Source organism: Callithrix jacchus, chromosome 4 (genome assembly GCF_049354715.1).
Source record: "Callithrix jacchus isolate 240 chromosome 4, calJac240_pri, whole genome shotgun sequence".
Classification (NCBI taxonomy): Eukaryota; Metazoa; Chordata; class Mammalia; order Primates; family Cebidae; genus Callithrix; species Callithrix jacchus.
Window position 1 is genome coordinate 35,209,056 of NC_133505.1, and position 72,089 is coordinate 35,281,144.

The window sequence follows — 72,089 nt, forward strand, 5'->3', positions numbered from 1 at the left end:
TTGGCCAGGCTGGTCTCAAACTCCTGACCTCAGGTGATCTACCCGCCTTCAGCCTTCCAAAGTGCTGGGATTACAGGTGTGAGCCACCATGCTGGGCTGGATTAAATGTGTTTCAATACACCAAAAGCACCAAGAACAGTGCCTGAGACATAGTAAGTGCTAGAGTTTCTGTTAAATAAAATATATACCAAAGTGATGCTAAATTCAAGGTCCTGATCTTTGCACACACCCAATGTGTTTAAAATTGTGCTCAACTTCCACTTACACATTCACAGTCAAATGTTTCTGGATAATTGAATGATCTGTGGGAAGTGTCCATCATCTTTTACATGAAACTTGGTACAGAAGATGGCCGACCACTAACAGCTCAGGATTGTAGCTCCCAGTGAAAGCCCAGAGAACGAGACGACGCCACACTTTTAGACAAATTTTCGTCACTCACCGATCAGCCGATTCCCAGTGGAGGAGCCCCACGGGTCGCCAGCACGACTCTTGTGGCCGCCGCAGCGGTTTTGCCGGCGTCTCGGCGCAGCAGCTCTTCATGCAGAGCCAACGGGACTGCTTCCCCTACTGACCGGAGTTTGGAGCTCTGGGAAGTCAGAGCCGCCTGTTGTGGACTCAAGAGGGAAGCCAGACCAGAGATTCCGGGGCAGAAGAGCACCATCAGTCTTACCGCTGCTATTTAGGCTGCCACAGTGGGTTGCTCGGATCCCAACACTGGGAATCAATAAATCGGACGTCGACTCAGAAACCTAATTAGAAAGGTGGTTCATCTACAATGAAGGGAAAAAGCCTAAGAAGGCCGAGTGTACTCAAAATCAGAACCCATCAGCAACGGAACAAGCCCTGATGGAAAAGGACTCATCAGCAATCGAACAAGCCCTGATGGAAAAGGACTCATCAGTAACGGAACAAGCCCTGATGGAAAAGGACTGTGTTCCATTATCTGAAGTAGGCTTTAAAAGGTGGATGATAAGAAACTTCTGGGAGTTAAAGGAACTTGTTCTAACCCAATGTAAAGAAACTAAGAACTTGGAAAAAAGTTCGATGAAATGTTGAAAAGAATAGACAATATAGAGAGGAATACAAATGAACTTATGGAGTTGAAAAATACAACACGAGAACTTAGTGAAGTATGTACAAGCTTAAACAGCCGAATGGATCAAGCAGAAGAAAGGGTATCAGAGGTCGAAGATCAACTTAATGAAACAAAACAACAAGACAAGAATAGAGAAAAAAGGATAAAAAGGAATGAGCAAAGTCTCCAAGCAATATGGGACTATGTGAAAAGACCTAATATACGCTTGATTGGTGTACCTGAATGTGATGGAGAGAATGAATTCAAGCTGGAAAATACTCTCCAGGACATTATCCAGGAAAATTTTCCTAATTTAGCAAAGCAGGACACTATTCAACCCCAGGCAATACAGAGAACACCACAAAGATATTCCTCAAGAAGACCAACCCCAAGGCACATAATCATTAGATTCACCAAGATCGAAACGAAGGAGAAAATATTAAGGGCAGCCAGAGAGAAAGATCAAGTTACCCATAAAGGTAAGCCTATTAGGCTTACAGCAGATCTCTCAACGGAAACCCTACAAGCTAGAAGAGAGTGGGGGCCAATATTCAATATACTTAATCAACAGAACTTTCAGCCCAGAATTTCATATCCTGCCAATTTAAGCTTTACATTTGAAGGAAAAATAAAATCTTTTAGGAACAAGCAAGTACTCAGAGATTTTATTACCACCAGGCCTGCTTTATAAGAACTTCTAAAAGAAGCACTATACACAGAAAGGAACAACCAGTATGACCCTTTCTAAAAATACACCAAAAAGTAAAGAGCACTAACACAAAGAAGAATTTTTTATCAACAAAAGGACAAAATAGCCAGTTAATAGCAAATGGCAGCAACCCTAAATTTAAATCGACCAAATCTCCCAATCAAAAGATACAGACAAAATCTAATGGTATATCCAAAGATATACATAGACTCAAAATAAAGGATTGGAAAAAAAAACGTACCAACCAAATGGAGAGCAAAAATAAATAAATAAAAAGCAGGAGTTGCAATTTTCACATTTGACAAAATAGATTTCAAAGCTACAAGGATACAAGGATAAAAGGATTAATGTAATAATAAGAGATCTTAACACCCAGATACATAAGACCCATAATGAGATTTAGATTCAACGAGACAGAAAATTGATAACGATATCTGGGACTGGAACTAAGATCCAGAACAAATAAACTCAATAGAGCTCTCCATTTTAAACACACAAAATATACATTATCCACAAAATCTAACGATATATCTAAAGATATACAAAGACTCAAAACAAGGGGATGGAAAAAAACTCAACAACCAAATGGAGAGCAAAAATAAATAAATAAAAAGCAGGAGTTGCAATTCTCACACTTAATAAAATAGATTTCAAAGCTACAAGGATGCAAGGGTAAAAGGATTAATGTAACAATAAGAGATCTTAACACCCAGATACATAAGACACATAATGAGATTTAGATTCAACGAGACAACAAATTGATAACGATATCCAGGACTTGAACTCAGAGCCAGAACAAATAAACACAATAGAGGTCTCCATTTTAAACACATAAAATATGCATTAACCACTTTAAACACCAAAATATTGATCGGCCATTATTGAAACCCATTTTAGGAATGAAGTAATATTCCTTTTTCCCTCTTTTTCTTTTTTTCCCCTTCTTCTTCTCTTTTTCCCTCAAAAAAAAAAAAAAAAAACCCTGAGGACGTTACACACACACGCACACACACACGCCCCACTATTGTTATTACTATAAAAAAAAAAAGACAATTTGTATAGCACTATTATTCATCATAAAAAAAAAAAAAGAAACTTGGTACAATATACAACAATATTCTCTTGTATCATAATAAATAATTTACCAAGCTAATGCAGGCTTACTTTTTTAAAATTCTGTTTTCCAAACAGCATAAAATTACACTGCTATATTTTTAAATTCCAGATAATTTGAAAAATGTCATCAAAGAAGACTTAAGATAGAGCTATTCTCACACTGGAATACCTGAGACTGAATGCACACGGGGAGCTTCAGAAGGCGGAGCTCTGCAGCCCTGGAGTAGGGAGTCTAACCACAGGGTTGTGGAGAAGGCCAGCGAAGAGGGTGGAAACCAGAACTTTTTCCCACAGATGGTGCAGTAATTTCAGAGAGTGCTCCCACAGCTGAAACTCTAATGGCTCCAGGAAGCAAAACCTTAGTTGTCAGTAAGGTGATTGCAAATTTCAAGCATGCAGCTGCTATTCTGCAACTCACTAAATTCTCAAACATATCCAACACTCCAAAGAAACCACTGACTAAACAAACAAACAAACAAAACAAAAAACCCCACAGGAAAGAAGAGAAGAAAGGGATATTCTTAAGGAAATGTTGCTCTATGAAGCATCTACACCAATAGGAATTAGGGCAGACCAGTCAAAGGGCCTACAGGCAGGCCATTAGAACTCAGTGTGTTCAGGGTGGAGGAATCTTTTTCATCTAAATATGTTTCTAAGTGTGTTCCCTTGGCAGATGTCAAGTCAGACAAGACAAAAATAGAATGAGCCATTTTCTTTTTCTTTTCTTTTTTGTTTTTTTTTTTTGAGATGGAGTTTGGCTCTTGTTACCCAGGCTGGAGTGCAATGGCACAATCTCGGCTCACTGCAACCTCCACCCGCTGGGTTTAAGCAATTCTCCTGCCTCAGCCTCCTGAGTAGCTGGGACTACAGGAGCACACCACCATGCCCAACTAATTTTTTTGTATTTTTAGTAGAGACGGGGTTTCACCATGTTGACCAGGATGGTCTCAATCTCTTGATCTCATGATTCACCTGCCTCAGCCTCCCAAAGTGCTGGGATTATAGGTGTGAGGCACTGCATCCAGCAGCCATTTTAATATTGACAAAAATTTTGCTGTTTGTTTTTTGTTTGTTTGTTGTTTGGTCTATCAAGCTGTGGAAACCAACCTAGGAAATCCTTTCTCTAATATTCTTCCTGATGACTGTAGAAACCCAACTGAATGGAATCCATTTGGCACATTTAACTTAGTCTCTTGTTTTTCTTTTTGTTTAGCTTTTGTTTTTGTTGTTGTTGTTGTTGTTGTTTTTGAGATGGAGTCTTGCTGTCACCAGGCTGGAGTGCAGTGGCGTGATTTCTGACTCCCAGGTTCAAGTGATTCCCTTCTCTCAGCCTCCCGAGTAGCTGGGACTACAGGCACCTGCCACCACGCCCGGCTAATTTTTTGTATTGTAGTAGAGACAGGATTTCATCATGTTAGCCAGGATGGTCTCGATCTCCTGACCCTGTGATCCACCCGCCTTGGCCTCCCAAAGTACTGGGATTACAGGCATGAGCCATCATGCCCGGTCTGGTCTTCTATTTTTTTTTTCAGTTGGAATCATTTTTAATATTTAAATACAAAAAGTGAGTACTAACTTCTGGTTTTTTAAACCCACACACACAGGTCTAACAGCCAAAATGTGCAGAGAAAATCAGCCCCTGCCCTGTCTTCCATAGTCCCCATTCTGTGGCTGAAGCTGCAGCCTCCCTCCTCTTATACATAGAAATTCATAGTGGCCACTTTACACTACAGTTGTAATGCATTTTGTCTGTTTCATATTGTGTGCCTGTCCCTCCCAACAGCTCTATTCTTAAAAAAAAAAAAAAAAAAAAAAAAAAAAGCAGTCGTTAATAGTCAGGGGCACATCCCTCCCAATGGCATCGGTTCCTACCCCACAAGGGGAAAGTGAGATCTTCCAGTTAGGAGCAATTTGGTGAAAGGAGTGGGGTGGCCAGAGCTGGAATAACTGTCTGCATGGCTGCACTCTGGCATTAGAGTGAAGCCAGAAGCAAGTCAGGATAGCATGGAGGGCACAGCTGCAAGCAGAGTCTTTCCATGAGACAATGTGGGGAGAATTCTCTCCACCAGGTTTAGATAGATCAATGTGCCAAAGTTTAAAAAAAAAAAATCCAAATAATCAGCAGTTGAAACACTACTGAATTTCAAACTTCTCCCACCAAGACAGCTCAAAGAGCAGTAACAATCTAGATCTTTCCGGGAAGTGAAGGTAGAGCCCCTGGCATTCCTCCTGAGAGCCCTGTGTTAGGCCCTAGAAGTATCTGCCACTGCTGCAGTTGCTGCTGTTGCTCCATTCGCAACTTCTCGGTTTCAAAGACAACAGGAAGAACCAGTATCATAAAGGAAGTGGTCCCAATCTACAAGGCTGCCCTGGAAAACCTGTACATTTTTTAAGCCACAGAGAGGAAGAGATCAAAAGTGGCTCCCACCGCGGACAGTACCCTCTCCGGAAACATCTGTCAGGCCCCATAGTATCTCTGACAGGGTCTCATCTAGCTCGTCGTAGTCGTCCTCCTCCAGCTCCTCCTCAATCTTCTCCGCGTCGCCTTTCGGGAGCAATTTGTCCAGGGGCTGAGGTTCCCCTGCACCGGCAGCAGCAACGGTGGCAGCCATGGCTGTAGGGTACACCGGAAGCCTGGTCTCCTATTTTTAATAGCTGTCTTGAAAAACACTTGTGTACATTTGTTGACTTAAAGAACTAAAAAAAAAAAAAAAGTGATTTCACCTCAATAAATGTAGTATTCCATGAAAAGCAAACAAAACACATGTAAATGAACTTCATTAAAGTGTTTTCGAACTCTGGACTAGCAGGAGATCACTTTGTGCCACATGAAAATCTTTTATAGCTCTGGAACTTTTTTGCAGGCTTTTAAAAAATTTTTTTCTTCTCATTGTCCAAACCCATGAAGGGATTTTTAAAATGTGGACATCTGGCTTCATTTTTGAAAAAACATATAGATACAGATATCTGTATGTTTTGTAGAAACAAGAAGGGCAAAACATGGCAATAAATATGAAGTTACACATTTAAATACTTTGAATTCTTACAGAAAAGAGTTTAAGTATTATCCTCTGCTGAATAACACTTCACAGACATGGGAGACAATGAAATTTGGTAAGAGAAAACGTAACATAGTTGTACTTTTTGTAACTGCAACAAAATTCGATGGTGTTTGTGAGGGAAAGTACAGCGATAATCTCTTCTGTAACTTTTATTAGTAGTATTGTAGCCCTATCATAATCACTTTTCAAACAACTCCCTTTTAAAAGTATCATGAAAGTCCTACTTCAGAAAGACCCATTTAAATACCCTTGGTGTTTAGGAGAAATCTTTTAGTGAAGCATATACATGTTTTAGAGAACTGTTGGCTGGCTATACATGCTTTTAAGAGCTGTTAACTAGCTAGGAGGCTACAGTTGAAAATTACACTCTTTATTAGAAATTGTAAACACTGGTCTTATTTGTCATTTGGATTCCTTATTGCATCATCTTCTGTCAACAAAAAGAAATTTTACCTTTTTTTGCCTTTTATTTCTCAGCACAATTTGATTAAAAAGCACAAAAAATATTTGCTTTTAATTGCATCATGAGCAGCAATTAATACTTACAGATGGCCAGGTGCTCACACCTATAATCCCAGCACTTTGAGAGGCCATGGTGGGTGGATCCCTTCTGCCCAGAAGTTCTAGACTGGGATTTCTGAGTACTTAACAGAACCCTGTGTCTACCAAAATACAAGAAAATTAGCCAGACTTGATGGAACATGCCCGTAGTCCCAGCTACGCAGGAGGCTGAGGCGGGAGGATCACCTAAGCCCAAGAGGTCAAGGCTGCAGTGAGCCATGACCATGCCACAGCAGCTGTACTGCAGCCTGGGTGATAGAGTGAGACCCAGTCTCAAATAATAATCATGATAATGATGACAATAATAATAATTAAAGTTGTGTACTTACACTTGTACACTCTATAAAGATGGGAGCTGGGTAAGGCCTGTCACTGCAGGTTTTCACCCACTTCCCTGGTGAGCTGAATGAAGCAGCAGAGGCAGCCATAATCCCACTTGGAACATAACTGCATTGGCCTGAGAACCAGCCCCACCATCCCACACAGGGGCCACAGCAAGCTCCACCCAAAGAGAGTCTGAGCATAACCAGCATTTGACAAAATAAGCATACTAGACAAAACTAAAATCAAGGATTCTCACAGACTCCACTTCACTCCCCTGCTACCTCCCCCAGAGCAGGTGTTGGTATCCATGGCTAAGAGACCTGAAGATGGATCACATCACAGGACTTGCAGATACTCTCTATTATCATCCTGGAGCCCAGTACCTCCACTGGGTGGTTAGACCCAGAAGAACAGTAGCAATAATTGCAGCCCAGCTCTCAGGAAGCCCCATCCCTGGGAGAAGTGGGAGACCACCACATCAAGGGATCACCCCATGGAACAAAAGAATCTCAACAGGAGCCTTTGAGTCCCAGATCTTTCCTCCTACATAGCCTACCCAAATCAGAAGGAACTACAAAGACAATTCTGATAATATCACAAAGCAAGGTTCTCTAACCCCCAAAAAGATCACACTAGCTCACAGCAATGGACCCAATCCAAGAGAATATCTCTGGATTGCCAGGAAAAAAATTCAGAAGGTCAATTATTAAGCTACTTAAGACGACTCTACAGAAATGTGAAAAGCAACAAAAAATATTTTTAATAATACAGGATAGAGATGGCAAATCTTCAGAGATATAGGTATCCTAAATAAAAAAACAATCATGACTTCTGGAAACGAAGGACACACTTAGGGACATGCAAAATACACTGGCAAGTTTCAACAATGGAATCTAACAACCAGAAGAAAGAACTTCAGTGCTCCAAGTCAAGGCTTTCGAATTAACTCTGACCAAAAAAAGAGAAAAAATCCAAAAAATGAACAAAGACTCCAAGAAGTTTGGGATTACATTAAGTGACCAAACTTAAGAATAATTGGTCTTCCTGAGGAAGAAGAGAAATCTGAAAGTTTGAAAATTTTATTGGTGGGAATAATCGAGGGAAACTTCCCTGGCCTTGATAGAGATCTAGATATCCAAGTACAAGAAACTCAAAGGACCCTGGAAATTCATCTCAAAAAGATCATCACCTAGGCACATAGTCATCAGGTTATCTAAAGTCAAGATGAAGGAAAGAATCTTAGGAGCCCTGAGGCAAAAGCATCTAGTAACCTGTAAAGGAAAACCTATCAGATTAACAGCAGATTTGGAAGGAGAAACCCTACAAGCTGAAAGAGATTGGGGTCCAATCTTTAGACACATTAAAAATAATAATTATCAACCAACAATTTTGTATCCAGTAAAAGTAAGCTTTATACATGAAGGAAAGATAAAGTATTTTTCAGACAAACCAATGCTGAGAGGACTTGCCACTGTCAAGCCAGCACTACAAGAACTGCTAAAAGACATTCAAAATCTTGAAACACAACCTTGAAATACGCCAAAATATGACCTCCTTAAAGTATAAATCTCAAGCTGACGCAGCTAAGAATAAAGCCTTCCCAAGTTATATCTCTGCCTCTACGCTTTGAGATCTGTTCCCATTGTTACTTTTAAGTTTAGAGTAAAAAATAAAAATGAAAAAGTATAAATGTCACAGGGATTATAAAACAATCATGCTATCAAAAAAAAAAAAGGTATTTAGGCAACTAGCACAATGAGTAGAATACCGCTCACATGGCAATACTAACACTGAATGTAAATGGACTCAATGCTCCACTTAAAAGATACAGAAATTTCACCAGGTGCGGTGGCTCACACCTGTAATCCCAGCACGTTGGGAGGCCGAGGCGGGTGGATCACCAGGTCAAGAGATCGAGACCATCCTGGTCAACAAGGTGAAACCCCGTCTCTACTAAAAATACAAAAATTAGCTAGGCATGGTGGTGCACGCCTGTAGCACCAGCTACTCGGGAGGCTGAGGCAGGAGAATTGCTTGAACCCAGAAGGCAGAGGTTGCGGTGAGCTAATATCATGCCATTGCACTCCAGCCTGGGTAACAACAGTGAAACTCCATCTCAAAAAAAAAAAGAAAAGAAAAGAAAAAAAGATACAGAATTGTAAAATGGACAAGAATTCATCAGCTAAGTATCTGCTCACTTCGACAGACTCACCTAATACAAAAGGACACATATAAACTCAAGATAAAGTGATAGGAAAAGATATTCCATGCAAATGGACATCAAAAGCAAACAGGAGTAGCTGCTATTATATCAGACAAAACAGACTTTAAAGCAACAACAGTTTAAAAAGACAAAGAGGGACATTATATAATGACAAAAGGACTAGTCCAACAGGAAAATATCACAATCCTAAATATATACACACCTAATACTGAAGCTCGCAAATTTATAAAACAATTAGGACTAGACTTAAGAAATGAGATAGATGGCAACACAATCATAATGGGGGACGTTCATACTCTAGTGACAGCACTAGACAAGTCATCAAGTTAGAAAGTCAACAAAGAAACAACACACTTAAACTATACACCAGGACAAATGGAATTAACAGATATTTGTAGAACACTCCACCCAACAACTGCTGAATACACAAGAGGAGAGAGGCAGACTGAAGGAAGCCCGAGACTACAAAGTGACAGAAAAATGCCTCTTTTAGTCACTCTAGACTTCATCAGACACAGACTGGGAGCAGTGGCTCACACCTTTGGGAGGCTGAACTCAGAGGCCAGGAGTTCAACACCAGCCTAAACAATGCAAGACCCTAACTGTACAAGAAATAAATCAGTAAAAGACTTAGTCAGGCATCATTAGAACCCAAGAGGTGCGTACCTGGGAGAGTTATATGAAAAGAATGGAGCAATGGGTTTGGTGGTTGGGGTTGGGAAACAGGTAGGAAGGGAATGAATAAAAAACTGCAGAGTGCCAGTCTGAGAATCAGGTTCCAGTTCCACCCTACTGTGTGTCTAGTCACATTGGTGTAGATGTCCAGGCAGGAGAAGGGGCAAGCTGTGGGATCAGCCACATGTGGGCTTCCAAAGCTAATCCCAGGTGCCACCTGTCCTCCATACTTATGAGGAATCTCAGGTTCTTAGCTAAACTGACACCATCCTGCAACCTTTGTAGCACTCCTTCCACTTCTTCTCACGGCCTTTCCCCACCCCCGCCTCCACTCTACTGGCCAGGACCCACACTCACCACACCTCACCTCTCTCTTTTGATGAGTCCCACAGTTCAGAAAGGAACAGAAATGCCAGCTGAGGTCAGGTGTTTTAAGAATTTATCCAGTGCTCTCTGGGCATGTAATTAAAGACAATAACATTGTTTCCTGTCTCAATGCACTTTCCCCACATCTGACTTTCAGGAATGTGAAGAAGGCCATCCATATGATCATGCCATCACCCAGGCAAGGAAACTATGGCCCCGAGCCCTGAGGATGCCTGCCCAAATCACCCTGCCCTTCAGCCAAATCACTCAGAACAGGATCTTGGAAGGGCCCTATGAATCAGAGAAGACCGCAGCCCCTCGTGTTGTATTCTGCTGCCTGCTGGGGAAACTGAGTGGCAATGATTCAGGCTCTTCCTGCATCAGAAGGGCCACCTGCATCCTTGGGGGTCCTCCAGTGGCCACGGTTGTTCCTGCTGAGGGTGACCTCGACTCCCGAATCCAACCCTGTAAAATAGAAAGAAATTCAGATATTGCAAAGCCTGAGTTTTCTCCCACTATCAAAGTTAAGGGATGTACTCAAAGAAAAGGGAACATACCAAGCAGAGGAGGAAGGAATACACCAAAGACAAAAACAAACAAACAAAAACAAAACAAATCAAAAACCAGACCAAGACGCAGGATGTATAGAATCAGGCATCAAGCCAGGAAAAGGTGAAAGGACAACAGGACCAGAAAGGAACAGGGTCCCCTGGGTGGGTGGAAGGCAGAAGGAAAGCCATCTCCAAAGAGACGAACTTGACAACAGCCACCATGAGTTTAAAGGTATTGAGAAGACCTTTACTCAACTAAGGGACAGTTGGTGAATTCATTCATTAAGGTTCATGGAAAGTAAGAAAATGAAAATACCAGGTAATTATCAAATCTCTGAAAACATCAACATGGATGGAAAGAAAAACTAGGAGAGTTTAACATGTGGCCCCGGTCTGAGTAGCATTCACATCAAATCTGTAATTTTAACTCTGGCTCTCAATGCACTCAAAATCTCCACCTACCTACACTAGGAGGATGAAAATGTGAGTGCTGCGGAATCTACTATGGACTGAAGGGATACTGAAAATTCAATAATATCTCAAATGAAAAAAGTTGAAGTAGCGTCAAAGTATATTATCAAGAGACAGAACAATAAAGAACAAAATATGAACTAAAAGGATTCTATGTGGTTGTTTGCCTGGAAGCTGGTGGCTAGAAGGATTCAGAGGCAGTAGAGGGGGAACCATGTTTTGCAACAGGAGAAATGAAAGGGAAGCAGGTAGCACCTGGAACCTGCCTCATGCAGAGAACAGGGTTCCAAGCCATGCTCCAGGATCTCGGGGACTTACTGTGGCTGAGGTCACCTGTCCTCAGAACAAGCCCCTGGCACTGAGTCTACTGAAATGTGGGGAGGGACAAGAGGAGGCCTTTGGACCTTTGACCTGAGCAGCCTGGCTTCCTCTAGGCTCTGTCTTGGCTCCTGTACAGACATTAGTGTAACAGATTGTCTCTTGGTTGGTCCAAGGGAGTGGAGCTCCTTCTACTATGCCCTAATCCCCTCAACACCATCCTTTCTGGAAGTGTTATTCTGAACATGTTATCCAATTTGTTTTTATCGGTGGAGAAAGACAGGATAGAAGGACACTCACCCAGCAGAGCCAAACAGAGGCAGCTCCGAGGACACCAGTGGCCCCCAGAGCCCACCACGACCCAGGGCTTGAGATGTGCAGTGAGATCTTCAGCGCAGAGGGAGAAATCTCCTAAGGTGGGAAGGAAAAGCAGACTTGAGAAGCGTTTCCTTGCTTCACAGTGAGTGCAAACATGATGAGCAGGCACAGAGGAAAAGAAAGAAATTATAGGGAAAGGTGCTTGGCTAGGGGGAGGTAACATGGGACGAGGGGTAGATCAGACCCAGCACTAGGGAGAGGTAGGAGAAACAAGTATAACCCTTATATAGAGAATGGATACTTGAGGGTCTGTATAGTTACTGAGTGAAAAGGATTACATACGTTTTAAGGACATTAATGTACGATATAGTTTATCACTGGAACTTAAGGGAAAGTAAAGAAAATTTCATAAATAAAAACAGGCTGCAGGTGGTAACATCAATAGTCAGCCCTGGGACTTGTGTTTTCAAAACCTTTTATCCAGGTGCCGGACCTCTGACTTCCTACATTATCAACCCTCCAGCACCCTGTTCCCTCTCCTGTGATGAGACTGGGGTCAGGAGAAGAGATGGCCAGATGGGCCCATGCTGAAGGGCAGTCAGCCCCTGTGCCTGCAGGACCTTCTGCAGAAAAAGAATTTGCACTGCTAGCCTCCAGCACAGGGATTCCATCCCAATTCAGTATTAGTTGGGATGGAATACTAAATGCTATAGATTTAGTATTTAGTATTTAGAGATTCCTAAATACCGAGGACTCTGCCCAGTCTGGTTTGATCATGAGCCTCCTTCCTTCCACTGTGCGGCCCCGGCTTTACTTCCCATTTCCACACCCCCAGATCCTGGTACCAAGCTCAGGTTCATGGTGGAAGCCGCTCCATGCGACATGGCAATGCTTTTGATTCAGACGCTTTGACAACTTCGTCCAGTCTCCTCCGGAGGGAGCCACCCAGCCCTTTGCTGATGAGCTGGGACTGACGGGAACAGGGCTGCGATCTCGGAAGGGGTTGGAGTTGGACACCACAGTCGTCTTCTAACCAGCGAGTAGGCTCTAACTCCGGAATTCTCTCTAACCCCTGACTCCTCCAGAAGAGGAAGAAAGAAGCCTCTCGGTACAGTAAGCTGAAACCGCAAACCGCAGCCCTAGCAGAGAAACTGCCACTTAAATAGTGCAGAGCTGCCACTAGATGTCCCAGGCTTGTAGTCGGGGAGGAAACCGCGAGGCTGTAGCGGCTGCTTGATCCGAGCGCGCTCCCGCTCAGCGGTGGCCCCGGGCTCAGGGAACCGGGGCTGCTTCTCTCCGGGGTTCCCGGCCTGAGAAACCCTCCGCTCCGAATCCGGGCCGGCCTCTCCAGGAAGCCTTGAAACTCAGCTCCAGGGTGGGCCAGGAAGGCTGTCCGAGTTGGGCAGCCCCGGCCAGGGCCTCGCCCGAAGCTGAGCTGCTGCCGCCCTCGAGGCCCAGCCGAGCCTGGAGGAGAGACCGGGTCCGCGTGGGTGCGGCCCTTGGTGCCTGGCGAACCCAGGAGCCCCCACCCTCCAGTTCGGGCGGGATGGCCCAATCGGGCGCTGTGGGGGTCCGTTTGGAAACCACTCTCTGCTTTGAGGACACGCGCGGAGCTTCCCTGGGAGGAGGAGGCTGTGAAGGAAGAGGGGCAGACTCGAGGCCTCTGGCCAGCCGCGCGTCCGGCACAGGCCTCCCTGTGTCCACAGCTAGTCCTCCAGCTTTTCACAACAGTGACCTTAACAGCACCCAGAGTCTGCGGCTTCTATCCAGTCCGCTCCTTCCTCTGCGTGGCCAAGAGGGCGCAGTGCTGGTGGCTTTAGTGAGTGGCTGTGAGCGCGGGGCTGGGGCCGAGAGCGGAGGACCGGAGAGGAGCCACCAAGCCATCACCGGCCCTGGGGCACGGTCAGCGTCTCCCGGCGACATCACGCTGCAGGTTCGGGTTTGCCCAGCAGCTGCTCCGGGTTCAGGCTTCCTCTCCACCTTCCCACCTCTCTCAAGAGGACCTGGCCCATTAGGAAGCTCCGGGCGTTTTGTGTACTGGGTGGTCAAAAATGGTGTGTGGGGGAGCTCAATTGAGATTAGACGTCAATAACGGGGAACCTGGGGCCGCAGAGTTGGGGCCCAGGTGGGGAGCAGACGCTTCCCTGGGAGTCAACTTCCAAGAACGGTGACTGAGTGAGGGGCACTACTGCAAGAGGAAGAAAGATTGATTTGCAATTGACTTGTAGCCCCGATCGGTTTCGGTCCCTACTTGACCGCCAGAGGTCTGCAGCTCTCTCCTTGGTGAGATCTGAAGGCCCCTGGGGAGAGCTGAGCCCAAGGGACTTTTTAATTCTACAGAGGAAGTTCCTCTGAGGCAGAACTCCTCTGTGCCCAGAGAAGGAAGGCTGGGCGTGATGGTGTCTGAGAAAAGTTACAGAGAGAAAAGGTCAAGTTCATTTTTGCTCTCCTGTGCTGAATTCAGATAAATTAACTGGTGTTAATTGGAGTGATGAAAACAGGCCTATAACTGGTCTCTTGCTTCCTATCTAGCCCTTTCCCCCATAAAGGCAGAATCCTGTCCTCCTGAAACAGTGAATCCCCAGCAGAGGACCTGAGCTCCCAAGATCGAATTCAGCCTGGGAAGCGATGTGAGAAAAAAACTCTTGAAATCAAAAGGACGACGACGAACAGTCGCCCAGGCTGGCGTGCAGTGGTGCCATCTCGGCTCACTGCAGCCTCCGCCTCCTGGGTTCAAGGGATTTTCGTGCCTCAGCCTCACGAGTGACTGGAGCCACAGGCACCCACCACCTCGCCTTTTTTTTTTTTTTTTTTTTTTTTTTTAACTTGTGGTAGGGACCGGGTTTCGCCTTGTTGTCTAGGTTGGTCTCCAATGTCTGAGCTCAAGGGATCCGCCCACCTCCACGGATTAACAATTTAATCTTCAGCAGAAAATGCAAGGCAGAATGGAAATCAAGGTTCTAATAGATACCATGACAGTGAAGAAGACTAAAGTGGAGCTCAAGCTTGACCAGAGAAAACCACTAAACGGCAGAGCAAAGACTCCAGTAACACTCCAGGAAAGAAGATTTGAGATAGAGCTATTCTCAAGCTGGAATACCTAAGGTGAACGCACAAGTGGCGCTTTCAGAAAGCGGAGCTCTACAGGCATGGAATAGGAAGTCTACCAGAGGGCCCAGGAGGCCAAGGAAGAGGGTGGAAACCAGAACATTTTCCCAGAGATGGTGAAACTCTAATGACTCCAGGACACCAAACCTTCCTTGTCAGTAGGGTGATTGCAAATTGCAAGCATGCAGCTCCTATTCTGCAACTCACTAAATTCTCAGACGTATCCAAATCTCCAAATAAACCACTGACCAAAAAAAAGAAAAGAAAGAAAACAAAAGAAAAAAAAAAGAAACCACTGACAAAAACAAACAAACAAAAGCAAACAGGAAAGAAGAGCAGAAAGGAATATTAAGGAAATGTTGCCCTATGAAGCATCTACACCAACAGGAATCAGTGCAGACCAGTCAAAGGGGCTACAGACGGGCCATTAGAACTCAGTTCAGGATAGAGGAGGCTTTTTCCTCTAAATATGTTCCTCAGTGTGTTTTTGGCAGATGTGAAGTCAAAAAAGACAAAGAAAAAGAAGAACCCGTTTCTGTGTGGACAAACATTTTGCTGTTTATTGTGGTAGTTTTGCTTGTTGGTTGGTTGGTTGGTTGGTCTATCAAGCTGTGGAAACCAAACCAAGGAAATCTTCTCTCTAATGTTCTTCCTGATGACTCTAGAAACCCACCTGAATGGAATTCATTTGGCGCCTTCAACTTGGTCAACTCAGTCTCTTTTCCTTTTTTTTTCTTTTTTGAGATGGAGTTTTGCTCTGTTGACAGGCTGGAGTGCAATGGCACAATCTCAGCCTCCCAAGTACAAGCAATTTCCCTGCCTCAGCATCCTGAGTAGCTGGGACTACAGGTGCATGCTGCCGCACCTGGCTAATTTTTTGTATTTCAGTAGAGACAAGGGTTTCGCCAGGTTGGCCAGGATAGTCTCGATCTCCTGACCTCGTGATCCACCCACCTTGGCCTCTCTCAAGGTGCTGGGATTACAGGAGTGAGCCATCATGCCCCGCCTCGTCTCCTATTTTTAATTACTGTATTGAAAAACACTTGTGTACACTTGTTGACTTAAAGAACTAAAAAAAAAGAGTAGTGATTTCACCTAAATAAATGTAATATTCCATGAAAAGTAAACATAATTATATAAATAAACTTTAAAAATTAAAGTGTTTTGGGATTCTGAACTAGCAGTAGATCACTTGGTTTAATATGAAAATCTTTTTTTTTTTGAGACAGTCTTCTGTTGCCCAGGCTGCAGTGAACACGTGCAATCTTGGCGTAGTGCAACCTTCTCCTCCCAGGTTTAAGCGATTCTCCTGCCTCATTCTCCCAGGTAGATGGGATTACAGGAACGTGCTGCCACGCCTAGCTAATTTTTGTATTTTTAGTAGAAACAGGGTTTTACCGTGTTGGTCAAGCTGGTCTTGAACTCCTGACCTAATGATATTCCCACCTTGGCCCCCCAAAATGCTGGGATTACAGGCATTAGCCACCCCTCCCAGCTGGCAGATGAAAAGCTTTTTTAGCTCTGGAGCTGTCTTGAAAAATTTTTTTTCTTCTCACTGTCCAAACTCATGCAGGATTTCTTTAAATGTGGACATCTGATATCCTTCTAAAACATGCATAGAGATAGATGTAGATATAGATATCTATATGTTTAGTGGCAACAAGCAGGGAAAACATGGCAATAAATATGAAGTCACACATTTAAACACGTTGAATTCTCATAGAAAAGAGTTTAAGTATTATCCTCTGCTGAATAAAAACTCTACAGACATGGAAGACAAGAAAATTGGGTAAGAGAAAAAGTAACATGGTCATACATTTTGTAACTGCAACAAAATTTGATGGTGTTTGTGAGGAAAAGTACAGCAGTCATCTCTTCTCTAACTTTTATTCATAGCAATATGATTATTGTAGCCCTATCATATTCACTTTTGAAACGACTCGCTTTTAAAAGTATCATGAAAGTCCTACTTCAGTAAGACCCATTAAATACCATTGGTGTTTAGTAGGGATCTTCAAATGCAGCATGTGCATGTTTTAGAGAACTGCTGGCTGGCCGTACATGTTTTTAAAAGTGGTTAGCTGGCTAGGAGGCTACAGTTGAAAATTACACTTTTTATTAGAAATTGTAAACACGGGCCTTATGGTTCATTTGGATTCCTTATTGCATCATCTTATGTCAACAAAAACAAATTTTGCCCTTTTCTTTTGCCTTTTACTTTCCAGCATAATTTGACGAAAAAGGACAAAAATTCACTTTTTTTTTTCCTTTTTGTGACAGAGTTTAGCTCTCGTTACCCAGGCTAGAGTGCAATGGCTCAATCTCGCCTTACTGCAACCTCTGCCTCCCAGATTAAGGCAATTCTCCTGCCTCAGCCTCCCAAGTAGCTGGGACCACAGGCATGCACCACCACACCCTGCTAATTTTTTGTATTTAGTAGAGACAGGGTTTCACCAAGTTGGTCAGGCTGGTCTCGAACTCCTGACCTCAGCTGATCCACCCACCTCAGCCTCCCAAACTGCTGAGATTACAAGCATGAGCCACCACGCCCAACCAGTATTTTCTTTTACATTGCATTATAAGCAGCTGTCAATACTTACAGATGGCCAGGTGCGGTGGCTCACACCTATATTCCCAGCACTTTGAGAAGCTAAGGTGGGTGGGTCCCTTCAGCCCAGGAGTTCCAGACCAGGAGTTCTGAGTATCTTTCAGCCCAGGAGTTCCAGACCAGGAGTTCTGAGTATCTAACAGAACCCCTTCTCTGCCAAAATACAAGAAAATTAGCCAGGCTTTATGGAACATGCCTGTAGTCTCAGCTACGCAGGAGGCAGGGGCAGGAGAATCACCTAAGCCCAAGAGGTCAAGGCTGCAGTGAGCCATGACCATGCCACAGCAGCTGTACTGCAGCCTGGGTGACAGAGTGAGACCCAGTCTCAAATAATAATCATGATAATGATGACAATAATAATAATTAAAGTTGTGTACTTATACTTGTAAACTCTGACTATAAAGATAGGAGCTGCATGAGGCCTGTCATTGCAGGTTTTCACCCACTTCCCTGGTGAGCTGAATGAAGCAGCAGAGGCAGCCATAATCCCACTTGGAACATAACTGCATTGGCCTGAGATCCAGCCCCGCCATCCCACACAGAAGCCACAGCAAGCCCCACCCAAAGAGAGTCTGAGCATAACCAGCATTTGACAAAATAAGCATACTAGACAAAACTAAAATCAAGGATTCTCACAGACTCCACTTCACTCCCCTGCTACCTCCCCCAGAGCAGGTGTTGGTATCCATGGCTAAGAGACCTGAAGATGGATCACATCACAGGACTTGCAGATACTCTCCATTATCATCCTGAAGCCCAGTACCTTCACTGGGTGGTTAGACCCGGAAGAACAATAGCAATAATTGCAGTCCAACTCTCGGGAAGCCCCATCCCTGGGAGAAGTGGGAGACCACCACATCAAGGGATCACCCCATGGGACAAAAGAATCTCAACAGGAGCCTTTGAGTCCCAGATCTTTCCTCTGACATAGTCTACCCAAATCAGAAGGAACCACAAAGACAATTCTGGTAATATCACAGAGCAAGGTTCTCTAACACCCTGAAGATCACGCTTCTTCACAGCAATGGACCCCAAGAGAATATCTCTGGATTGCCACGAAAAAAATTCAGGTCAATTATTAAGCTACTTAAGAAGACTCTACAGAAAGGTGAAAAGCAACTAAAAAATATTTCTAATAATACAGGATAGAGATGGCAAATCTTCAGAGACATAGGTATCCTAAATAAAAAACAATCACGACTTCTGGAAATGAAGGACACACTTAGAGACATGCAAAATACAATGGCAAGTTTCAACAACAGAATCTAACAACTAGAAGAAAAAACTTCGGCGCTCCAAGTCAAGGCTTTCGAATTAACTCTGACCAAAAAAAAAGAAAAAAAATCAAAAAAATGAACAAAGCCTCCAAGAAGTCTGGAATTACGTTAAGTGACCAAACTTAAGAATAATTGGTCTTCCTGAGGAAGAAGAGAAATCTGAAATTTTGAAATTTTTATTGGAGGGAATAATCGAGGGAAACTTCCCTGGCCTTGCTAGATACCTAGACATCCAAATACAAGAAGCTGAAAGGACACCTGGGAAATTCATCTCTAAAAGATCATCACCTAGGCACATAGTCATCAGGTTATCTAAAAATCAAGATGAAGGGAAGAATCTTAGGAGCTCTGAGGCAAACGCATCTAGTAACCTGTGAAGGAAAACGTATCAGATTAACAGCAGATTTAGCAGCAGAAACCCTACAAGCTGAAAGAGATTGGGATCCAATCTTTAGAGACATTAAACAAAATAATTATCAACCAACAATTTTGTATCCAGTAAAAGTAAGCTTTATACATGAAGGAAAGATAAAGTATTTTTCAGACAAACCAATGCTGAGAGGACTTGCCACTGTCAAGCCAGCACTACAAGAACTGCTAAAAGACATTCAAAATCTTGAAACACAACCTTGAAATACACCAAAATATGACCTCCTTAAAGTATAAACCTCACAGGGCTTATAAAACAATCATGCTACAAAAAAAAAAAAAAGTATTTAGGCAAATAGCACAAGGAGTAGAATACCCCTGACATGGCAATACTAACACTGAATGTAAATGGACTAAACGCTGCACTTTAAAGACACAGAATTACACAGAATTACAAAATGGGTAAGAATTCACCAACTAAGTATCTGCTGTCTTCGAGAGACTTGCCTAACACACAGGGACACATATAAACTCAAGATAAAGTGATAGGAAAAGATATTCCATGCAAATGGACATCAAAAGCAAACAGGAGTAGCTGCTATTATATCAGACAAAACAGACTTTAAAGCAACAACAGTTTAAAAAGACAAAGAGGGACATTATATAATGACAAAAGGACTAGTCCAACAGGAAAATATCACAATCCTAAATATATACACACCTAATACTGAAGCTCGCAAATTTATAAAACAATTACGACTAGACTTAAGAAATGAGATAGATGGCAACACAATCATAATGGGGGATGTTCATACTCTAGTGACAGCACTAGACAAGTCATCAAGTTAGAAAGTCAACAAAGAAACAACACACTTAAACTATACACCAGGACAAATGGAATTAACAGATATTTGTAGAACACTCCACCCAACAACTGCTGAATACACAAGAGGAGAGAGGCAGACTGAAGGAAGCCCGAGACTACAAAGTGACAGAAAAATGCCTCTTTTAGTCACTCTAGACTTCATCAGACACAGACTGGGAGCAGTGGCTCACACCTTTGGGAGGCTGAACTCAGAGGCCAGGAGTTCAACACCAGCCTAAACAATGCAAGACCCTAACTGTACAAGAAATAAATCAGTAAAAGACTTAGTCAGACATCATTAGAACCCAAGAGGTGCGTACCTGGGAGAGTTATATGAAAAGAATGGAGCAATGGGTTTCGTGGCTGGGGTTGGGAAACAGGTAGGAAGGGAATGAATAAAAAACTGCAGAGTGCCAGTCTGAGAATCAGGTTCCAGTTCCACCCTACTGTGTGTCTAGTCACATTGGTGTAGATGTCCAGGCAGGAGAAGGGGCAAGCTGTGGGATCAGCCACATGTGGGCTTCCAAAGCTAATCCCAGGTGCCACCTGTCCTCCATACTTATGAGGAATCTCGGGTTCTTAGCTAAACTGACACCATCCTGCAACCTTTGTAGCACTCCTTCCACTTCTTCTCATGGCCTTTCCCCACCCCCGCCTCCACTCTCCTGGCCAGGACCCACACTCACCCCACCTCACCTCTCTCTTTTGATCAGTCCCACAGTTCAGAAAGGAACAGAAATGCCAGCTGAGGTCAGGTGTTTTAAGAATTTATCCAGTGCTCTCTGGGCATGTACTTGAAGACAATAACATTGTTTCCTGTCTCAATGCACTTTCCCCACATCTGATTTTCAGGAATGTGAGGAAGGCCATCCAGATGATCATGCCATCACCAGGCAAGGAAACTACGGCCCCGAGCCCTGAGGATGCCTGCCCAAATCACCCTGCCCTTCAGCCAAATCACTCAGAACAGGATCTTGCAAGGGCCCTATGAATCAGAGAAGACCGCAGCCCCTCGTGTTGTATGCTGCTGCCTGCTGGGGAAACTGAGTGGCAATGATTCAGGCTCTTCCTGCAACAGAAGGGCCACCTGCGTGTTTGGGGGTCCTCCAGTGGTCACAGTTGTTCCTGCTGAGGGTGACCTCGACTCCCAAATTCAACCCTGTAAAATAGAAAGAAATTCAGATATTGCTAGGCCTGAGTTTTCTCCCACTATCAAAGTTAAGGGATGTACTCAAAGAAAAGGGAACATACCAAGCAGAGGAGGAAGGAATACACCAAAGACAAAAACAAACAAACAAAAACAAAACAAATCAAAAACCAGACCAAGACGCAGGATGTATAGAATCAGACATCAAGCCAGGAAAAGGTGAAAGGGCAACAGGACCAGAAAGGAACAGGGTCCCCTGGGTGGGTCGAAGGCAGAAGGAAAGCCATCTCCAAAGAGACGAACTTGACAACAGCCACCATGAGTTTAAAGGTATTGAGAAGACCTTTACTCAACTAAGGGACAGTTGGTGAATTCATTTATTAAGGTTCATGGAAAGTAAGAAAATGAAAATACCAGGTAATTATCAAATCTCTGAAAACATCAACATGGATGGAAAGAAAAACTAGGAGAGTTTAACATGTGGCCCTGGTCTGAGTAGCATTCACATCAAATCTGTAATTTTAACTCTGGCTCTCAATGCACTCAAAATCTCCACCTACCTACACTAGGAGGATGAAAATGTGAGTGCTGGGGAAGCTACTATGGACTGAAGGGATACTGAAAATTCAATAAGTAATATCTCAAATGAAAAAAATTGAAGTAGCGTAAAAGTATATTATCAAGAGACAGAACAATAAAGAACAAAATACGAACTAAGAGGATTCTATGTGGCTGTTTGCCTGGAAGCTGGTGGCTAGAAGGATTCAGAGGCAGTAGAGGGGGAAGCATGTTTTGCAACAGGAGAAATGAAAGGGTAGCAGGTAGCACCTGGAACCTGCCTCATGCAGAGAACACGGTTCCAAGCCGTGTTCCAGGGTCTCGGGACTTACTGTGGCTGAGGCCACCTGCCCGCAGAACAAGCCCCTGGCACTGAGTCTACTGAAATGTGGGGAGGGTCAAGTGGAGGCCTTTGGACCTTTGACCTCAGCAGGCTGGCTTCCTCTAGGCTCTGTCTTGGCTCCTGCACAGAGATTAGTGTAACAGATTGTCTCTTGGTTGGTCCAAGGGAGTGGAGCTCCTTCTTCTATGCCCTAATCCCCTCAACACCATCCTTTCTGGAATTGTTATTCTGAACATGTTATCCAATTTGTTTTTATCAGTGGAGAAAGACAGGATAGAAGGACACTCACCCAGCAGAAGCAAACAGAGGCAGCTCCGAGGACACCAGCAGCCCCCAGAGCCCACCACGACCCAGGGCTTGAGGTGTGCAGTGAGATCTTCAGTGCAGAGGGAGAAATCTCCTAAGGTGGGAAGGAAAAGCAGACTTGAGAAGCGTTTCCTTGCTTCACAGTGAGTGCAAACATGATGAGCAGGCACAGAGGAAAAGGAAGAAATTATAGGGAAAGGTGCTTGGCTAGGGGGAGATAACATGGGGCGAGGAGTAGACCAGACTTGGCACTAGGGAGAGGTAGGAGAAACAAGTATAACACTTATCTAGAGAATGGATACTTCAGGGTCTGTGTAGTTACCGAGTGAAGAGGATTACATACGTTTTAAGGACATTAATGTACGTTATAGTTTATCACTGGAACTTAAGGGAAAATAAAGGAAATTTCATAAATAAAAACAGGCTGCAGGTGGTAACATCAATAGTCAGCCCTGGGACTTGTGTTTTCAAAACCTTTTATCCAGGTGCGGGACCTCTGACTTCCTACATTATCAACCCTCCAGCACCCTGTTCCCTCTCCTGTGATGAGACTGGGGTCAGGAGAAGAGATGGCCAGATGGGCCCATGCTGAAGGGCAGTCAGCCCCTGTGCCTGCAGGACCTTCTGCAGAAAAAGAATTTGCACCGCTAGCCTCCAGCACAGGAATTCCATCCCATTCAGTATTACTTGGGATGGAATACTAAATACTATAGATTTAGTATTTAGTATTTAGAGATTCCTAAATACTGAGGGCTCTGCCCATTCTGGTTTGATCATGAGCCTCCTTCCTTCCACTGTGGGACGGCGGCTTTACTTCCCATTTCCACACCCCCGGATCCTGGTACAAGGCTAAGGTTCAGGGTGGAAGCCGCTCCATGCGACATGGCAATGCTTTTGATTCAGACGCTTTGACAACTTCGTCCAGTCTCCTCCGGAGGGAGTCACCCAGCCCTTTGCTGATGAGCTGGGACTGACGGGAACAGGGCTGCGATCTCGGAAGGGGTTGGAGTTGGACACCACAGTCGTCTTCAAACCAGCGAGTAGGCTCTAACTCCGGAATTCTCTCTAACCCCTGACTCCTCCAGAAGAGGAAGAAAGAAGCCTCTCGGTACACTAAGCTGAAACCTCAAACCGCAGCCATGGCAGAGAAACTGCCGCTTAAATAGTGCAGAGCTGCCACTAGATGTCCCAGGCTTGTAGTCGGGGAGGAAACCGCGAGGCTGTAGTAGCTGCAAGATCCGAGCGCGCTCCCGCCCAGCGGTGGCCCCGGGCTCAGGGAACCGGGGCTGCTTCTCTCCGGGGTTCGCGGCCTGAGAAACCCTCCGCTCCGAATCCGGGCCGGCCTCTCCGGGAAGCCTTGAAACTCAGCTCCAGGGTGGGCCAGGAAGGCTGTCCGAGTTGGGCAGCGCGGGCCGCGGCCTCCCTCAGAGCTGAGCTGCTGCCGACCTCGGGGCCCAGCCGAGCCTGGAGGAGAGACTGGGTCCGCGTGGGTGTGGCCCTTGGTGCCTGGCGAACCCAGGAGCCCCCACCCTCCAGTTCGGGGCGGGATGGCCCAATCGGGCGCTGTGGGGGTCCGTTTGGAAACCACTCTCTGCTTTGAGGACACGCGCGGAGCTTCCCTAGGAGGCGGAGGCTGTGAAGGAAGACTCGAGGCCTCTGGCTAGCCTAGCCGCGCCTCCGGCACAGGCCTCCCTGTGTCCACAGCTAGTCCTCCAGCTTTTCACAACAGTGAACTTAGCACCCAGAGTCTGCGGCTTCTATCCAGTCCGCTCCTTCCTCTGCGTGGCCAAGAGGGAGCAGTGCTGGTGGCCTTATTTAGTGGCTGTGAGCGTGGGGCTGGGACCGAGAGCGGAGGACCCGGAAAGAAGCCGCCAAGCCACCACCGGCCCTGGGGCACCGTCAGCGTCTCCCGGCGACCTCAGACCGCAGATTCGGGTTTGCCCAGCAGCTGCTCCGGGTTCAGGCTTCCTCTCCACCTCCCCGCCTCCCTCAGGAGGACCTGGCCCATTAGGAAGCCCCGGGCGTATTCTGTACTGGGTGGTCAAAAATGATGTGTGGAGGAGGGTCAATTGAGATTAGACGTGAATAACGGGGAACTTGGGGCCGCAAGGTTGGGGCCCAGGTGGGGAGCAGACGCTTCCCTGAGAGTCAACTTCCAAGAAAGGTGACTAAGTGAGGGGCACTATGGCAAGAGGAAGAAAGATTGATTTGCAATTGACTTGTAGCCCCGATCGGTTTCGGTCCCTACTTGACCGCCAGAGGTCTGCAGCTCTCTCCTGGTTGAGATCTGAAGGCCCCTGGGGAGAGCTGAGCCCAAGGGAATTTTTAATTCTACAGAGGAACTTCCTCTGAGGCAGATCTCCTCTGCGCCCAGAGAAGGAAGGCTGGGCGTGATGGTGTCTGAGAAAAGTTACAGAGAGAAAAGGTCAAGTTCATTTTTGCTCTCCTGTGCTGAATTCAGATAAATTAACTGGTGTTAATTGGAGTGATGACAACAGGCCTATAACTGGTCTCTTGCTTCCTGTCTAGCCCTTTCCCCCATAAAGGCAGAATCCTGTCCTCCTGAAACAGTGAATCCCCAGCAGAGGACCTGAGCTCCCAAGATCGAATTCAGCCTGGGCTGCCTGGAACCGACTACCCTGCCCAGCAGCTGTCAAAACCTGGAGCACAGTGCAGGAGGAAGGCAGGGGAGCTTGGTGGGAAGGTGAGTGAGTGTAGACCAGTTCCAGAAACTGCTTGGACCCTTGGGGTAGCTCTCACTCAGGCCACCCTGCAGGTCCTCACACAGCCCATTTCTGAGAAGGAAGGATGACCCCAGTAGAGGCAAGGGGTGAGGCAAAGGCAGGTATGGGGTCGCTTGCACTCTGCAGCAAACTGGAGAGGGTCATGAGAAGCAAGGAGTACTGGCCCTCACGTGGAAACCTAGAGTGCACTGCCCAAAGGGAATGGGAAGGGAACCACAGCCACTCACATCCACAGCAGACTTCGAAGAAGAGAGAGGGTGGCCTTGAGGACTGAAATCCCTACCTCATAGGACTCTGGATACTCGGACACTTGCTTCCTCCTGTGCTTCTGCACGAGCCTCAGGACTGTGTTTGGGACACTCTCTGCACTCTTGCCCTTGTAACTTCTCTGCTCTCCAGATGGCCTCCTTTCCCCTGGAGTGCAACAATGGTCATCAGATTCTTGTGCTGAAGGTCACCGGGTGATTGTGAGATTCTGGGGCCAGTTACTTCCCTTTCTTAACTACCTCAGTCTTCACAAAACTGAGCTCCACAGTCATACGCATCGCTGCCGGTGCAGCTCAAAGGAATTGTTCATATAAAAAGACAAAAACTTAAATGGAATGATGTTTATGGAGCCAATTGTTTAACATGGAAAACCTGGACTTCCCAGTTTTCTGCCCTTCCTGAGAACTTAATCCTAAAACACTAATCTCATGTCACTCTTCTGCCTTAACTGGGAATTGCTGTAGCTAGTCTGTTCTAAAGGCAACTCGTGAGTCCTTAGGGTTGGAGAACACACGACCACTTGTCCTAAACACATGCGTGGTTCTGTCCTGACCAGATCAGCGGAATTCCAGTGTCCTTTCTGAGTCACACCGAGGTAAACTGCACAGACCAGGAATCCACCCACATTTTAAAAAGAATAGGGTAAAATAAGTGGCCTGTAGTGTGTGGGCTGGGGTTAGTGCGGGCTTCCGGCTTGGCCGCAGGTGTCGCTGGTTCAGCGCCGAGGCTTTTGTGTGGGGTCTGGCTTGGCTTTGTGTCCGCGAGTTTTTGCCCGGCTCCGTGGCGCTCCCCCCGGGGCGGAAGCGGCGAGACCCGGGCGAGCTCGGGCGGGAGCGGCGGCTGTGAAGGCTGCAGGGAGGAGGACTCACAGATCGCGGAGATGCCGGGGTTCCTACAAGACGCCTGGGTCCTGACCAAAGACAAGTTGAAGAGTGGGTTGGTCGCCCTTAAAGTGAGGCTGCCGGCCAGGAGCAGCGCAGAGACGAGGACGTACGGCTCGGCCTGCAGCACTCGGAGCTACCGCTGGGGTCCGCGGCGCCGACACCCAGGGCCACGCCTCCCCCAGCTGCGCGGAGCCGCAGCCCACCCTGGTCCAGGCTCCGGAGCCCGCCGCCCGCCCGCAGCAGGAAAGCCACGAAGAAAACGATCAACCCACACCAGAAAATAAAGTTGATCTCGAGGTCACCGCGCTCACCAAGGAAGGTCTCGTGGACCCGCTCTGAAGTATTGAGAGAAACCCAGTCCTACTGGGGAACACCCAGGAAGCAATGTGAGAAAAAAACCCTTGAAACCAAAGAAACAAGGACGATCTGTCGCCCAGGCTGGCGTGCAGTGGTGCCATCTCGGCTCACTGCAGCCTCCGACTCCTGGGTTCAAGGGATTCTCGTGCCTCAGCCTCACGAGTGACTGGAGCCACAGGCACCCACCATCTCGCCTTTTTTTTTTTTTTTTTTTTTTTTTACTTGTGGTAGGGACGGGGTTTCGCCTTGTTGTCTAGGCTGGTCTCCAATGTCTGAGCTCAAGGGATCCGCCCGGCTCCACGGATTAACAATTTAATCTTCAGCAGAAAATGCAAGGCAGAATGGAAATCAAGGTTCTAATAGATACCATGACAGTGAAGAAGACTAAAGTGGAGCTCAAGCTTGACCAGAGAAAACCACTAAACGGCAGAGCAAAGACTCCAGTAACACTCAAGGAAAGAAGATTTGAGATAGAGCTATTCTCAAGCTGGAATACCTAAGGTGAACGCACAAGTGGCGCTTTCAGAAAGCGGAGCTCTACAGGCGTGGAACAGGGAGTCTACCAGAGGGCCCAGGAGGCCAAGGAAGAGGGTGGAAACCAGAACATTTTCCCAGAGATGGTGCAGATCCCACAGCTGAAGTTCTAATGACTCCAGGACACAAAACCTTCGTTGTCAGTAGGGTGATTGCAAATTGCAAGCATGCAGCCCCTATTCTGCAACTCACTAAATTCTCAGACATATCCAAATCTCCAAAGAAACCACTGACCAAAAACAAACGAACAAAAGCAAACAGGAAAGAAGAGCAGAAAGGAATATTCTTAAGGAAATGTTGCCCTTTGAAGAATCTACACCAAAAGGAATCAGTGCAGACCAGTTGAAGGGGCTACAGATGGGCCATTAGAACTCAGTTCAGGATAGAGGAAGCTTTTTCCTCTAATTATGTTCCTCAGTGTGTTTCTTGGCAGATGTCAAGTCAAAAAAGACAAAGAAAAAGAATGACCCGTTTCTGTGTGGACAAACATTTTGCTGTTATTGTGGTAGTTTTGCTGGTTGGTTGGTTGGTTGGTTGGTCTATCAAGCTGTGGAAACCAAACCAAGGAAATCTTCTCTCTAATGTTCTTCCTGATGACTCTAGAAACCCACCTGAATGGAATTCATTTGGCGCCTTCAACTTGGTCAACTCAGTCTCTTTTCCTTTTTTTTTTTCTGAGATGGAGTTTTGCTCTGTTGACAGGCTGGAGTGCAATGGCACAATCTCAGCCTCCCAAGTACAAGCAATTTCCCTGCCTCAGCATCCTGAGTAGCTGGGACTACAGGTGCATGCTGCCACACCTGGCTAAACTTTGTATTTCGGTACAGACAAGGGTTTCACCAGGTTGGCCAGGATAGTCTTGATCTCCTGACCTCATGATCCACCCACCTTGACCTCTCTCAAAGTGCTGGGATTACAGGAGTGAGCCATCATGCCCGGCCTGGTCTCCTATTTTTAATTACTGTATTGAAAAACACTTGTGTACACTTGTTGACTTAAAGAGCTAAAAAAAAAAAAAGAGAGGAGTGATTTCACCTCAATAAATGTAATATTCCATGAAAAGTAAACAAAATTATATAAATGAACTTTAATATATTAAAGTGTTTTGGGATTCTGGACTAGCAGTAGATCACTTGGTTTAATATGAAAATCTTTTTTTTTTTTTTTTTTTGAGACAGTCTTCTTCTATTGCCCAGGTGAGATTGAACACGTGCAATCTCAGCTTAGTGAAACCTCCGCCTCCCAGGTTTAAGCAATTCTCCTACCTCAGTCTCCCAGGTATATGGGATTACAGGAACGTGCTGCCACGCCTAGCTAATTTTTGTATTTTTAGTAGAAACAGGGTTTTACCGTGTTGGTCAGGCTGGTCTTGAACTCCTGACTTAATGATATGCCCACCTTGGCCTCCCAAAGTGCTGGGATTACAGGCATTAGCCACCCCTCCCAGCTGGCTGATGAAAATCTTTTTTAGCTCTGGAGCTTTTTAAAAAATTTTTTTTCTTCTCACTGTCCAAACTGATGCAGGATTTCTTTAAATGTGGACATCTGATATCCTTCTAAAACATGCATAGAGATAGATGTAGATATAGATATCTATATGTTTAGTGGCAACAAGAAAGGGAAAACATGGCAATAAATATGAAGTTACACATTTAAACATGTTGAATTCTCATAGAAAAGAGTTTAAGTATTATCCTCTGCTGAATAAAAAATCTACAGACATGGAAGACAAGAAAATTGGGTAAGAGAAAAAGTAACATGGTTATACTTTTTGTAACTGCAACAAAATTTGATGGTGTTTATGAGGAAAAGTACAGCAATCATCTCTTCTGTAACTTTTATTCATAGCAATATGATTATTGTAGCCCTATCATATTCACTTTTGAAACGACTTGCTTTTAAAAGTATCATGAAAGTCCTACTTCAGTAAGACCCATTAAATACCATTGGTGTTTAGTAGGGATCTTTAAGTGCAGCATGTACATGTTTTAGAGAACTGCTGGCTGGCCGTATATGTTTTTAAAAGCGGTTAGCTGGCTAGGAGGCTACAGTTGAAAATTACACTTTTTATTAGAAATTGTAAACACTGGCCTTATGGTTCATTTGGATTCCTTATTACATCATCTTATGTCAACAGAAATAAATTTTGCCCTATTCTTTTGCCTTTTACTTCCCAGCATAATTTGACGAGAATACAAAAAGTATTCACTTTTTTTTTCCTTTTTGTGACAGAGCTCTTGTTACCCAGGCTGGAGTGCAATGGCTCAATCTCGCCTTACTGCAATCTCTGCCTCCCAGATTAAGGCAATTCTCCTGCCTCAGCCTCCCAAGTAGCTGGGACCACAGGCATGCACCACCACACCCTGCTAATTTTTTGTATTTAGTAAAGACAGGGTTTCACCAAGTTGATCAGGCTAGTCTCAAACTCCTGACCTCAGCTGATCCACCCACCTCAGCATCCTGAACTGCTGAGATTACAAGCATGAGCCACCACGCCCAACCAGTATTTGCTTTTAAATTTCATTATAAGCAGCTGTTAATACTTACAGATGGCCAGGTGCGGTGGCTCACACCTATATTCCCAGCACTTTGAGACGCTAAGGTGGGTTAGTCCCTTCAGCCCAGGAGTTCCAGACCAAGAGGTCTGAGTATCTAACGAAACCCCTTCTCTACCAAAATGCAAGAAAATTAGCCAGGCTTGATGGAACATGCCTGTAGTCCAAGCTATGCAGGAGACTGAGGCAGGAGAATCACCTAAGCCCAAGAGGTCAAGGCTGCAGTGAGCCATGACCATGCCACAGCAGCTGTACTGCAGCCTGGGTGATAGAGTGAGACCCGGTCTCAAATAATAATCATGATAATGATAACAATAATAATAATTAAAGTTGTGTACTTATACTTGTAAACTCTGACTATAAAGATAGAAGCTGCATGAGGTCTGTCACTGCAGGTTTTCACCCACTTCCCTGGTGAGCTGAATGAAGCAGCAGAGGCAGCCATAATCCCACTTGGAACATAACTGCATTGGCCTGAGAACCAGCCCCGACATCGCACACAGAGGCCACTGCAAGCCCCACCCAAAGAGAGTCTGAGCATAACCAGCATTTGACAAAATACGCATACTAGACAAAACTAAAATCAAGGATTCTCACAGACTCCACTTCACTCCCCTGCTACCTCCCCCAGAGCAGGTGTTGGTATCCATGGCTAAGAGACCTGAAGATGGATCACATCACAGGACTTGCAGATACTCTCCATTATCATCCTGAAGCCCAGTACCTTCACTGGGTGGTTAGACCCGGAAGAACAATAGCAATAACTGCAGTCCAACTCTCAGGAAGCCCCATCCTTAGGGGAAGTGGGAGACCACCACATCAAGGGATCACCCCATGGGACAAAAGAATCTCAACAGGAGCCTTTGAGTCCCAGATCTTTCCTCTGACATAGTCTACCCAAATCAGAAGGAACCACAAAGACAATTCTGGTAATATCACAGAGCAAGGTTGTCTAACACCCTGAAGATCACGCTCCTTCACAGCAATGGACCCCAAGAGAATATCTCTGGATTGCCACGAAAAAAATTCAGGTCAATTATTAAGCTACTTAAGAAGACTCTACAGAAAGGTGAAAAGCAACTAAAAAATATTTTTAATAATACAGGATAGATATGGCAAATCTTCAGAGACATAGGTATCCTAAATAAAAAACAATCACGACTTCTGGAAATGAAGGACACACTTAGAGACATGCAAAATACAATGGCAAGTTTCAACAACAGAATCTAACAACCAGAAGAAAGAACTTCAGTGCTCCAGGTCAAGGCTTTCGAATTAACTCTGACCAAAAAAAAGAGAAAAAAATCATAAAAATGAACGAAGCCTCCAAGAAGTTTGGGATTACATTAAGTGACCAAACTTAAGAATAATTGGTCTTCCTGAGGAAGAAGAGAAATCTGAAAGTTTGAAAATTTTATTGGCAGTAATAATCGAGGGAAACTTCCCTAGCCTTGCTAGAGATCTAGACATCGAAATACAAGAAACTCAAAGGACACCTGGGAAAATCATCTCAAAAAGATCATCATCTAGGCACATAGTCATCAGGTTATCTAAAGTCAAGATGAAGGAAAGAATCTTAGGAGCTCTGAGGCAAAAGCATCTAGTAACCTGTGAAGGAAAACGTATCAGATTAACAGCAGATTTAGCAGCAGAAACCCTACAAGCTGAAAGAGATTGGGATCCAATCTTTAGAGACATTAAACAAAATAATTATCAACCAACAATTTTGTATCCAGTAAAAGTAAGCTTTATACATGAAGGAAAGATAAAGTATTTTTCAGACAAACCAATGCTGAGAGGACTTGCCACTGTCAAGCCAGCACTACAAGAACTGCTAAAAGACATTCAAAATCTTGAAACACAACCTTGAAATACACCAAAATATGACCTCCTTAAAATATAAATCTCACAGGGCTTATAAAACAATCATGCTACAAAAAAAAAAAAAAAAAAAAAGGTATTTAGGCAACTAGCACAAGGAGTAGAATACCCCTCACATGGTAATACTAACACTGAATGTAAATGGACTAAACGCTGCACTTAAAAGACACAGAATTACACAGAATTACAAAATGGGTAAGAATTCACCAACTAAGTATCTGCTGTCTTCGAGAGACTTGCCTAACACACAAGGACACATATAAACTCAAGATAAAGTGATAGGAAAAGATATTCCATGCAAATGGACATCAAAAGCAAACAGGAGTAGCTGCTATTATATCAGACAAAACAGACTTTAAAGCAACAACAGTTTAAAAAGACAAAGAGGGACATTATATAATGACAAAAGGACTAGTCCAACAGGATAATATCACAATCCTAAATATATACACACCTAATACTGAAGCTCCCAAATTTATAAAACAATTACGACTAGACTTAAGAAATGAGATAGATGGCAACACAATCATAATGGGGGACGTTCATACTCTAGTGACAGCACTAGACAAGTCATCAAGATAGAAAGTCAACAAAGAAACAACACACTTAAACTATATACCAGGACAAATGGAATTAACAGATATTTGTAGAACACTCCACCCAACAACTGCTGAATACACAAGAGGAGAGAGGCAGACTGAAGGAAGCCCGAGACTACAAAGTGACAGAAAAATGCCTCTTTTAGTCACTCTAGACTTCATCAGACACAGACTGGGAGCAGTGGCTCACACCTTTGGGAGGCTGAACTCAGAGGCCAGGAGTTCAACACCAGCCTAAACAATGCAAGACCCTAACTGTACAAGAAATAAATCAGTAAAAGACTTAGTCAGACATCATTAGAACCCAAGAGGTGCGTACCTGGGAGAGTTATATGAAAAGAATGGAGCAATGGGTTTCGTGGCTGGGGTTGGGAAACAGGTAGGAAGGGAATGAATAAAAAACTGCAGAGTGCCAGTCTGAGAATCAGGTGCCAGTTCCACTCTACTGTGTGTCTAGTCACATTGGTGTAGATGTCCAGGCAGGAGAAGGGGCAACCTGTGGGATCAGCCACATGTGGGCTTCCAAAGGTAATCCCAGATGCCACCTCTCCTCCATACTTATGAGGAATCTCAGGCTCTTCCCTAAACTGACACCATCCTACAACCTGTGTAGCACTCCTTCCACTTCTTCTCATGGCCTTTCCCCACCCCTGCCTCCACTCTACTGGCCAGGACCCACACTCACCCCACCTCACCTCTCTCTTTTGATCAGTCCCACAGTTCAGAAAGGAACAGAAATGCCAGCTGAGGTCAGGTGTTTTAAGAATTTATCCAGTGCTCTCTGGGCATGTACTTGGAGACTATAACATTGTTTCCTGTCTCAATGCACTTTCCCCACATCTGATTTTCAGGAATGTGAGGAAGGCCATCCATATGATCATGCCATCACCAGGCAAGGAAACTACGGCCCAAGCCCTGAGGATGCCTGCCCAAATCACCCTGCCCTTCAGCCAAATCACTCAGAACAGGATCTTGCAAGGGCCCTATGAATCAGAGAAGACCGCAGCCCCTCGTGTTGTATGCTGCTGCCTGCTGGGGAAACTGAGTGGCAATGATTCAGGCTCTTCCTGCATCAGAAGGGCCACCTGCATCCTTGGGGGTCCTCCAGTGGCCACGGTTGTTCCTGCTGAGAGTGACCTCGACTCCCGAATCCAACCCTGTAAAATAGAAAGAAATTCAGATATTGCAAGGCCTGAGTTTTCTCCCACTATCAAAGTTAAGGGATGTACTCAAAGAAAAGGGAACATACCAAGCAGAGGAGGAAGGAATACACCAAAGACAAAAACAAACAAACAAAAACAAAACAAATCAAAAACCAGACCAAGACGCAGGATGTATAGAATCAGGCATCAAGCCAGGAAAAGGTGAAAGGGCAACAGGACCAGAAAGGAACAGGGTCGCCTGGGTGGGTGGAAGGCAGAAGGAAAGCCATCTCCAAAGAGACGAACTTGACAACAGCCACCATGAGTTTAAAGGTATTGAGAAGACCTTTACTCAACTAAGGGACAGTTGGTGAATTCATTCATTAAGGTTCATGGAAAGTAAGAAAATGAAAATACCAGGTAATTATCAAATCTCTGAAAACATCAACATGGATGGAAAGAAAAACTAGGAGAGTTTAACATGTGGCCCCGGTCTGAGTAGCATTCACATCATATCTCTAATTTTAACTCTGGCTCTCAATGCACTCAAAATCTCCACCAACCTACACTAGGAGGATGAAAATGTGCATGCTGGGGAAGCTACTATGGACTGAAGGGATACTGAAAATTCAATAAGTAATATCTCAAATGAAAAATGTTGAAGTAGCATAAAAGTATATTATCAAGAGATGTTGGGGTCCGGCACGTCTGCCGGGGGGCTGGCGACCTGCAGGAGTCCCCGAGACCACCAACATAGATGTCTCGTTCAACCTGAGGGAGAGAGTGCACAGAAGTGAAAGAAGAAAGCAAAGCGGAGTCTGGAGGTCTGCGTGACTTGTAGTCAGGCAGCAGCTTTATTTTTGTGGGTTACAGCTTTTATACCTTTTTTCTCGTTACATTTACTTTAGCTCAGCATTTACTTTAGGCCAACAGAAAAGGGGGCAAACAGAAAAGGGAACAGAAACCAGTAAAAATAGTTATCAGGGGCTTGTGATAACAGCTCACAAAGCAGTTTAAAGGGTTTGTGGTAATAGCTTACAAAGCAGTTTAAAGGTTAATATATGTTTTTTAAGAGTACACAGTGCAATCAAACAATGGTGTCCTCATGGTGGCTTGTTAATTATGTTTTCCATCAGGAGGTAGAGCAAAGGCTCAGCTCCTGAGAAAATATGGGCAGGGGTCCTTGCCCCTCCCAGGCATCTCAATTGCAGCAAATCTGTTGCTTACACAGAGATTAAAGGGGATATGAAAGCAGTCAGCACAGTGCCCTCATAAACCACAGGCCCTTGCTCTGTATCTTGTTTTTGCCTCAGTGGCTCAGCCCATGACCCTTGCCTCAACTCGACAGCCCTCGAGAGCGGGGGGAGAGCAGATAGGTCCAGCAGCCAAATAGGGCGAGTCATGCTAGCTGTCTCAAGCCTTTGGTGTGAACGCTGCAAAGAGACAGAACAATAAAGAACAAAATACGAACTAAAAGGATTCTATGTGGCTGTTTGCCTGGAAGCTGGTGGCTACAAGGATTCAGAGGCAGTAGAGGGGGAACCATGTTTTGCAACAGGAGAAATGAAAGGGAAGCAGGTAGCACCTGGAACCTGCCTCATGCAGAGAACAGGGTTCCAAGCAGTGATCCAGGATCTCACAAACTTACTGTGGCTGAGGCCACCTGTCCCCAGTACCAGCCCCTGGCACTGAGTCTACTGAAATGTGGGGAGGGTCAAGAGGAGGCTTTCAAACCTTTGACCTGAGCAGCCTGGCTTCCTCTGGGCTCTGTCTTGGCTCCCGTCCCGATATTAGTGTAACAGATTGTCTCTTTGTTCGTCCAAGGGAGTGGAGCTCCTTCTTCTATGCCCTAATCCCCTCAACACCATCCTTTCTGGAATTGTTATTCTGAACATGTTATCCGATTTGTTTTTATCGGTGGAGAAAGACAGGATAGAAGGACACTCACCTAGCAGAGCCAAACAGAGGCAGCTCCGAGGACACCAGCGGCCCCCAGAGCCCACCACGACCCAGGGCTTGAGATGTGCAGTGAGATCTTCAGTGCAGAGGGAGAAATCTCCTAAGGTGGGAAGGAAAAGCAGACTTGAGAAGTGCTTCCTTGCTTCACAGTGAGTACAAACATGATGAGCAGGCACAGAGGAAAAGGAAGAAATTATAGGGAAAGGTGCTTGGCTAGGGGGAGGTAACATGGGGCGAGGGGTAGACCAGACCCGGCACTAGGGAGAGGTAGGAGAAACAAGTATAACCCTTATCTAGAGAATGGATACCTGAGGGTCTGTGTAGTTACCGAGTGAAGAGGATTACATATGTTTTAAAGACATTGATGTACGTTATACTTTATCACTGGAACTTAAGGGAAAGTAAAGGAAATTTCATAAATAAAAACAGGCTGCAGGTGGTAACATCAATAGTCAGCCCTGGGACTTGTGTTTCCAAAACCTTTTATCCAGGTGCCGGACCTCTGACTTCCTACATTATCAACCCTCCAGCACCCTGTTCCCTCTCCTGTGATGAGACTGGGGTCAGGAGAAGAGATGGCCAGATGGGCCCATGCTGAAGGGCAGTCAGCCCCTGTGCCTGCAGGACTTTCTGCAGAAAAAGAGTTTGCACCGCTAGCCTCCAGCACAGGGATTCCATCCCAACTCAGTATTAGTTGGGATGGAATACTAAATACTATAGATTTAGTATTTAGTATTTAGAGATTCCTAAATACTGAGGGCTCTGCCCAGTCTGGTTTGATGATGAGCCTCCTTCCTTCCACTGTGCGGCCCCGGCTTTACTTCCCATTTCCACACCCCCGGATTCTGGTACCAAGCTCAGGTTCAGGGTGGAAGCCGCTCCATCCGACATGGCAATGCTTTTGATTCAGACGCTTTGACAACTTCGTCCAGTCTCCTCCGGAGGGAGTCACCCAGCCCTTTGCTGATGAGCTGGGACTGACGGGGAACACGGCTGCGATCTCGGAAGGGGTTGGAGTTGGACACCACAGTCCTCTTCTAACCAGCGAGTAGGCTCTAACTCCGGATTTCTCTCTAACCCCTGACTCCTCCAGAAGAGGAAGAAAGAAGCCTCTCGGTACACTAAGCTGAAACCGCAAACCGCAGCCCTGGCAGAGAAACTGCCACTTAAATAGTGCAGAGCTGCCACTAGATGTCCCAGGCTTGTAGTCGGGGAGGAAACCGCGAGGCTGTAGCGGCTGCTTGATCCGAGCGCGCTCCCACCCAGCGGGGACCCTGGGCTCAGGGAACCGGGGCTGCTTCTCTCCGGGGTTCGCGGCCTGAGAAACCCTCCGCTCCGAACCCGGGCCGGCCTCTCCGGAAAGCCTTGAAACTCAGCTCCAGGGTGGGCCAGGAAGGCTGTCCGAGTTGGGCAGCCCCGGCCAGGGCCTCGCCCGAAGCTGAGCTGCTGCCGCCCTCGAGGCCCAGCCGAGCCTGGAGGAGAGACCGGGTCCGCGTGGGTGCGGCCCTTGGTGCCTGGCGAACCCAGGAGCCCCCACCCTCCAGTTCGGGGCGGGATGGCCCAATCGGGCGCTGTGGGGGTCCGTTTGGAAACCACTCTCTACTTTGAGGACACGCGTGGAGCTTCCCTGGGAGGAGGAGGCTGTGAAGGAAGAGGGGCAGACTCGAGGCCTCTGGCCAGCCGCGCGTCCGGCACAGGCCTCCCTGTGTCCACAGCTAGTCCTCCAGCTTTTCACAACAGTGACCTTAACAGCACCCAGAGTCTGCGGCTTCTATCCGGTCCGCTCCTTCCTCTGCGTAGCCAAGAGGGCGCAGTGCTGGTGGCTTTAGTGAGTAGCTGTGAGCGCGGGCTGGGGCGTAGAGCAGAGGACCGGAGAGGAGCCGCCAAGCCACCACCGGCCCTGGGGCACGGTCAGCGTCTCCCGGCGACACAATGCTTCAGATTCGGGTTTGCCCAGCAGCTGCTCCGGGTTCAGGCTTCCTCTCCACCTTCCCACCTCTCTCAAGAGGACCTGGCCCATTAGGAAGCCCCGGGCGTTTTGTGTACTGGGTGGTCAAAAATGGTGTGTAGAGGAGCTCAATTGAGATTAGACGTCAATAACGGGGAACCTGGGGCCGCAGAGTTGGGGCCCAGGTGGGGACCAGAAGCTTCCCTGGGAGTCAACTTCCAAGAAAAGTGACTGAGTGAGGGGCACTACGGCAAGAGGAAGAAAGATTGATTTGCAATTGACTTGTAGCCCCGATCGGTTTCGGTCCCTACTTGACCGCCTGAGATCTGCAGCTCTCTCCTGGGTGACATCTGAAGGCCCCTGGGGAGAGCTGAGCCCAAGGGAATTTTTAATTCTACAGAGGAAGTTCCTCTGAGGCAGAACTCCTCTGTGCCCAGAGAAGGAAGGCTGGGCGTGATGGTGTCTGAGAAAAGTTACAGAGAGAAAAGGTCAAGTTCATTTTTGCTCTCCTGTGCTGAATTCAGATAAATTAACTGGTGTTAATTGGAGTGATGACAACAGGCCTATAACTGGTCTCTTGCTTCCTATCTAGCCTTCCTATCCCCCATAAAGGCAGAATCCTGTCCTCCTGAAACAGTGAATCCCCAGCAGAGGACCTGAGCTCCCAAGATCGAATTCAGCCTGGGCTGCCTGGAACCGGCTACCCTGCCCAGCAGCTGTCAAAACCTGGAGCACAGTGCAGGAGGAAGGCAGGGGAGCTTGGTGGGAAGGTGAGTGAGTGAGTGAGTGCAGACCAGTTCCAGAAACTGCTTGGACCCTTGGGGTAGCTCTCACTCAGGCCACCCTGCAGGTCCTCACACAGCCCATTTCTGAGAAGGAAGGATGACCCCAGTAGAGGCAAGGGGTGAGGCAAAGGCAGGTATGGGGTCGCTTGCACTCTGCAGCAAACTGGAGAGGGTCATGAGAAGCAAGGAGTACTGGCCCTCACGTGGAAACCTAGAGTGCACTGCCCAAAGGGAATGGGAAGGGAACCACAGCCACTCACATCCACAGCAGGCTTCGCAGATGGGAGAGGGTGGCCTTGAGGACTGAAATCCCTACCTCATAGGACTCTGGATACTCGGACACTTGCTTCCTCCTGTGCTTCTGCACGAGCCTCCGGACTGTGTTTGGGACACTCTCTGCACTCTTGCCCTTGTAATTTCTCTGCTCTCCAGATGGCCTCCTTTCCCCTGGAGTGCAACAATGGCCATCAGATTCTTGTGCTGAAGGTCACCGGGTGATTGTGAGATTCTGGGGCCAGTTACTTCCCTTCCTTAACTACCTCAGCCTTCACAAAACTGAGCTCCACAGTCATACGCATCGCTGCCGGTGCAGCGCAAAGGAATTGTTCATATAAAAAGACAAAAACTTAAATGGAATGATGTTTATGGAGCCAATTGTTTAACATGGAAAACCTGGACTTCCCAGTTTTCTGCCCTCCCTGAGAACTTAATCCTAAAACACTAATCTCATGTCAGTCTTCTGCCTTAACTGGGAATTGCTGTAGCTAGTCTGTTCTAAAGGCAACTCGTGAGCCCTTAGGATTGGAGAACACACGACCACTTGTCCTAAACACATATGTGGTTCTGTCCTGACCAGATCAGCGGAATTCCAGTGTCCTTTCTGAGTCACACCGAGGTAAACTGCACAGACCAGGAATCCACCCACATTTTAAAAAGAATAGGGTAAAATAAGTGGCCTGTAGTGTGTGGGCTGGGGTTAGTGCGGGCTTCCGGCTTGGCCGCAGGTGTCGCTGGTTCAGCGCCGAGGCTTTTGTGTGGGGTCTGGCTTGGCTTTGTGTCCGCGAGTTTTTGCCCGGCTCCGTGGCGCTCCCCCCGGGGCGGAAGCGGCGAGACCCGGGCGAGCTCGGGCGGGAGCGGCGGCTGTGAAGGCTGCAGGGAGGAGGACTCACAGATCGCGGAGATGCCGGGGTTCCTACAAGACGCCTGGGTCCTGACCAAAGACAAGTTGAAGAGTGGGTTGGTCGCCCTTAAAGTGAGGCTGCCGGCCAGGAGCAGCGCAGAGACGAGGACGTACGGCTCGGCCTGCAGCACTCGGAGCTACCGCTGGGGTCCGCGGCGCCGACACCCAGGGCCACGCCTCCCCCAGCTGCGCGGAGCCGCAGCCCACCCTGGTCCAGGCTCCGGAGCCCGCCGCCCGCCCGCAGCAGGAAAGCCACGAAGAAAACGATCAACCCACACCAGAAAATAAAGTTGATCTCGAGGTCACCGCGCTCACCAAGGAAGGTCTCGTGGACCCGCTCTGAAGTATTGAGAGAAACCCAGTCCTACTGAGGAACACCCAGGAAGCGATGTGAGAAAAAAAACCCTTGAAACCAAAAGGACGAGGACGATCTGTCGCCCAGGCTGGCGTGCAGTGGTGCCATCTCGGCTCACTGCAGCCTCCGCCTCCTGGGTTCAAGGGATTCTCGTGCCTCAGCCTCACGAGTGACTGGAGCCACAGGCACCCACCACCTCGCCTTTTTTTTTTTTTTTTTTTTACTTGTGGTGGGGACGGGGGTTTCGCCTTGTTTTCTAGGCTGGTCTCCAACTCCTGAGCTCAGGGGATCCGCCCACCTCCGCGGATTAACAATTTAATCTTCAGCAGAAAATGCAAGGCAGAATGGAAATCAAGGTTCTAATAGATACCATGACAGTGAAGAAGACTAAAGTGGAGCTCAAGCTTGACCAGAGAAAACCACTAAACGGCAGAGCAAAGACTCCAGTAACACTCAAGGAAAGAAGATTTGAGATAGAGCTATTCTCAAGCTGGAATACCTAAGGTGAACGCACAAGTGGCGCTTTCAGAAAGCGGAGCTCTACAGGCGTGGAATAGGGAGTCTACCAGAGGGCCCAGGAGGCCAAGGAAGAGGGTGGAAACCAGAACATTTTCCCAGAGATGGTGAAACTCTAATGACTCCAGGACACCAAACCTTCCTTGTCAGTAGGGTGATTGCAAATTGCAAGCATGCAGCTCCTATTCTGCAACTCACTAAATTCTCAGACGTATCCAAATCTCCAAATAAACCACTGACGAAAAAAAAAGAAAAAGAAAAAGAAAGAAAAGAAAAAAAAAAGAAATCACTGACAAAAACAAACAAACAAAAGCAAACAGGAAAGAAGAGTAGAAAGGAATATTCTTAAGGAAATGTTGCCCTATGAAGCATCTACACCAACAGGAATTAGTGCAGACCAGTCAAAGGGGCTACAGATGGGCCATTAGAACTCAGTTCAGGATAGAGGAGGCTTTTTCCTCTAAATATGTTCCTCAGTGTGTTTTTGGCAGATGTGAAGTCAAAAAAGACAAAGAAAAAGAAGAACCCGTTTCTGTGTGGATATTTTGCTGTTTATTGTGGTAGTTTTGCTTGTTGGTTGGTTGGTTGGTTGGTTGGTCTATCAAGCTGTGGAAACCAAACCAAGGAAATCTTCTCTCTAATGTTCTTCCTGATGACTCTAGAAACCCACCTGAATGGAATTCATTTGGCGCCTTCAACTTGGTCAACTCAGTCTCTTTTCCTTTTTTTTTTTTTTGAGATGGAGTTTTGCTCTGTTGACAGGTTGGAGTGCAATGGCACAATCTCAGCCTCCCAAGTACAAGCAATTTCCCTGCCTCAGCATCCTGAGTAGCTGGGACTACAGGTGCATGCTGCCGCACCTGGTTAATTTTTTGTATTTCAGTAGAGACAAGGGTTTCTCCAGGTTGGCCAGGATAGTCTCGATCTCCTGACCTCGTGATCCACCCACCGTGGCCTCTCTCAAGGTGCTGGGATTACAGGAGTGAGCCATCATGCCCCGCCTGGTCTCCTATTTTTAATTACTGTATTGAAAAACACTTTTGTACACTTGTTGACTTAAAGAACTAAAAAAAAAAAAAAAAGAGAGGAGTGATTTCACCTCAATAAATGTAATATTCCATGAAAAGTAAACAAAATTATATAAATAAACTTTAATATATTAAAGTGTTTTGGGATTCTGGACTAGCAGTAGATCACTTGGTTTAATATGAAAATCTTTTTCTTTTTTTTTTTTTTTGAGACAGTCTTCTTTTGCCCAGGCTGCAGTGAACACGTGCAATCTTGGCGTAGTGCAACCTCCTCCTCCCAGGTTTAAGCGATTCTCCTGCCTCAGTCTCCCAAGTAGATGGGATTACAGGAACGTGCCGCCACGCCTAGCTAATTTTTGTATTTTTAATAGAAACAGGGTTTTACCTTGTTGGTCAAGCTGGTCTTGAACTCCTGACCTAATGATATTCCCACCTTGGCCCCCAAAGTGCTGGAATTACAGGCATTAGCCACCCCTCCCAGCTGGCTGATGAAAATCTTTTTTAGCTCTGGAGCTGTTTTGAAAAATTTTTTTTCTTCTCACTGTCCAAACTGATGCAGGATTTCTTTAAATGTGGACATCTGATATCCTTCTAAAACATGCATAGAGATAGATGTAGATATAGATATCTATATGTTTAGTGGCAATAAGAAAGGGAAAACATGGCAATAAATATGAAGTTACACATTTAAACACTTTGAATTCTCACAGAAAAGAGGTTAAGTATTATCCTCTGCTGAATAAAAACTCTACAGACATGGAAGACAAGAAAATTGGGTAAGAGAAAAAGTAACATGGTCATACATTTTGTAACTGCAACAAAATTTGATGGTGTTTATGAGGAAAAGTACAGCAATCATCTCTTCTCTAACTTTTATTCATAGCAATATGATTATTGTAGCCCTATCATATTCACTTTTGAAACGACTTGCTTTTAAAAGTATCATGAAAGTCCTACTTCAGTAAGACCCATTAAATACCATTGGTGTTTAGTAGGGATCTTCAAATGCAGCATGTACATGTTTTAGAGAACTGCTGGCTGGCCGTACATGTTTTTAAAAGCGGTTAGCTGGCTAGGAGGCTACAGTTGAAAATTACACTTTTTATTAGAAATTGTAAACACGGGCCTTATATTTCATTTGGATTCCTTATTGCATCATCTTATGTCAACAAAAACAAATTTTGCCCTTTTCTTTTGCCTTTTACTTTCCAGCATAATTTGACGAAAAGGGACAAAAAGTATTCACTTTTTTTTTTTTCCTTTTTCTGACAGAATTTAGCTCTCGTTACCCAGGCTAGAGTGCAATGGCTCAATCTCGCCTTACTGCAACCTCTGCCTCCCAGATTAAGGCAATTCTCCTGCCTCAGCCTCCCAAGTAGCTGGGACCACAGGCATGCACCACCACACCCTGCTAATTTTTTGTATTTAGTAGAGACAGGGTTTCACCAAGTTGGTCAGGCTGGTCTCGAACTCCTGACCTCAGCTGATCCACCCACCTCAGCCTCCCAAACTGCTGAGATTACAAGCATGAGCCACCACGCCCAACCAGTATTTTCTTTTACATTGCATTATAAGCAGCTGTCAATACTTACAGATGGCCAGGTGCGGTGGCTCACACCTATATTCCCAGCACTTTGAGAAGCTAAGGTGGGTGGGTCCCTTCAGCCCAGGAGTTCCAGACCAGGAGGTCTGAGTATCTAACAGAACCCCTTCCCTACCAAAATACAAGAAAATTAGCCAGGCTTTATGGAACATGCCCGTAGTCTCAGCTACGCAGGAGGCAGAGGCAGGAGAATCACCTAAGCCCAAGAGGTCAAGGCTGCAGTGAGCCATGACCATGCCACAGCAGCTGTACTGCAGCCTGGGTGATAGAGTGAGACCCAGTCTCAAATAATAATCATGATAATGATGACAATAATAATAATTAAAGTTGTGTACTTACACTTGTAAACTCTGACTATAAAGATAGGAGCTGCATGAGGCCTGTCACTGCAGGTTTTCACCCACTTCCCTGGTGAGCTGAATGAAGCAGCAGAGGCAGCCATAATCCCACTTGGAACATAACTGCATTGGCCTGAGAACCAGCCCCGCCATCCCACACAGAGGCCACAGCAAGCCCCACCCAAAGAGAGTCTGAGCATAACCAGCATTTGACAAAATAAGCATACTAGACAAAACTAAAATCAAGGATTCTCACAGACTCCACTTCACTCCCCTGCTACCTCCCCCAGAGCAGGTGTTGGTATCCATGGCTAAGAGACCTGAAGATGGATCACATCACAGGACTTGCAGATACTCTCCATTATCATCCTGAAGCCCAGTACCTTCACTGGGTGGTTAGACCCGGAAGAACAATAGCAATAATTGCAGTCCAACGCTCGGGAAGCCCCATCCCTGGGAGAAGTGGGAGACCACCACATCAAGGGATCACCCCATGGGACAAAAGAATCTCAACAGGAGCCTTTGAGTCCCAGATCTTTCCTCTGACATACTCTACCCAAATCAGAAGGAACCACAAAGACAATTCTGGTAATATCACAGAGCAAGGTTGTCTAACACCCTGAAGATCACGCTCCTTCACAGCAATGGACCCCAAGAGAATATCTCTGGATTGCCACGAAAAAAATTCAGGTCAATTATTAAGCTACTTAAGAAGACTCTACAGAAAGGTGAAAAGCAACTAAAAATATTTTTAATAATACAGGATAGAGATGGCAAATCTTCAGAGACATAGGTATCCTAAATAAGAAACAATCACGACTTCTGGAAATGAAGGACACACTTAGAGACATGCAAAATACAATGGCAAGTTTCAACAACAGAATCTAACAACCAGAAGAAAGAACTTCAGTGCTCCAAGTCAAGGCTTTCGAATTAACTCTGACCAAAAAAAAAGAAAAAAAAATCAAAAAAATGAACAAAGCCTCCAAGGAGTCTGGAATTACGTTAAGTGACCAAACTTAAGAATAATTGGTCTTCCTGAGGAAGAAGAGAAATCTGAAAGTTTGAAAATTTTATTGGCGGGAATAATCGAGGGAAACTTCCCTGGCCTTGCTAGATACCTAGACATCCAAATATAAGAAGCTGAAAGGACACCTGGGAAATTCATTTCAAACAGATCATCACCTAGGCACATAGTCATCAGGTTATCTAAAAATCAAGATGAAGGGAAGAATCTTAGGAGCTCTGAGGCAAACGCATCTAGTAACCTGTGAAGGAAAACGTATCAGATTAACAGCAGATTTAGCAGCAGAAACCCTACAAGCTGAAAGAGATTGGGATCCAATCTTTAGAGACATTAAACAAAATAATTATCAACCAACAATTTTGTATCCAGTAAAAGTAAGCTTTATACAGAAGGAAAGATAAAGTATTTTTCAGACAAACCAATGCTGAGAGGACTTGCCACTGTCAAGCCAGCACTACAAGAACTGCTAAAAGACATTCAAAATCTTGAAACACAACCTTGAAATACACCAAAATATGACCTCCTTAAAGTATAAACCTCACAGGGCTTATAAAAGAATCATGCTACAAAAAAAAAAAAAAGTATTTAGGCAAATAGCACAAGGAGTAGAATACCCCTGACATGGCAATACTAACACTGAATGTAAATGGACTAAACGCTGCACTTAAAAGACACAGAATTACACAGAATTACAAAATGGGTAAGAATTCACCAACTAAGTATCTGCTGTCTTCGAGAGACTTGCCTAACACACAAGGACACATATAAACTCAAGATAAAGTGATAGGAAAAGATATTCCATGCAAATGGACATCAAAAGCAAACAGGAGTAGCTGCTATTATATCAGACAAAACAGACTTTAAAGCAACAACAGTTTAAAAATACAAAGAGGGACATTATATAATGACAAAAGGACTAGTCCAACAGGAAAATATCACAATCCTAAATATATACACACCTAATACTGAAGCTCGCAAATTTATAATACAATTAGGACTAGACTTAAGAAATGAGATAGATGGCAACACAATCATAATGGGGGACGTTCATACTCTAGTGACAGCACTAGACAAGTCATCAAGATAGAAAGTCAACAAAGAAACAACACACTTAAACTATACACCAGGACAAATGGAATTAACAGATATTTGTAGAACACTCCACCCAACAACTGCTGAATACACAAGAGGAGAGAGGCAGACTGAAGGAAGCCCGAGACTACAAAGTGACAGAAAAATGCCTCTTTTAGTCACTCTAGACTTCATCAGACACAGACTGGGAGCAGTGGCTCACACCTGTAGTATTAGCACTTTGGGAGGCTGAACTTGGAGTCCGGGAGTTCAACACCAGCCTAAACAACGTAAGACCCTAACTGTACAAGAAATAAATCAGTATAAGACTTAGTCAGACATCATTAGAACCCAAGAGGTGCGTACCTGGGAGAGTTATATGAAAAGAATGGAGCAATAGGTTTCGTGGTTGGGGTTGGGAAACAGGTAGGAAGGGAATGAATGAAAAACTGCAGAGTGCCAGTCTGAGAATCAGGTGCCAGTTCCACTCTACTGTGTGTCTAGTCACATTGGTGTAGATGTCCAGGCAGGAGAAGGGGCAACCTGTGGGATCAGCCACATGTGGGCTTCCAAAGCTAATCCCAGATGCCACCTCTCCTCCATACTTATGAGGAATCTCGGGCTCTTCGCTAAACTGACACCATCCTGCAACCTTTGTAGCACTCCTTCCACTTCTTCTCATGGCCATTCCCCACCCCCTCCTCCACTCTACTGGCCAGGACCCACACTCACCCCACCTCACCTCTCTCTTTTGATCAATCCCACAGTTCAGAAAGGAACAGAAATGCCAGCTGAGGTCAGGTGTTTTAAGAATTTATCCAGTGCTCTCTGGGCATGTACTTGAAGACAATAACATTGTTTCCTGTCTCAATGCACTTTCCCCACATCTGATTTTCAGGAATGTGAGGAAGGCCATCCATATGATCATGCCATCACCAGGCAAGGAAACTACGGCCCCGAGCCCTGAGGATGCCTGCCCAAATCACCCTGCCCTTCAGCCAAATCACTCAGAACAGGATCTTGCAAGGGCCCTATGAATCAGAGAAGCCCCTCGTGTTGTATTCTGCTGCCTGCTGGGGAAACTGAGTGGCAATGATTCAGGCTCTTCCTGCAACTGAAGGGTCACCTGCGTGTTCGGGGGTCCTCCAGTGGCCACGGTTGTTCCTGCTGAGACTGACCTCGACTCCCGAATCCAACCCTGTAAAATAGAAAGAAATTCAGATATTGCAAGGCCTGAGTTTTCTCCCACTATCAAAGTTAAGGGATGTACTCAAAGAAAATGGAACATACCAAGCAGAGGAGGAAGGAATACACCAAAGACAAAAACAAACAAACAAAAACAAAACAAATCAAGAACCAGACCAAGACGCAGGATGTATAGAATCAGGCATCAAGCCAGGAAAAGGTGAAAGGGCAACAGAACCAGAAAGGAACAGGGTCCCCTGGGTGGGTGAAAGGCAGAAGGAAAGCCATCTCCAAAGAGACGAACTTGACAACAGCCACCATGAGTTTAAAGGTACTGAGAAGACTTTTACTCAACTAAGGGACAGTTGGTGAATTCATTTATTAAGGTTCATGGAAAGTAAGAAAATGAAAATACCAGGTAATTATCAAATCTCTGAAAACATCAACATGGATGGAAAGAAAAACTAGGAGAGTTTAACATGTGGCCCTGGTCTGAGTAGCATTCACATCAAATCTGTAATTTTAACTCTGGCTCTCAATGCACTCAAAATCTCCACCTACCTACACTAGGAGGATGAAAATGTGAGTGCTGCGGAAGCTACTATGGACTGAAGGGATACTGAAAATTCAATAATATCTCAAATGAAAAAAGTTGAAGTAGCGTCAAAGTATATTATCAAGAGACAGAACAATAAAGAACAAAGTATGAACTAAAAGGATTCTATGTGGCTGTTTGCCTGGAAGCTGGTGGCTAGAAGGATTCAGAGGCAGTAGAGGGGGAACCATGTTTTGCAACAGGAGAAATGAAAGGGAAGCAGGTAGCACCTGGAACCTGCCTCATGCAGAGAACATGGTTCCAAGCAGTGCTCCAGGATCTCGGGGACTTACTGTGGCTGAGGCCACCTGTCCGCAGAACAAGCCCCGGCACTGAGTCTACTGAAATGTGGGGAGGGTCAAGAGGAGGCTTTCAAACCTTTGACCTGAGCAGCCTGGCTTCCTCTAGGCTCTGTCTTGGCTCCTGTACAGACATTAGTGTAACAGATTGTCTCTTGGTTGGTCCAAGGGAGTGGAGCTCCTTCTTCTATGCCCTAATCCCCTCAACACCATCCTTTCTGGAATTGTTATTCTGAACATGTTATCCGATTTGTTTTTATCGGTGGAGAAAGACAGGATAGAAGGACACTTACCCAGCAGAGCCAAACAGAGGCAGCTCCGAGGATACCAGCGGCCCCCAGAGCCCACCACGACCCAGGGCTTGAGGTGTGCAGTGAGATCTTCAGTGCAGAGGGAGAAATCTCCTAAGGTGGGAAGGAAAAGCAGACTTGAGAAGCGTTTCCTTGCTTCACAGTGAGTGCAAACATGATGAGCAGGCACAGAGGAAAAGGAAGAAATTATAGGGAAAGGTGCTTGGCTAGGGGGAGGTAACATGGGACGAGGGGTAGACCAGACCCAGCACTAGGGAGAGGTAGGAGAAACAAGTATAACCCTTATATAGAGAATGGATACTTGAGGGTCTGTATAGTTACTGAGTGAAAAGGATTACATACGTTTTAAGGACATTAATGTACGTTATAGTTTATCACTGGAACTTAAGGGAAAGTAAAGGAAATTTCATAAATAAAAACAGGCTGCAGGTGGTAACATCAATAGTCAGTCCTGGGACTTGTGTTTTCAAAACCTTTTATCCAGGTGCCGGACCTCTGACTTCCTACATTATCAACCCTCCAGCACCCTGTTCCCTCTCCTGTGATGAGACTGGGGTCAGGAGAAGAGATGGCCAGATGGGCCCATGCTGAAGGGCAGTCAGCCCCTGTGCCTGCAGGACCTTCTGCAGAAAAAGAATTTGCACCGCTAGCCTCCAGCACAGGAATTCCATCCCATTCAGTATTAGTTGGGATGGAATACTAAATACTATAGATTTAGTATTTAGTATTTAGAGATTCCTAAATACTGAGGGCTCTGCCCAGTCTGGTTTGATAATGAGCCTCCTTCCTTCCACTGTGCGGCCCCGGCTTTACTTCCCATTTCCACACCCCCGGATTCTGGTACCAAGCTCAGGTTCAGGGTGGAAGCCGCTCCATGCGACATGGCAATGCTTTTGATTCAGGGGCTCTGACAACTTCGTCCAGTCTTCTCCGGAGGGAGCCACCGAGCCCTTTGCTGATGAGCTGGGACTGACGGGAACAGGGCTGCGATCTCGGAAGGGGTTGGAGTTGGACACCACAGTCGTCTTCAAACCAGCGAGTAGGCTCTAACTCCGGAATTCTCTCTAACCCCTGACTCCTCCAGAAGAGGAAGAAAGAAGCCTCTCGGTACTCTAAGCTGAAACGGCAGACTGCAGCCATGGCAGAGAAACTGCCACTTAAATAGTGCAGAGCTGCCACTAGATGTCCCAGGCTTGTAGTCGAGGAAACCGCGAGGCTGTAGCGGCTGCTTGATCCGAGCGCGCTCCCGCCCAGCGGTGGCCCGGGCTCAGGGAACCGGGGCTGCTTCTCTCCGGGGTTCGCGGCCTGAGAAACCCTCCGCTCCGAATCCGGGCCGGCCTCTCCGGGAAGCCTTGAAACTCAGCTCCAGGGTGGGCCAGGAAGGCTGTCCGAGTTGGGCAGCCCCGGCCAGGGCCTCGCCCGAAGCTGAGCTGCTGCCGCCCTCGAGGCCCAGTCGAGCCTGGAGGAGAGACCGGGTCCGCGTGGGTGCGGCCCTTGGTGCCTGGCGAACCCAGGAGCCCCCACCCTCCAGTTCGGGCGGGATGGCCCAATCGGGCGTTGTGAGGGTCCGTTTGGAAACCACTCTCTGCTTTGAGGACACGCGCTGAGCTTCCCTGGGAGGAGGAGGCTGTGAAGGAAGAGGGGCAGACTCGAGGCCTCTGGCCAGCCGCGCGTCCGGCACAGGCCTCCCTGTGTCCACAGCTAGTCCTCCAGCTTTTCACAACAGTGACCTTAACAGCACCCAGAGTCTGCGGCTTCTATCCAGTCCGCTCCTTCCTCTGCGTGGCCAAGAGGGCGCAGTGCTGGTGGCTTTAGTGAGTGGCTGTGAGCGCGGGGCTGGGGCCGAGAGCGGAGGACCGGAGAGGAGCCGCCAAGCCACCACCGGCCCTGGGGCACCGTCAGCGTCTCCCGGCGACATCACGCTGCAGATTCGGGTTTGCCCAGCAGCTGCTCCGGGTTCAGGCTTCCTCTCCACCTTCCCACCTCTCTCAAGAGGACCTGGCCCATTAGGAAGCCCCGGGCGTTTTGTGTACTGGGTGGTCAAAAATGGTGTGTGGGGGAGCTCAATTGAGATTAGACGTCAATAACGGGGAACCTGGGGCCGCAGAGTTGGGGCCCAGGTGGGGAGCAGACGCTTCCCTGGGAGTCAACTTCCAAGAACGGTGACTGAGTGAGGGGCACTACTGCAAGAGGAAGAAAGATTGATTTGCAATTGACTTGTAGCCCCGATCGGTTTCGGTCCCTACTTGACCGCCAGAGGTCTGCAGCTCTCTCCTTGGTGAGATCTGAAGGCCCCTGGGGAGAGCTGAGCCCAAGGGACTTTTTAATTCTACAGAGGAACTTCCTCTGAGGCAGAACTCCTCTGCGCCCAGAGAAGGAAGGCTGGGCGTGATGGTGTCTGAGAAAAGTTACAGAGAGAAAAGGTCAAGTTCATTTTTGCTCTCCTGTGCTGAACTCAGATAAATTAACTGGTGTTAATTGGAGTGATGAAAACAGGCCTATAACTGGTCTCTTGCTTCCTATCTAGCCCTTTCCCCCATAAAGGCAGAATCCTGTCCTCCTGAAACAGTGAATCCCCAGCAGAGGACCTGAGCTCCCAAGATCGAATTCAGCCTGGGCTGCCTGGAACCGGCTACCCTGCCCAGCAGCTGTCAACACCTGGAGCACAGTGCAGGAGGAAGGCAGGGGAGCTTGGTGGGAAGGTGAGTGAGTGCAGACAAGTTCCAGGAACTGCTTGGACCTTTGGGGTAGCTCTCACTCAGGCCGCCCTGCAGGTCCTCACACAGCCCATTTCTGAGCAGGAAGGATGACCCCAGTAGAGGCAAGGGGTGAGGCAAAGGCAGGTATGGGGTCGCTTGCACTCTGCAGCAAACTGGAGAGGGTCATGAGAAGCAAGGAGTACTGGCCCTCACGTGGAAACCTAAAGTGCACTGCCCAAAGGGAATGGGAAGGGAACCACAGCCACTCACATCCACAGCAGACTTCGCAGATGGGAGAGGGTGGCCTTGAGGACTGAAATCCCTACCTCATAGGACTCTGGATACTCGGACACTGGCTTCCTCCTGTGCTTCTGCACGAGCCTCAGGACTGTGTTTGGGACACTCTCTGCACTCTTGCCCTTGTAATTTCTCTGCTCTCCAGATGGCCTCCTTTCCCCTGGAGTGCAACAATGGCCATCAGATTCTTGTGCTGAAGGTCATCGGGTGATTGTGAGATTCTGGGGCCAGTTACTTCCCTTTCTTAACTACCTCAGTCTTCACAAAACTGAGCTCCACAGTCATACGCATCGCTGCCGGTGCAGCTCAAAGGAATTGTTTATATAAAAAAACAAAAACTTAAATGGAATGATGTTTATGGAGCCAATTGTTTAACATGGAAAAGCTGGACTTCCCAGTTTTCTGCCCTTCCTGAGAACTTAATCGTAAAACACTAATCTCATGTCAGTCTTCTGCGTTAACTGGGAATTGCTGTAGCTAGTCTGTTCTAAAGGCAACTCGTGAGCCCTTAGGATTGGAGAACACACGACCACTTGTCCTAAACACATATGTGGTTCTGTCCTGACCAGATCAGCGGAATTCCAGTGTCCTTTCTGAGTCACACCGAGGTAAACTGCACAGACCAGGAACCCACCCACATTTTAAAAAGAATAGGGTAAAATAAGTGGCCTGTAGTGTGTGGGCTGGGGTTAGTGCGGGCTTCCGGCTTGGCCGCAGGTGTCGCTGGTTCAGCGCCGAGGCTTTTGTGTGGGGTCTGGCTTGGCTTTGTGTCCGCGAGTTTTTGCCCGGCTCCGTGGCGCTCCCCCCGGGGCGGAAGCGGCGAGACCCGGGCGAGCTCGGGCGGGAGCGGCGGCTGTGAAGGCTGCAGAGAGGAGGACTCACACATCGCGGAGATGCCGGGGTTCCTAGAAGACGCCTGGGTCCTGACCAAAGACAAGTTGAAGAGTGGGTTGGTCGCCCTTAAAGTGAGGCTGCCGGCCAGGAGCAGCGCAGAGACGAGTACGTACGGCTCGGCCTGCAGCACTCGGAGCTACCGCTGGGGTCCGCGGCGCCGACACCCAGGGCCACGCCTCCCCCAGCTGCGCGGAGCCGCAGCCCACCCTGGTCCAGGCTCCGGAGCCCGCCGCCCGCCCGCAGCAGGAAAGCCACGAAGAAAACGATCAACCCACACCAGAAAATAAAGTTGATCTCGAGGTCACCGCGCTCACCAAGGAAGGTCTCGTGGACCCGCTCTGAAGTATTGAGAGAAACCCAGTCCTACTGAGGAACACCCAGGAAGAGATGTGAGAAAAAAACCCTTGAAATCAGAAGGACGAGGACGAACAGTCGCCCAGGCTGGCGTGCAGTGGTGCCATCTCGGCTCACTGCAGCCTCCGCCTCCTGGGTTCAAGGGATTCTCGTGCCTCAGCCTCACGAGTGACTGGAGCCACAGGCACCCACCACCTCGCCTTTTTTTTTTTTTTTTTTACTTGTGGCAGGGACGGGGTTTCGCCTTGTTTTCTAGGCTGGTCTCCAACTCCTGAGCTCAGGGGATCCGCCCACCTCCGCGGACTAACAATTTAATCTTCAGCAGAAAATGCAAGGCAGAATGGAAATCAAAGTTCTAATAGATACCATGACAGTGAAGAAGACTAAAGTGGAGCTCAAGCTTGACCAGAGAAAACCACTAAACGGCAGAGCAAAGACTCCAGTAACACTCAAGGAAAGAAGATTTGAGATAGAGCTATTCTCAAGCTGGAATACCTAAGGTGAACGCACAAGTGGCGCTTTCAGAAAGCGGAGCTCTACAGGCGTGGAATAGGGAGTCTACCAGAGGGCCCAGGAGGCCAAGGAAGAGGGTGGAAACCAGAACATTTTCCCAGGGATGGTGCGGATCCCACAGCTGAAACTCTAATGACTCCAGGACACAAAACCTTCCTTGTCAGTAGGGTGATTGCAAATTGCAAGCATGCAGCTCCTATTCTGCAACTCACTAAATTCTCAGACATATCCAAATCTCCAAAGAAACCACTGACCAAAAAAAAAAAGAAAAGATAAAAAAAAGAAACCACTGACAAAAACAAACAAACAAAAGCAAACAGGAAAGAAGAGTAGAAAGGAATATTCTTAAGGAAATGTTGCCCTATGAAGCATCTACACCAACAGGAATCAGTGCAGACCAGTCAAAGGGGCTACAGATGGGCCATTAGAACTCAGTTCAGGATGGAGGAAGCTTTTTCCTCTAAATATGTTCCTCGGTGTGTTTCTTGGCAGAAGTCAAGTCAAAAAAGACAAAGAAAAAGAATGACCCGTTTCTGTGTGGACAAACATTTTGCTGTTTATTGTGGTAGTTTTGCTTGTTGGTTGGTTGGTTGGTCTATCAAGCTGTGGAAACCAACCAAGGAAATCCTTTCTCTAACGTTCTTCCTGATGACTCTAGAATCCCACCTGAATGGAATTCATTTGGCGCCTTCAACTTGGTCAACTGGGTCTCTTTCTCTTTTTTCTTTTTCTTTTTTTGAGATGGAGTTTTGCTCTGTCGACAGGCTGGAGTGCCGTGGCACAGTCTCAGCCTCATGAGTTCAAGTAATTTTTCTGCCTCAGCATCCTGAGTAGCTGGGACTACAGGTGAGTGCTGCCACGCCCATCTAATTTTTTGTATTTCAGTAGAGACAGGGTTTCACCAGGTTGGCCAAGATGGTCTCAATCTCCTGACCCTCGGATCCACCCACCTTGGTGTCTCTCAAGTGCTGGGATTACAGGAGTGAGCCATCTTGCCCAGCCTGGTCTCCTATTTTTAATTACTGTATTGAAAAACACTTGCGTACACTTGTTGAACTTAAAGAACTAAAAAAAAAAGGGAGGAGTGATTTCACCTCAATAAATGGAATATTCCATGAAAAGTAAACAAAATACATATAAATGAACTTTAATATATTAAAGTGTTTTTGGATTCTGGACTAGCAGTAGATCACTTCGTTCAATATGAAATTTTTTTTTTTTTTTTTAGACAGTCTTCTTCTGTTGCCCAGGCTGGAGTGCACAAGAGCAATCTCGGCTTACTGCAACCTCCGCCTCCCAGGTTCAAGCAGTTTTCCTGCCTCAGTCTCCGAGGTAGATGGGATTACAGGAATGTGACACCACAACTAGCTAATTTTTGTATTTTTAGTAGAAACAGGGTTTTACCATGTTGGTCAGGCTGGTCTTGAACTCCTGACCTCGTGATCTGCCCACCTTGGCCCCTGCAAAGTGCTGGGTTTACAGGCATTAGCCACCCCTCCTGGCTGGCCAATGAAAATCTTGTTTCCACTAAACATATAGATATATCTGTTTATATCTATATGTTTTTTGCCCAAGATGGGCAAAAAAAATATGGCAATAAATATGAAGTTACACATTTAAATACTTTGAATTCTTACAGAAAAGAGTTTAAGAATTATCCTCTAAAGTGTTCTGCCTGCTTCTGGACGAGCAAGACTCGTGCTCCGGTTCTCGGACTTCCCCAGCAGCATGGCCCCCAGACGCCAGTCTCCACTCCCGCCTCAAAAGAAGAAACCAAGACCACCTCCTGCTCAGGGACTGGAGGGGACATCGGCCTCTGCAGGCTTGCTGAAGAAGGGAGAAAAAGAACAGCAAAAAGCAATTGAACACGTTGATGAAGTACAAAATGAAATAGACAGACTTAATGAACAAGCCACAGAGGAGATTTTGAAAGCAGAACAGAAATATAACAAACTCCGCCAACCATTTTTTCAGAAGAGGTCAGAATTGATCGCCAAAATCCCAAATTTGTGGGTAACAACATTTGTCAACCATCCACAAGTGTCTGCACTGCTTGGGGAGGAGGACAAAGAGGCACTGCACTATTTGACCAGAGTTGAAGTGACAGAATTTGAAGATATTAAATCAGGTTACAGAATAGATTTTTATTTTGATGAAAATCCTTACTTTGAAAATAAAGTTCTCTTCAAAGAATTTCATCTGAATGAGAGTGGTGATCCATCTTCAAAGTCCACCGAAATCAAATGGAAATCTGGAAAGAATTTGACGAAACGTTCAAGTCAAATGCAGAATAAAGCCAGCAGGAGGAGGCAGCATGAGGAACCAGAGAGCTTCTTTACCTGGTTTACTGACCATTCTGATGCAGGTGCTGATGAATTAGGAGATGTCATCAAAGATGATATTTGGCCAAACCCATTACAATACTACTTGGTTCCTGATATGGATGATGAAGAAGGAGAAGGAGAAGATGATGATGATGATGATGATGAAGAGGAGGAAGGATTAGAAGATATCGATGAAGAAGGGGATGAGGATGAAGGTGAAGAAGATAAAGATGATGATGAAGGGGAGGACGGAGAGGAGGATGAAGGGGAAGATGACTAATAGAACACTGATGGATTCCAACCTTCCTTTTTTTTAATTTTTTCCAGTCCCTGGGAGAAAGTTGCAGTCTTTTTTTTTTTTTTTTTTCCTTCCCTCTTGTGCTCAGTCACCCTGTTTTTGAGGTCTCTTTTCTCTACACCACGGTTCTCAACTTATTTTGGGGGGAAATACCTTGAGCAGGATACAATGGGAAAAGAGTCTCTACCCCTTTCTGTTTGAAATTCATTTTTATCCCTTCCTGTCTTAACAAAAAACTGTATGGAATCAATACCACCAAGCTCTGTGGGAAAAAAGAAAAACCTGCTCCCTTCACTCTGCTGGAAGCTGGAGGGTGCTAGGCCCCTGTGTAGTAGTGCATAGAATTCTAGCTTTTTTTCTCCTTTCTCTGTATATTGGGCTCAGAGACACTGTGTGTCTATGTGAATATGGACAGTTAGCATTTACCAACATGTATGTGTCTACTTTCTCTTGTTTAAAAAAAGAAAAAAATACTTTAAAAAATTGGGTTATAGAAGGTCAGCAAAGGGTGGGTTTGAGATGTTTGGGTGGGGTAAGTGGGCATTTTGACAACATGGCTTCTCCTTTGGCATGTTTAATTGTGACATTTGACAGACATCCTTGCAGTTTAAGATGATATTTTAAAATAAATTCTCTCCTAATGATGACTTGAGCCCTGCCACTCAATGGGAGAATCAGCAGAACCTGTAGGATCTTATTTAGAATTGACATTCTCTATTGTAATTTTGTTCCTGTTTATTTTTAAATTTTCTTTTTGTTTCACCGGAAAGGAAAGATGAGGCTCAGTTTTAAACGTTAAAAGTGTACAAGTTGCTTTGTTACGATAAAACTAAATGTGTACACACACACACAAAAAAAAAGAATTATCCTTTGCTGAATAAAAACTTGACAGACATAGAAGACAATAAAATTGGGTAAGAGAAAAAGTAACATGATTATACATTTTGTAACTGCAACAAAATTTGATGGTGTTTGTGAGGAAAAGTACAGCAATCATCTCTTCTGTAACTTTCATTAATAGTAATGATTATTGTAGCCCTATCATATTTACTTTTCAAACAACTCGCTTTTAAAAGTATCATGAAAGTCCTACTTCAGTAAGACCCATTAAATACCATTGGTGTTTAGTAGGGATCTTTAAGTGCAGCATGTACATGTTTTAGAGAACTGCTGGCTGGCCGTACATGTTTTTAAAAGCGGTTAGCTGGCTAGGAGGCTACAGTTGAAAATTACACTTTTTATTAGAAATTGTAAACACTGGGCCGGGCGTGGTGGCTTAAGCCTGTAATCCCAGCACTTTGGGAGGCCGAGGCGGGTGGATCAGGAGGTCAAGAGATTGAGACCATCCTGGACAACATGGTAAAACCCCGTCTCTACTAAAAATACAAAAAATTAGCCAGGCATGGTGGCGAGTGCCTGTAATCCCAGCTACTCAGGAGGCTGAGGCAGGAGAATTGCCTGAACCCAGGAGGCGGAGGTTGCGGTGAGCCGAGATCGCGTCATTGCACTCCAGTCTGGGTAACTAGAGAGAAACTCCGTCTAAAAAAAACAAAAACAAAAACAAAAAAATTGTAAACACTGGTCTTATGTTTCATTTGGATTCCTTATTGTGTCATCTTCTGTCAACAAAAACAAATTTTGCCGTATTTTTGCCTTTTACTTCCCAGTGCAATTTGACTAAAAAGTACAAAAAGTATTCACTTTTTTTTTCCTTTTTGTGACAGAGTTTACCTCTTTTGCCCAGACTGGAGTGCAATGGCTCAATCTCAGCTCACTGCAACCTCTGTCTCCTGGGTTAAAGCAATTCCCCTGCCTCAGCCTCCCAAATAGCTGGGACCATGGGCATACAACACCACGCCCTGCTAATTTTTTGTATTTAGTAGAGACAGGGTTTCACCAAGTTGGTCAGGTTGGTCTCGAACTCCTGACCTCAGATGATCCACCCACCAAAGCCTCCCAAACTGCTGGAATTCCAGGTGTGAGCCACCACACCTAATCAGTATTTGCTTTTAATTTTCATTATAAGCAGCAGCTAATACTTAAAGATGGCCAGGTGCGGTGGCTCATGCCTATAATCCCAGCACTTTGAGAAGCCAAGGTGGGTGGGTCCCCTCAGCCCAGGAGTTCTAGACCAGGAGTTCTGAGTATCTAACAGAACCCCTTCTCTACCAAAATATATGAAAATTAGCCAGGCTTGATGGAACATGCCTGTAGTCCCAGCTATGCAGGAGGCTGAGGCAGGAGAATCACCTAAACCCAAGAGGTCAAGGCTGCAGTGAGCCATGACCATGCCACAGCAGCTGTACTGCAGCCTGGGTGATAGAGTGAGACCCGGTCTCAAATAATAATCATGATAATGATGACAATAATAATAATTAAAGTTGTGTACTTACACTTGTAAACTCTGACTACGAAGATGGGAGCTGGGTGAGGCCTGTCACTGCAGATTTTCACCCACTTCCCTGATGAGCTGTATTAAGTGGCAGAGGCAGCCATAATCCCACTTGGAACATAACTGCATTGGCCTGAGAACCAGCCCCGCCATCCCACACAGAGGCCACAGCAAGCTCCACCCAAAGAGAGTCTGAGCGTAACCAGCATTTGACAAAATAAGCATACTAAACAAAACTAAAACCAAGGATCCTCACAGACTCCACTTCACTCCCCTGCTACCTCCCCCAGAGCAGGTGTTGGTATCCATGGCTAAGAGACCTGAAGATGGATCACATCACAGGACTTGCCGATACTCTCCATTATCATCCTGGAGCCCAGTAGCTTCACTGGGTGGTTAGACCCAGAAGAACAATAGCAATAATTGCAGCCCAGCTCTCAGGAAGCCCCATCCTTAGGGGAAGTGGGAGACAACCACATCAAGGGATCACCCCATGGGACAGAAGAATCTCAACAGGAGCCTTTGAGTCCCAGATCGTTCCTCCGACATAGTCTACCCAAATCAGAAGGAACCACAAAGACAATTCTATTAATATGACAAAGCAAGGTTCTCTAACACCCTGAAAAAATTATGCTAGTTCACCAACAATTGACTCGAACCAAGAGGATATCTCTGAATTGCCAGGAAAAAAAAATTCAGAAGGTCAATTATCAAGCTACGTAAGGAGGTACCACAGAAAGCTGAAAAGCAACTAAAAAATATTCTTAATAATACAGAATAGAGATGAAAAATCCTCAGAGAAATAGATGTCATAAATAAAAAACAATCACAACTTCTGGAAATGAAGGGCACACTTAGAGCCATGGAAATCACACTGGCAAGTTTCAACAATAGAATCAAACATCTAGAAGAAAGAACTTCAGTGCTCCAAGACAAGGCTTTCAAATTAACTCTGACAAAAACAAAGAAAATGAAATCCAAAAGATGAACAAAGTCTCCAAGAAGACTGGGATTACTTTAAGTGACCAAACTTAAGAATAATTGGTCTTCCTGAGGAAGAAGAGAAATCTGAAAGTTTGAAAATTTTATTTGAGAAAATAATTGAAGAAAACTTCCCTGGCCTCGATCTAGACATCCAATACAAGAAGCTGAAAAAACACCTGGGAAATTCATCTCAAAAAGATCATCACCAAGGCACATAGTCATCAGGTTATCTAAAGTCAAGATGAAGGGAAGAATCTTACGAGCTGTGAGGCAAAAGCATCAAGCAAGCTATAAAGGAAAACCAATCAGATTAACAGCACATTTATCAGCAGAAACCCTGCAATCAAGAAGGGATTAGGGTCCAATCTTTACACACCTTAAACAAAATAATTATCAACCAACAATTGTGTATCCAGTAAAAGTAATCTTTATACATGAAGGAAAGATAAAGTATTTTTCAGACAGACAAATGCTGAGAGGATTTGCCACTGTCAAGCCAGCACTATAAGAACTGCTAAAAGACATTCGAAATCTTGAAACAAAACCTTGAAAACACCAAAATATGGCCTCCTTAAAGTATAAATCTCACAGGGCTTATAAAACAATCATGCTACAAAAAAAAAAAAAAAGTTGTTTAGGCAACTAGCACATTGAGTAGAATAACCCCTCACATGGCAATACTAACATTGAATGTAAATGGACTCAATGCTCCACTTAAAAGATACAGAATTGGGCAGGGCATGGTGGCTCACGCCTATAATCCTAGCACTTTGGGAAGCCGAGGCAAGCGGATCATGAGGTCAAGAGATTGAGACCGTCCTGGTCAACAAGGTGAAACCCCCGTCTCTACTAAAAATACAAAAATTAGCTGGGCATGGTGGTGCACGCCTGTAGTCCCAGCTACTCGGGAGGCTGAGGCAGGAGAATTGCTTGAACCCAGAAGGTGGAGGTTGCAGTGAGCCGAGATTGTGCCATTGCACTCCAGTCTGGGTAACAACAGCGAAACTCCGTCTCAAAAAAAAAAAAAAAAGATACAGAATTACAAAACGGATAAGAATTCACCAACTAACTATTTGCTATTTTCAAGAGACTCCCCTAACACACAAGTACACATATAAACTCAAGATAAAGTGATAGGAAAAGATATTCCACGCAAATGGACACCAAAAGCAAACAGTAGTAGCTGTTATTATATCAGACAAAACAGACTTTAAAGCAACAACAGTTAAAAAAGACAAAGAGGGACATAATATACTAACAAAAATACTACTCCAACAGGAAAATATCACAATCCTAAATATATACGCACCTAATACTGAAGATCCCAAATTTATAAAAATATTATGACTAGACTTAAGAAAAGCGATAGATAGCAACACAATAATAGTGAGGAATGTTAATTACTGATGGCACTAGACAAATTATTAAAATAGAAAGCCAACAAAGAAACAATGGACTTAAACCATACTCTAGAACAAATGAACTTAACAAATAGTTATAGAACACCCAACAACTGCACAATATACATTCTATTCATTAGCACAGGGAACATTCTCCAAGATAGACCATATAATAGGCCACAAAAAGAGTCTCAACAAATTTGAGAAAATTGAAATTATGTCAGGTACTCTCTGAGATCACAGTGGAATAAAATTGGAAATCGACTCCAAAGTGAGCCCACACAACCATGCACATACATGGAAATTAAATAACCTCATCCTGAATGATCATTGGCTCAACAATACAATCAAGATGGAAATACAAAAATTACTTGAACTGTCAGGCATGGTGGCTCATGCCTGTAATCCCAGCATTTTGGGAGGCCGAGGTGAGTGGATGACCTGAGGTCAGGAGTTCAAGACCAGCCTGTCCAATATGGGGAAACCACATCTCTACTAAAAATACAAAAATTAGCTAGGCATGGTGATGGGTACCCACAGTCCCAGCTACTGCGGAGGCTGAGACAGGAGAATTGCTTTGCTTAAACCCAGGAAGTGGAGATTGCAGTGAGCCAAGACTGTGCCGCTGCACTCTAGCCTAGGTCAACAGAGAATGACTCCATTTCAAAAAACAAAAACAAAAAAGATTCCTTGAACCGAATGATAGTAGTGACACAACCTATCAAAACCTCTCTGACAAAGAAAAAGTGGTGCTAAGAGGAAAATTCATAGCATTAAATGCATACATCAAAAGTCTGAAAGAGCACAAATAGACAATTTAGGATCATACCTCCAGAAACTAGAGAAACAAGAACAAACAACACCCATACCATACCCAGCAGAAGAAAAAAAAATAACCAAAATCAGAGTAATGAAATTGAAACAAAAAATTACAAAGGATAAATGAAACAAAACACTGGTTGTTTGAAAAGTTAAATCAAATTGATAGACAATTAGCAAGATTAACCAAAAAAAGAAGAGAGAAGATTTATATAAGCCAATTTAGAAACAAAATGGGAAGGCCAAGCCCAGTGGCTCATGCCTGTAATCCCAGCACTTTGAAAGGCCAAGATGGGTGAAATCACCTGAAGTCAGGAGTTCAAGACCAGCCTGGACAATACGGTAAAACGCTGTCTCTACAGAAAATACAAAAAATTAGCCAGGTGTAGTCGTGCACACCTGTGAACTCAGCTACTAGGGAGGTTGGGACAGGAGAAACTGTTGAACCCAGGAGGCAGAGGTTACAGTGACCCAATATTGTGCCACTGCACTGCTGCCTGAGTGACAGAGCAAGACTCCATCTCAAAAAAAAAAAAAAGAAATGAAACAGGAGATATTAAAACCAATACCACAGAAATACAAAAGATCATTCAAGGCTACTATGAACACCTTTATGCACATAAACTAGAAAACCTAGAAAACACGGATAAAGGAGAGATCCAAGATGGCTGATTACTAGCAGCTCAGGATTGTAGCTCCCAGTGAAAGCACAGAGAATGAGAGGACGCCACACTTTCAGATGAATTTTTGATGCTCACGGACTGTGTGATTCCCAGCGGAGGAGCCCCATGGGTTGCCAGTGTGACTCTTGTGGCCGGCACAGTGGTTCTCAGTGCAGAGTAAACGGGACTGGGTCCCTTTTTGGTCGACGTTTGGAGCTCCGGGAAGGCAGAGTCGCCTCTTCAGCTGATTGAAAAAGGGACTCAAGAAGGGAGCCAGACCAGAGATTCCCAGGCAGAAAAGCACCATCAATCCTAACGCCACTGTTTTAGCCGGCACAGTGGGTTGCTCAGATTTTGGCGCTGGGAATCAATACGCTGAACATCCACTCAGAGACCTAATTTGAAAGTCAGTAATTATAAAGATGACAGGTGGATAAATTTACAATGATGGGAAGAAACCAGCATAAAAAGGCTGAGAATACCCAAAATCAGAATGCCTCTCCCTCTATAGAGGATCACAGTTCCTCATTAACAAGGGAACAAGGCCTGAGGGAGAACGAGTGTGTTCCATTAACAGAATTAGGCTTCAGAAGGTGTATAATAAGAAACTTCTGTGAGTTAAAAGAACATGTTCTAGCCCAATGTAAAGAAACTAAGAACCTTGAAAAAAGGTTTGACGAAATCCTAACGAGAATAGACAATTTAGAGAGGAATATAAGTGAATTAATGGAATTGAGGAATACAATAGGAGAACTCCGTGAAGTATGCACAGGTTTTAACAGTCGAATTGATCAAGCAGAAGAAAGGATATCAGAGGTCGAAGACCAACTTAATGAAATGATACAAGAAGACAAGATTAGAGAAGAAAGAGTAAAAAGGAATGAGCTAAGTCTCCAAGAAATATGGGACTATGTGAAAAGACCTAATTTACATTTGATAGGTGTACCTGAATGTCATGAAGAGAGCAAATCCAAGCTGGAAAATATTCTTCAGGATATTATTCAGGAAAACTTTCCTAACCTAGTAACACAGGACGATACTCAATTCCAGGTAATACAGAGAACACCACAAAGATATCCCTCAAGTAGAGCAACCCCAAGACACATAATCGTTAGATTCACCAAGGTTAAAATAAAGGAGAAAATTCTAAGGGCAGCTAGAGAGAAAGGTCAGGTTACCCATAAAGGGAAGCCTATCAGACTCACAGCAGATCTCTCAGCAGAAACCCTACAAACTAGAAGAGAGTGGGCGTCAATATTCAATATCCTCAAAGAAAAGAATTTTCAACCCAGAACCTCATATCCAGCCAAACTAAGCTTCATAAATGAAGGAAAAATAAAATTTTTGTGAACAAGCAAGCACTCAGAGATTTCATCACCACCAGGCCTGATTTACAAGAGCTTCTGAAAGAAGCGCTATACACAGAGAGGAACAACCAGTATCAGTCATCCCAAAAACTTATCAAAAAGTAAAGAGTATCTCCATAATGAAGAATCTATATCATCTAATGGGCAAAATAGCCAGCTAGCATTAAACGACAATATTAAACTCACAAATTTCAATATTAATCCTAAATTTAAATGGATTAAATGCCCCAAAGACACAGACAGGCAAATTGAATAAAAAGTCAAAACCCATCGGTACGCTGTATCCAGATCCATCTCATAAGCAAGGACACACAAAGACTCAAAACAAAGGGTTGGTGGAAGACACCAATCAAAAGGAGAGGGGAAAAAAAAAACAGGAGTTGTAACATTCGTCTCTGACAAAATAGGCTTTAATAGTAACAAAGACTAAAAGAAACAAAGAAAGACATTACATAATGGTAAAAGGATCAATGCAACAACATGAGTCAATGATCATAAATATATATGTACCCAATATAGGAGCACCCAGATACATAAGACAAGTTCTTAATGACTTATAAAGAGACTTGGACTCCTGCACAACAATAGCGGGAGACTTTGACACCACATTGTTAATATTCGACGGATCAACAAGACAGAAAATTAACAGGGACATCTATGATTTGAACTCAGACCTGGCACAAGTAAACTCAATGAATATTTATAGAATTCTTCACCCCAGGTCCACAGAACATACATTTTTCTCAGTATCACATTACACCTATTTTGAAAGTGACCACATAATTGGAAGTAAATCACTATTCAGCATTTGCATAGCATTTCAGACTTAAATCAAATATTGGTTGGCTGTTTGTTTGTTATTTTCTTCCCTTATTCCTTCCTGTCTCCGCTGTTACACACAATTATCGGCAAAAAAGAGGTTTTAATACCTATTTTTAGATTGCATTCCAGCCTGGGAAATAGAACAAGACTCCTGTTCTCTCTCCCCCTTTCTCTTTCTCTTTCTTTCTTTCTTAAAAAAAAAAAAAAAAAGGTTAAATGGGTTGATATGAGTAAAGTCCCCTGAATGTGCAAAAAAAAAAAAAAAAAGAGAGAACATGAATAAATTTCTGAAAATATACAACCCTCCTAGATTAAACTAGGAAGAAATGGAAATGCTGAACAGAACAATAACAAGCAGTGAGATTGAAATGGTAATATTAAAAGTTACCACCACCACCAGCAAAAGCCAAGGGCCAGATGGATTCACAGCAGAATTTTATTAGACATTCAAATAAATGGTACCAATCCCACTGACACTATTCCAAACAGCAGAGAAAGGGATTCCTCTCTAAATCATTCTATGAAGTCAATTATCACCCTAATACCAAAACCAGTAAAGAACATAACAAAAAACAAAACTACATGCCAATATCCTGAATGAACATACATGCAAAAATCCTCAAAAAATACTAGCTAACAGAATCCAACAGCATATGAAAACAAGAATCCACCATGATCAAGTGGGTTTCCTACCAGAGATGCAGGGATGGATTAACATATGCAAGTCAATAAATGTAATACACCACATAAACAAAATTTAAAACAAAAATCACATGATCATCTCAATACATGCAGAAATATCATTTCACAAAATCCAGCATCCCCTTGTGATTAAAACTCTCAGCAAAATCAGCATAGAAGCAACATACCTTAAGGAAATAAAAAGCATCTATGACAAACCCATGGCCAACATTATACTGAATAAGGAAAAGTTGAAACCATTCCCACTGAGAATTGGGACAAGTCAAAGATTCCTACTTTCACCACTTCTATTCAACATAGGACTGGAAGCCCTAGCCAAAGCAGTCAGACAAGAGAAAGAAATAAAGGGCATCTAAATTGGTAATGAGGAAGTCACGCTGTCGTTGTTTGCTGCTGACATGATTGTATGCCTAGAAAACCCTGAGGACTCATTCAAAAGCTCCTAGAACTGGTGAATGAATTCAGCCAAGTTTCAGGATACAAAATTAATATACACAAATCAGTAGCTCTGATATACACCAACAGCCACCAAGCTGAGAATCAAATCAAGAACTCAACCACTTTTACTTTAGCTGCAACAAAATTAAAAGACTTAAGGAATATACCCAGCCAAGGAGGTAAAAGACCTCTACAAGGAAAACTACAAAACACTGCTGAAAGTAATCATAGATGACATAGACAAATGGAAACACAGCCCATGCTCGTGGATGGGTAGAGTCAATATTGTGAAAATGACCATACTGCCAAAAGCAATCTACAAATTCAGTGCAATTTTCATCAAAATACCATGATCATTCTTCACAGAACTAGAAAAAGTAATCCTAAAATTCACATGGAACCAAAAAAGACACTGCATAGGCAAAGTAAGACTAACCAAAAAGAACAAATCTGGAGCCATTACATTACCCAACTACAAACTATACTATAAGGCTGCAGTCACCAAAACAGCATGGTGCTGGAATAAAAATAAGCACATAGGCCGGGTGCGGTCGTTCACACCTGTAATCCCAGCGCTTTGGGAGGCTGAGGTGGGTGGATCACGGGATCAGGTGATGGAGACCATCTTGGCCAACGTGGTGAAACCCAGTCTCTACTAAAAATGCAGAAATTAGCCAGGGGTGGTGGTGTGCACCTGTAGTCCCAGCTACTCAGGAGGCTGAGGCAAGAGAATTGCTTGAACCCGGGATGTGGTGACGGCAGTGAGCTGAGACCACACCACTGCACTCCAGCCTGGGCAACAGAGCGAGACTATGTCTCGGGAAAAAAAAAATAGGTGTATAGACCAATGGAACAGAATGGAGAATCCAGAAATAAAGCCGAGTACTATGGTAAACTGACTTTCGACAAAGCAAACAAAAACATAAACTGAGGAAAGGACACCCTGTTCAACAAATGATGCTGGGTTGATTGGCAGGCCAAATGTAGAAGAATAAAACTGGATCCTCATCTCTCACCCTATGCAAAAATCAACTCAAGATGGATCGAAGACTTAAATCTAACATGTGAAACCATAAAAATTTTAAAACATGACATTAAAAAAAAAACCTTCTAGACATTGGCTTAGGCAAAGACTTCATAACAAAGAATCCAAAAGCAAATGCAACAAAAACAAAGATAAATAGAAGGAACTTAATTAAACTAAAAGCCTCTGCACAGCAAAGAAATAATCAGCAGAGTAACAGACAACGCACAGAGTGAAAGAAAATCCTCACGATCTATACATCTGACAAAGGACTAATATCCAGAATCTACAAAGAATTCAAAGAAATTAGCAAAAACAAAACAAAAATTCCCATCAAAAAATGTGCTAAGGAGGCCGCCATCATGAATGACACAGTAACTATCCGCACTAGAAAGTTCTACTTCAGAGGAATCAAATGGTCATTGACGTCCTTCACCCCGGGAAGGCAGCAGTGCCTAAGACAGAAATTTGGGAAAAAACAGTCAAAATGTACAAGGCCACACAGGATGTCATCCTTGTATTTGGATTCAGAACTCATTTAGGTGGTGGCAAGACAACTGGCTTTGGCATGATTTATGATTCCCTGGATTATGCAAAGAAAGATGAATCCAAACATAGACTTGAGAGACATGGCCTGTATGAGAAGAAAAAGACCTCAAGAAGCAACGAAAGGAATGCAAGAACAGAATGAAGGAAGTCAGGGGGACTGCAAAGGCCAATGTTGGTGCTGGCAAAAAGCCAAAGAAGTAAACGTGCTGCAATGACTGTTGTGGATTTTTCACAAGAAGCTTAATAAACTAAAAACTTTCAAAAAATAATGTGCTAAGGACATGAATAGAAAATCCTCAAAAGAAATATACAAATGGCCAACCTCGTTAATGAGCAGGGAAATGCAAATCAAAACCACAGTGCAATAGCAACTCACTCCTGCAAGAATGGCCAGAGTCAAAATATCAAAACACAATAGATGTTGGCGTGGATGTGGTGAAAGGGAACACTTTTACACACTGGTGGGAATGCAAACTAGTACAACAACTATGGAAAACAGTTTGGAGATTCCTTAAATAACTAAAAGTAGGTCTACTATTTGATCCAGCAATCCCACTATCATGTATCACCCAGAGGAAAAGAAGTCATTGTATGAAAAAGATACCCAAATATGCATGTTAATAACAGCACAACTTGCAATTGTGAAACTATGGAACCAGCCCAAATGCCCATCAATCAATGAGTGGATAAAGCAAATGAAATATAGATATAGATAAATAGCTATAGATATAGATACCATGGAATACTACCCAACCATAAAAAGGAATGAAATAACGGGATTTGCAGCAACCTAGATGGAAATGGAGACGATTATTCTAAGTGAAGTAACTCAGGAATAGAAAACCAAACATGGTATGTCCTCACTCATAAGTGGGAGCTGAGCTATGAGGAAGCAAAGGCATTAGATTGATAAAATGAACTTTGGCCACTCAGGGGAAGGGGAGTAGGGAGGTGAGGGATACAAGACTACACATTGGGTACAGTGTAGGCTGCTCAAGTGATGGGTGCACCAAAATCTCAGAAATCAACGCTAAAGAACTTAACCATATAACCAAACACCACCTGTTCCCCAAAAACCTATTGGAATAAAAAAATTTAAAAAACAAAATAACCCCGCCCCCAAAAAAAGAAATACAGAAGACCTAAATAAGTGGGGAGAATTACCATGTTCAAGGATTGGAATACTCAGTATTGCTGAGGTACCAAGTCTCCCAAAATTGATCTGTAGGTTAAATGCAATTCCAATCAAAATCATAGCGGGTCTGAATCTACAAGTTTAAGAAAATAAAAAATAAAAATAAATACTAGCAGGCTTTTTATAAAAGAAATTACCAGGCCGGGCGTGGTGGCTCAAGCCTGTAATCCCAGCACTTTGTGAGGCAGAGGCGGGTGGATCACGAGGTCAAGAGATTGAGACCATCCTGGTCAACATGGTGAAACCCCGTCTCTACTAAAAATACAAAAAATTAGCCGGGCATGGTGGCGCGTGCCTGTAATCCCAGCTACTCAGGAGGCTGAGGCAGGAGAATTGCCTGAACCCAGGAGGCGGAGGTTGCGGTGAGCCGAGATCATGCCATTGCACTCCAGCCTGGGTAACAAGAGCAAAACTCCGTCTCAAAAAAAAAAAAGAAATTACCAAGCTGATTTTTCAATTTATATGGAAATCTGAAAGACTTTAAATAGCCACAGTAATTTTTAAAAAGAAGAAACTTGGCTGGGTGCGGTGGCTCATGCCTATAATCCCAGCGCTTTGGGAGGCCGAGGCAGGTGGATCACCTGAGGTCAGGAGTTTGAGAGCAGCCTGACAAACATGGAGAAAGCCCGTTTCTACTAAAAATTCAAAATTAGCTGGGCATGGTGGCACATGCCTGTAATCCCAGCTACTAAGGAGGCTGAGGCAGAACTGTGTGAACCTGGGACGCAGAGGTTGTGGTGAGCCAAGATCATGTCACTGCACTCCAGCCTGGGCAACAAAAGTGAAACTCAGTCTCAGAAACAAAAAAAAAAAGAAACTTGGAAAATACACACTACCTGATTACAAGACTTACTATAAAGCTCCAGGAATCAAAGCTGTGTTATTGGCATAAGGATAGCCATGAATCAGTGGACTAGAGTAAAGAGTACACGAATAAAACCACACATATATGTCTCTGGAAAATGCTTCAAGGGGAAAGGATGATGTTTTCAACAAATGATGCTGGGGAAAAAATGACAAGAAAAAGAAGGAACACCATACCCAAAAACTAACTTGATATAAATCATAGATGTAAACATAAGAGCTAAGGTTGCTAGCCTTCTAAATCAGTGCTACCCAATAGATTATAAACTGAGTCACAAATGTGAGCCACATTGGTAATCTTTAATTTTCTAGTAGCCACATTTTAAAAACTAAAAAGGAATCAGTGAAATTGCTTTTAGCAATATGTTTAGCCCAATTCATCCAAAATACAACTTCAACATGTAATCAGTGTAAACGATTATTGGCATACTTACCATTTTTTGTCGTACTTAGTCTTTATTGAAATTATTCCTTGGAGCCTCCAGGGCTTAGAAATTCCTTAATTTTACATCCTGCCATGTCAAGATTTCCTACAGCTCCGCGGATTCTAGGATTTGCAGAAGACATCAGTACCATTTACATTTCCAATTCTGGGTGCGCCAAAGAAAGAGAACAGAGACACGGGGCGGAGAGGGGAGCTGGGACCCACATCAGCCTCCTCCTCTCCCAGCCATCCTCCACACACCAGGCCCCTCACCCTCCCCGCAAGCTCAGGGTTTCATGAAGTGCCAGATACAGGTGGAAAGCGAGGGATACACAAACCCAGACCTCCGCAACCCGCCTCAGGACGTCCTTCCGACATTTATCCAGCCCCACTCCTGCCGCAGCCTGGGTGCTTTCCCTGGTGGAGCCCCACGTCTGCAGAGGGTGATTCTAGAACACCGCTCCTCCCAGTAACCCATGGCTCACTCCTTCATCTGCTTTAGGACTCAGCTCTCAGGGCGCCTCTCGGAAAATCTCACACCGAAAATAACTAAAAATTGCCCCTGGCTCCTTCATCTTCCGCGCCTTGCTTTTCTCTTAATCATCCTTTACTTTGGGACACCCCTGTAGTTGACTTCGGTGACTTTTTATTGGCCGTATCTTTCACCTGAAGGTAAATTCCTTGAGGGCCGTGATTTCTGCCTGTTTGGATTTGACCCACGCGCCTAGAATAGCGCCTGACAAAAAGGTGCTGAATAAACCTACAGACCAGGACCTCTTAAAGTTGAGTCTGGGGCTGACAGGTCGGTATTTTCGCAATATGTGATTTTTTTTTAATAGGTCCACAGTGAGGAGGCTTACCCAGGGCAGAGAGTGTTGCCTCAGTGGCAGACTTACCCCGCGCCCCCTCCTGCCGCAGAGCAAGACAGACCCCTGCGGAGCCTCCGGGGAGCAGCCCCCGGGGCGGAGCCGAAGCGCTTCAGGGAGGGAGTCTGGGCCAAAGCGCCAAAATCCGCCACTGTCGCTCAGCCGCAGCCTGTTTGGCGCTGGGGAGCCTCTCCTGGTGGGCGACCATCGCGAACAATCAACGGAACCAGAAATTAGATTTGGGTCCAAGATCAAGGACCTTTAACCAGGGATTGGAGATGGCAGGGGACGAGGCCTAAGGGATGTAGACAGCAGGTCCTGTCTGCTTAGGTCGCAAAGGGGAAGAGGAAGGGGAACGCCAGAGGCCTGGACTGGGGCTGGGGCGGGGCCGCCCTCCAGGATCCTAGAGGGTGTGAGTTCCGTTGCCGGGTCCTGCAGGTCCGAGCCGTGGCGGAGGAACCGCCTTCGGGAGCGAATGCTCCTCCAAATGTCTGATCACAGACATCCTTGTAAACCCAATATAGACTCCAGCTCCGACGCCATGTCCTTCCCGGGTCTTTCCATACTAGGGTGCAGACTCAACTAGTGGATTCCGGGGAGGAGAGACCTTCCTCCCTGGAAGCAGCAGAACAAATTCCAGGGACTCGGGAGTCCAAGGCCTCATTCCAAAAACACTGAGAGATTGCGTACCGGGAACACAGTGTGTCTGTGGGGTCAACCCTGACCTGGGAACCAGATCTTAGAGCCTGCAGACCTCCCTCTGCCTTGAGGTCGGAGTCCACCGCCTCTAACTGGGAGGAAAAATCTGTCGCGGGACGAGGTCTCCCCCATGTGCACAGAGGCCTGTTCTGCAGCTGGGAACCGAAGGGGATAGTGGGGAGGTCCCGGGTGGGTTAGCGAAAGGGAAGGGGAGTGTCTGTCCTCATTCCTTCGGCCACACGGGGGCGCTGCCGCTCGGGTACTGCGGGGCCGCTCGGAAGAGGACCGGGCATTGGTCTACGTAGAGCAGAGACTGCGCACATTACATTTAGTCTCCTTCATGCCTCCTTGGCTTCCTCTGGTGTGTGGCAGTTCCTGAGGTTTTCCTAATTTTTGATGCCCTTCACAATTTGGGGAAGTACTGACCACATATATTCTGAAATGTCCTCAAATTGAATTTAGTTGAGGTTTAGATCATGATTAGACTCCAGTTATAGATTTTTAAAATGAGGTGAAGTGCTTTTCTCCAAACACCTTATCAAGGTTCTATAATATCAATTTGATGTGCCACTGTTGATGTTGAAGTTGATCACCCGGTATTCTGGCCTCCTGTAACTGCCACAACAAATTCCCACAAAGTTGGCAGCTTGAAACAACAGAAAATTATTCTTTCATGGTTCTGGAGGTGCCAACTCCAAAATCAACGTGCAGAGCCACACTCCCTGTGAAGGCTCTAGGAGCGGATCCATCCCCTGTGTCTTCCAGCTCTGGCAGTTGCAGGGCATTCGTCAGCGTTCCTTGGCTTATAGCCACATTGCTCCAATCTCTGCCTCCTTCTTCACTGCCGTCTCCTCTTCTGATTCGCTCCTCTGTGCACCCGTTAAGAAGACACTTGTCGGGGTCCAAAGTGGCTCCCGCTGGAGGTCGTGGCGCTTGCGAAGGCGAGGTCACGAGTTCAAGGCTAACCTGAGCAACCTCATAAGCTCAAACTGATTGGCAAAAAAAAGAAGAAGACACTTGTCATTGGATTTAGAGCCCACCTGGGTCATCCAAGAGGATCTCCTCATTTCAATATCCTCAGCTTCATTACATCTGCAAAGACCCTTTTTACAAACAATATGACATCACAGCTTCCAGGGACTAGGACATAAACATATTTTTGTGGGGACCACCATTCAACCCACTACATCTGTCCCACAATGGCAACCTAGCAGTGCACCACAGATTATAATCCTCATTCTCATTCCCAAATAAACTCAGCATATTTTGGACATTTATCTAATATCTTTTTTTTTTTTTTCAGGTTGAATAATCTGGTGTCAGAAGTGCTCCTGAAGAAAGATTTTCTTTGGAAAAGACTTATACTGTGTTTGTTGCTTGATTTTTTTCCCCCTCTATTTCTGAGCATCTTTTGAGCGTAAAATTTACTTTCTAAAAAGGTGGGGATGAGTCGACCCCTTGAAAAGCTGTTCCGGCTGTTGTCACCATTCTATGAGAGACTTGTGTCTCCCAAAAGAGAAATTTTCTGTCGTCAGGAAAAAGTGGTACATGAATAAACAAGAATATGATTAGGCGGCCTGCCAGTCTCAAGAAAAATCTGGAGAAAATGGTAACAGGATGGACAATTAGAGCACAGGCTGCCCACCAAGCAAAAACAAAAATCTTATGCTAGGGACACTGTTAAAAAACAACTCCCTCCAACCAGTACAATTTCCTCGTGGGGATTATAGAATTTTTTTTTTTTTTTTGCTTTTGAGAAATTAATAAGTGGCAGAACAGGATGCCAAAATTCCCAAAGCATGCAATATAGACCATCCTCTAGGACTCCTGTCACGTATATGTTCAAAAATTGTAGTCGTTGTCTCATGCCTGTAATCCCAGCACCTTGGGAAGCCGAGGTGGAAGGATTGCTTGAGCTCATGAGTTTCAAACCATCCTCGACACCATAGCAGGAGCTGATCTCTATTTTAAAAAATTAAAATCAAT

General features: G+C 45.1%; 1 protein-coding gene and 1 pseudogene across 1 annotated transcript; one reads left to right on the top strand and one right to left on the bottom strand.

Annotated features, from left to right (window-relative positions):
* Window positions 1–4,699: 4,699 nt before the first annotated feature.
* Window positions 4,700–5,515, bottom strand: LOC100404012 (mitochondrial import receptor subunit TOM22 homolog pseudogene; annotated as a pseudogene).
* A 48,426-nt stretch (window positions 5,516–53,941) lies between these two features.
* LOC108591415 (protein SET-like) lies at window positions 53,942–55,670 on the top strand. The gene has a single exon (XM_002764302.8). The coding sequence runs from the start codon at window positions 54,003–54,005 to the stop codon at window positions 54,876–54,878; it is 876 nt and encodes a 291-aa protein (XP_002764348.3). The 5' UTR covers window positions 53,942–54,002; the 3' UTR covers window positions 54,879–55,670.
* Window positions 55,671–72,089: the final 16,419 nt, after the last annotated feature.

Bases quoted from the DNA above. Each gene is read 5' to 3' on its own strand.
- LOC108591415 (XM_002764302.8), top strand. From the start codon at position 54,003: ATGGCCCCCAGACGCCAGTCTCCACTCCCGCCTCAAAAGAAGAAACCA.